This window comes from Cupressus sempervirens, chromosome 1, assembly GCF_028749045.1.
Source record: "Cupressus sempervirens isolate cs-2001-9-10 chromosome 1, ASM2874904v1, whole genome shotgun sequence".
Classification (NCBI taxonomy): Eukaryota; Viridiplantae; Streptophyta; class Pinopsida; order Cupressales; family Cupressaceae; genus Cupressus; species Cupressus sempervirens.
This window is the reverse complement of record NC_143118.1, coordinates 297,227,792-297,299,880: the sequence shown is the minus strand read 5'-3', so window position 1 is coordinate 297,299,880 and position 72,089 is coordinate 297,227,792. Positions and strand designations below refer to the sequence as shown.

General features: G+C 34.4%; 1 pseudogene; it reads left to right on the top strand.

The window, feature by feature from the left end:
- The first annotated feature begins 30,600 nt into the window (after positions 1-30,600).
- Positions 30,601-59,205, top strand: LOC149577299 (casein kinase II subunit beta-1-like; annotated as a pseudogene).
- Positions 59,206-72,089: the final 12,884 nt, after the last annotated feature.

Here is a 72,089-nt window from a genome sequence, read left to right as displayed (position 1 = left end):
GAAATAGAACAAGCTTCAGCAATACATTGCAATATATATATATATATATATATATATATATATATATATATATATATATATATATATATATATATATATATATATATATATATATATGGATCTTTTGGCACTGTTACTAAAATCATTTACCTTCTAGGTAAGAACATAAGTTTGTTTCAATATACAAATCTTCAAAAGGAATTTCATATCAAAAAATAAAAGTAACAAAAAATAAATTAAATTGCAGTGCACTAGGAATAATATAGCACATAATGAGTACTAAACCTCAATTGAACAAAAGACTATACAATGGCTTCAATAAAACTAATGCTACACCTAAACCATCACTTGTAGCAAGCTACTTGAAGATATGTAGTACAAACCATCCTAGAGAACAACCTCTAATTTTTAAAAACTTTCACTTTTACTGGGTGAAGCTTTACTTTTTGCCTTGGCAAAGTCAACCAAGTCTTCAAACAGCTTATCTTCAGGTTTAACTTATTTGTTGGAAGTTAAAGATTGTTGTGGATATGCATCATTGTAAGTTCCATCATGAATGGAGATGTTTTGTGTCCTTGATATCAACTCATCATGTGTTGATTCACTATAACCATGTGTAGACTGGCTAGAACCAAAAGCTTGTTCCTGCTAAAAAAAAATTTCTCTCTTATTGTACTTTGCTAGAGGAGGGGGAATAATTGTTATAACATTGCTATCATATATGGGAGGTCCTTGCAGATTATCTACACGTTGTGATGTATTTTGTGATTGCTCCACTTCCCAAGGAGCAAGAGGAAGGCTTTCAGAAGTCTTTTGTGTTGATGCCTTTGAATTCTATGATTGTGGCCCATATAATAGAACTAATTGTTGTGGACTAAGAGACTGCCTTGCTGGATTTGACCATTGCAAACCCTGGCTAGATTTGTCAAATTATGACTCTGGGCCATAGTGTGGAAACTTTTGGTATTCATTCTATTGTGTTGATGACATCCCTAAAGAGTAACCTCCATTTCAATATGGAGAATTAGATTGTGAATTCAAAGGATATGGTGAAGTTTGCTAAGAAAGAGATAATGGTGGTGAATGTGTGTATTTCTCATTGACTGTGCTAGTTGTTGGTGGAGTTGCAACAGTTGGTGACTTGTAAGCATCACCACTAAGGAAATCCATTGTCTGCTTAGTTTGTTGGCCGTGAGTATCAATATTTTAAAGTCCTGGTGCTGGGGGTATCAATAGGAGTCGACCTGTTCACTGATTCTTTTCAGTGTTATCAACTCTCTGATGAGCTTGTGCACTGGATCTTGACCTACAATGCATAAAATGTTGTTCTTTCTCTTTTGATTTTTCTCTATAGAAGCCTGTCAAATCATAGTACAAAAGAAAAATTTGCCCCACATTTGAACTGTAAATACAAAAGAAAGATGCTAGAAATTATTGACTATGGGGGTGATAAATTTAGAATTTTAAATGCTAGAAGATATTCAGATACCTTATGTTGGCAATACTTCTCCCTGACTGTAATCAATGCACACCCTTTTCTATTTAGTTGTAAATTATGCAATTCATGAATACAATCCTTCATCTCTAGTACTTTATAGCCTGTGTAATGTTCTAGCGTAGGATTCTGAAGATCGAGGACAATAAAATCTTGTTCAAATTTTAGTACAGACAAGACCAAAAAAAAAATGACTCGACAGAATTTACATTACCCAGGGACAAGTTCCAGGATCAAGAGTCATCCTTACCACAAATACAGCTAATGCAGCTATCATTGACGGAACATAATAGAGAAAGTCATACTCAACAAGGGTGAGTTCAGCAAGATAATTGCCCATGAATTCCAAATGTAGAGATGGAACCTGAATGAAAAAAATAATGAAGGTAAGAATAAAATACTTTTATATATTAAATAATTTTATCTCCCACATTACTAGAGAAAGCTCTTAGTTGTTGGTGTTGTCAGATCATATCGCAAGTAAGTTAGGACATCAATCTCCATTTCTAACACCTATTAGTATTAAGATAAGGATAATTCTCATTTTAAGAATACCGTCCAAGAGAGATGTGATAAATCATCTTACAATACAAAAGGAAAATTGTACCTCCTCCCTTGGGTAAGTATTATCTGTAATGTAACAAAATTCTTCCACATGTGGAACACAAATTTCTTTGTACTTCCTGAAAGTGACATCAAAGCAGTAGTTAAAAATTGACCAAAGAAAAGAAAAGAAAAGAAAATGTTACAATAGGCAAGAAGTACACACAAGGAAACAAGCATGCAAGTAAAGTGTATCTGGTACAAGCTTGTACTCCTCGGAAACCTGTTACAACAATCTAATTTTGAATTGATTATACAAAATTAATTGCACAACTACAATAGGGAAAAATAAATATACAAATAGCATGAAGAAATGCAATAAGCAACAAACCTCAACAAGCCAATCAACAAGTATGCCCCTCATATTTGCATTGATCTCATGTTGAATTGTTTCAATGTAACAAGGTAATGCTCACTATTTTAGCTGAAAAAGTAATTGATGACTGTAAGTATTAATCAAAAGAAGCTTCAAGAAAATGTCATAAATTCAGTCTAGCTTGACACATGAAAACCAGTAACTTTTTTGCTTCGAGTACCTATATTACTTCATTTAAGCTTAGAAAATTAACAAAAATATGCAATTTTTAGTGAAGATATTTATCAACTAAATCTATATCTATCACACCACATAAAAACAAAGTAATTCACAGCTTCCTCTATAGACTTTTGCAGATCCATCCAAGGATCTACAGTTATATGCCTAGAACATTGCAGAACCATCCAAGGAGCTAATCAAGAGTAACTCCATTTCCAGATAACAACTTGACTATTAATTTCTATTCTAAGTTGCATGTTATTTCAGAAGAGAGTAAAACTAAATTACTTGATTAGGTAGTTGTAAGTAACTGGTATAACAATGCCTTACAGATTTTATGTAACTGTTCTATAATTTCACTACTAGCTAGTTAAAATCGTGTCTTTTGTGGGATGAAACTTGCTATTTAAGGTGGTCAATGGTGACTTCACTCACAAATAATTATTGGCAGATTATTATCGGCATCTTAAATCCCAGTCTAATTATGAATGCTATTTTGGAAGAGGTTAAATGCAATTCTACATAAGAAGAGAACTTACTCACTATTTGGCAAGATGAAATGACAAATCAACCTGAGATTACAATTCTAAAATATCATATTATTTTATTCTAATAACCATGTAGTAAGAAAACTTTGACACCTTTTCTCAGTGAAAGGTAAAATATCCATGTCATTTTTACATATATTAAATGAGCATAGAGGAACCAGCATGCAATATAAAATTGAAATACTAGGATGTCACTTGAATACAAGCAGCAGACACTGTATCAAGAATTGTACTTGTTGTGTACCAGTTTGATTGTAATCTTATACACCTTGGTTCAATATCAATTGAACTTTTTGCCCAAAACATGTACACTGACGGATCTGTCACCTGAGAAAAAGAACTACTAGATCAATATATTATCTACACAATTGTAAAGATTACCAACCTGACAAAAAATACAAAAATAATTAGTCAACTATTCTAACTTAAGAGTGTATAGATTATCACCTCCCATCTTGTTATAGTGTCAAGAGTTTTATGATGCAATTGTTGCTCAGGGCCCAATGGATGGTGAAGATAGTGACGAGGATGAGGATGAACAATCTCCTGAGAAGGTATTCTTTTAATCTTCCCTTTTAAAATGTTAGCTTCTGCACATCAAATTTCAAGTAGTTAGTGGAGAATATTTTCCCTTTCTATAAGACATTTTCTCATTGCAACAGAAAGATGGTACAGTATTGGGTTTGGAGTGATTCATTTCTACAAGAAGTTCTTTAGGATTGCTTTTTTAATTGCGTGTAGCTTCTAATCAAGATAAACAAAAATTATCGTGATGCACTCAATCAGGGTGGTTCACATAGGTTGAAGAACATTTCATGGGCTGTACTTAGCATGTCATTGATGGGCCCGCCAGGTCTCTCTCTCTCTCTCTCTCATCCTGCCTTTTCTAGTCACTTTGACTATGCCAAGCATAATGAATATTAACTATAGATTTCTTTGTATGACTTTTTTAATCAAGAGCAGGAATTCTTGTAAACTAAATAAAGTTGGTCACCAATCAGTGGAAACAATTTTCCCAAATTATCTATTTTGCCAATAATTTACACGATTCAGGTGGGACTATATAATGAAAAAGGAAGCATGGCTAGTAAATTATAATAAATGTTGATGATTAGCTTCATTCACATAAATTGGATTATAATATAAACTATCTAGATCTACATATAACATACATGCATACATACTAACACACTTTGCTCATATTAGAACATACACATATATACTAAAATACAGATCATTATATTGTCATCCACTAAATCTGTTATTCTTATCCAATTATATCATCGATCTGTTCAGATAGATCTTTTCTTGACATTTCATGTTCATATATTGATTGAGTCATGATCATGTGATTAACTTATATGCATATATATAAATCAAATAGAAATTTGATTAATTTCCTTTGGAGATCGGTGACTTTGTGAAGAGGTTTGATTAAGCTCAAACTCAAACTAATAATAATAAACATCGATTGGTAATAAGTTTATTTTGCATTATAAATCATTGTTAGTGAAAAGACATGTCTTGAGTGGATGTGTCCACTTTGTGGAGACACATACACCCAAGACATAGTATTTCAAATCTATATGTATATTCTTATACTTGGCCAGGCAAGAGAGCATTGAAATTCAGAAATGCTCTGCCTTATTTGGAGTTCTGAAATAATACCTTAATATTCAGTAGTTATTAATATTGAATCTGCTTGACATGCATTTGGAATAGATCAAGTCTAACACCTTCAGATTGGATAGATATACAAAAGATATCAAAGTTTCGTAATCATCCATTTCTAAAATGAAAAGACATCCTTCACTATAATCTGATATAAATTTAATCTACATTTTTACAGTATTAGAGCCTTGCTAAGGAAGATCTAATTAAATTTTAGATATCAAATTACACTCTTCCACCCTCTGTGATCTATGTGATTGGTGGAATATTTCCACAACATTTTACATACTTGTATATTATTTGTTTTATGCAGGAGAATAGAGAATCTTGGTGGAGAAGTAGTGTTGAGTGTTTATTTGTTGATTGTGAAAGAGCCTGTGTGAGTACCAGTCAACATGAATGGGCTTTCCTTCAAGGATAATGATATTTGGTGAAGGAATATATATGGGGAGTACATTTATGAAGTGTCAGTGCAGTCCTTTTGTTTTGGTGATGTTGTTAGAGGTCTCATTGAACAGGCCCTAGTTTAGTGACCCTAGAACCAAGGGTTTGGTGGAAAATGAATTGGATGGCTAATAGAACCTTGGATATTTCAAAATATCTTGTTTTATGAGCCCTAGAAAGACTGTTTCAATGTTTGGGGACAAGAGGATAAGTGGAGCTATGAGTTGCTTTGAAAATGGGAGAGAAGTAGACCTTGTTTGGTGTCACTAGGGGTATTGGATCTTGGGTATGGTCCAAAAGAGTTGATATTGAAACTTAGGGAGGATGTATATATCCCAAAAGGGTGTCTTAATCAGGTTCAATTTTCCCTAGTTGTTTGGGAAATATTGGAGAAAAATCCAAATTAGTGACTGGGATAAAATGAACCACAGTTGTTAAGATGAACCATGATAATCATATCATTCATGGGATAAAATGGGGTTGTAGTAGAAATCATCTCTCTTTGGAAAATCTCATGTTTTAATTATTTGACTGGAAAATTGTTCTTACCTGAAAATGATAAGGAGTTGGCTTATTTCTGAATCTCCCATAAACAAAGGCTTCATTCGGGACATTTCAACTACATAATTAAGAACCAGTTTCAAATATCCATGAATCATAAAATTGAAGTGAAATATATAATTTAGGAGCAATAGCATATAAAGGGATAGAAGATAAAAATTCTTAAGAGAAGTATAAATATGTACAACCATTAAATTAAAGTAGTAGATTGCAAAAAGCTTACCAAATATGTAGCCAACAGACCACATGTCCACAGCTGTGGAGTAAAGGGTGTCTCCCGAAAGCACCTTAGGAGCCCTATACCAAAGGGTCATAATCTGCAGCAAGAAGCAAGGTATTAAAACAATGTCAAAATAATAGCTCAAGTTGATTTGCACATAACAGAATTCCCTAGAACCTATGAACATATTTTTATGGTATTATTCAACTATCGATAATGTAGCTAAAGTTAATTAACAGACATAACTAAAATCTGTAGTTGAACAAAAACTCTATGCATTAGTTCTTAGTTTAATAAGTTTATATATATTCCATAAATTTTAGTATGGGCTCATTACCTTTGACATCTAGATTGAGATTCATGTTACCCTGAGAATACAAAAATTAATTGTAAGGAAGAAAATTTGATGGTTCATGCTAGTGTGCTGCAAGTGGGCATTCAAACAAATTGGAAAACCAAAGAGTGATCTTACCATATATAATTCTTACCAAACTTTACTTGTAGTCTCTCCTTGGAAAGATGGTTGAGCTAGAGGGATTGATTGGAGTGTTCCATCTACTTGTTCTTTGTTGGACTCTTCTCTCTCCTCAATATGAAACTAGGTATTTTGAGTAAAATTTGACGTTCTAAGTAAATCCATGAAATTTTTACCGTATAGCTCCTTTTAAAGATGCCTATTTGGGGAGATACTTTTGAGATCTACCTCCAACATTAAAAAAATCTAATCTAAGATTTCAAAATCTTTTGATATATATTCTCCTTCATAGACTATGCTCCTTTCACTTCTTAATTCCATATCTAATCTAGGCAAGGGCATAGCATTTTCAAGATTAATCACACCATATAAATCATAATAAACAAGTATTATAATCTTTTGCAAAACTCATTTCATGGTATCATAATTTATCCCACTCTAAAAAATATGCAAAACAACTCACTTCACTCATGCTATTAGTTGTACAAAGATTGCATAACTATAGAGCACTTGACGTGGGCCTAATGAAGCTACATCTACTCATTGGATGTCTCCATCAATCTTTATTTTTTGAATCAAGACTAAAGATGTATATTATTTTAAAACAATTCAATTTGTAGGCCTTTCATGGTTTGGGTGTAGTTTGAAAATGCTTAATTTCTTCAATAACATAGCCATCTAAAAGAGTTGGGAATCCTATGTAGATTTGTGTATATAGAGCATGGAAGCACATAGGTTATGGTAACAAGGAGGGTAATGAACCAATAGTAGGGGAATATTTGGAATTTCTACAGAAGCAAAGTTGGAAATGTTTCTTTCCAATTAATAGTTGTAAGCATAACTTGTAGTTGGGCTCCAAAAAATGCTCGATCTCCTATATTTTAGTTAGGTGTGAATTGGCAGACATGCTGACCTAAGTATCTGAAAAATACAAGCTTGAAAGAAATTTGTGCAGAAATAGTGTGCATACCCTTTGAAAAACCAATAATTATTTACCATTTTAATGAAAATTGTTTACTCACTTTTCCTCCATAAATAGCCAAACGTTGCTCCTCATCACAAATATACTTAGTCTTCTATTTAATAGAAGTTTAAATGAAACCGCAAATAAAATCTGAGGGAAACAATCATTAATCATGCCCTAAGAACATTGTAACCCTTGTTGCATTAGAGTGGCACATTTTGTAGTATCAAAATGTATAAAGGATCTATAGAAATGGAGAAAATTACTTAGGATGTGGGAATCCTATTATGGGTCTGAACAATAATAATAAAAACCTGTTACACATATAGGTACATTTGGAAGAGGGAAATTGGAGCTGTGGAAGACTGATTTTAGGCAACGTTAGTTGCTCTTCATCACAAATATACTCATGTGGGCTATTTAATACAACTTTGAATCAAAACCCCCAAAAAATAAGTGAAAACACCATCAATCATGCCCTAAGAACAATAAACTATAGAATTGGAGAAAATTACTTAGCAGGCAAGAGCACTGCTATGGCTCTGAAGAATAAACCAAAAACCTGTTATGGGTTTCAAGTACAATTGGAAGAGGGAATTTTGATTTTTGTTTCATGCGAAAAAATTGAAGGTGTAGAAGACTAATTTTAGGGCACATTAGTTTGAGTCCTCCAAAGAATTCAAGGATCAGCAAAATTGCCGGTGGCTCCATTTTTAGGTGTGTCCATCACCCTATACCCTGTTGTTCTTAAAACTAAGCAGAATGTTACAAAAACCCAGAGCTCTTCTGTTACTCTCATATCCAACATATTGAAGTGTGATAATTTGGAAACCATTCACAACCTTATAAGAAAAAAACACAGAGCACAGACCCCTTGAATTCCATTGAAATCATATTCCATTGATTAAACATGGCCATTAGAAACCAAAAATAGAAAAGCAAAAATTGTAGGTAAGGCAACGTTGTCAAAGAAAGGAAAATAAAATGAAATGGGCTTCATTCCCACAAATTATAGCAGCTCATAAAATACAAAATGGGTATCATAGACACAGAGAAAAATTGTTCTCGAGAGAAAACAAACCCAGAAAGAACATTGCTTTAGACACAAATTTCAATTTTATGCTTCTAAAATCTTCACCCATATCACAAACCTAGGAAAATGGGGGTCACAAAGAAAAATACCTAGCAATCATAGAGATGTGAAACAACTGCTAAGTGAAAATTCCTAAGACACAGTCTTACCTCAATTCAAGTCTTAAGATTTTTGTTTTGGAAACACCAGGTTTGTAGCCTCCAAGATAACCGCCTCAGCAAATATGCACTCAATTTTTGTCTTCGCTCTGTACATCCACTAATGGTGCTGGGCAGATTTTTCATACCTGTTCAACTTATTGGCTGTAGATATATTAAAGAAACAATATTTTGATGCAACATAACAATAGATCAATTGATGAATAGCATATTCCACATATAGAACAGCAGTAAAATCACAAAGAGCAGCACCATTAGCTTTAGTCAATGGAAAAAAGTACACTAAACACTCAAACACATCAAATTCAGACCTCTTGTTGGATGAAAATGATTTGTGGGGTAAAATCCTTGCTTTCATTGGCAATTTGATGACTGTGTCCAATTTAAGTACATCAAAAATTTGTGTGGACTGCTTCTATCCAACATCGACAGGATGGGAAATTTATCCATCTTAGATCTTCATGAGAACCATATAAGCTATGAAATTCCATTCAAAATCTTAAATCTTAAATCTCTCTCATATTCTTGCAAACTACCCCATCCATTCATTCATCTACATCCCCTCCTATTCTACCTTGTAGTTAATTTAGGCAATCTGTTTGGACCTTGAATCTTTGGATCAAAGAGCATAGGACTAGAAAAGGTTACGGTGTCCATTTTTTTCAGCCATTTGCTTGAAATCTTGAAAGTTTTTTGTTGGTTCAGTGACTTCATCCATTGAATAGACTTCTGCTGCTGCACCAATTTTGTCTCTAGCCATTATAAGGTCTTGTACGAAAGCTATAACAGAGGAGGAAAAGGAGCCCTTGAAGAGGCCTTCATTTTTAGAGAAGAATATATTGGCAGCATTGGCCTCAGGCATTAAGAGGCTAGATTGATGTAACAACCCCCTTAGCCAGCACTAGATTGTTGTTAAATCAAATTACTCCACAAGAGAAGAGAGTTAAGAGGAAAAGAGAGAATTCACATAGTAACCTAAGTGACAAAGGTGTTAGGAGAAGAATATAAAGATGAATGGGAGATTCCTTCAAAGATATTGATAAATTAAGCTTCCAAATTATGAGGAAACCCTTACAGTACCTTACTTGACCCCACCATCATTCCAAAATTCATGATAGGATACGGCAGAAATTAGTAGTGTGCATTTCCAAGACCACACATTGGCTTCTGTAATTTTTCCTATTTTCTAAGCATCGTTGCCCCAGAAAGTCCATGAATGGGAAACTAAGCATAAGTTGAGTCGAGAAGATTCCAATTCCTAATTTACTTCACATATAATACTAGCGATCGCACCATGACGTGCAATGGGTATGCTGAAATGTACCAGTGTTTTACAAATAAAAAAGTGGAAGTCATTTGCAATTTTATTTTCCTATGGAAATGCATTGTCGTCTCTTAGGTGGCACCATCGTAGGCACTCACATTTATAAGACTTGTAGCATATTTCTACATTGAAAATTTCAGATTGTACACATTTATGTTAATATTTTATATCAGTGGACATGATTCTTTGCCTAAATGGAACATACAACATATTGGGAGTTCATTTTGTTAGAAATTTCACTGTACAAGTAAACTGTTACTATGCATTCCTTTCACCTGCTGAATCAGGTTCTTCTCAAAGAAGTCTATTTGAGTTGTGTCATTTACTATTGAAGATAATCTATATGGAGATTTTAAGAAATTATAACAGGCACCATTTGAGGAGGAGAATTAATGTGTATGAACATTTACAGAGAAAATCAATGAATAGGTTGCTTGGGAAGAAATCATGTACCTGAGTGCTACAACATTTTCCAATAACAAGTGGAGGAACTAATTTAACATGAACTATCAAACAACTCATTCTGTTAAAGCTAATACATTTGTTACTTTATGTGCTAGATATCACTGAAGGAATATAAATATGGTAGTAATAATGTCTAATATCTAATTATGATGCATACAATATGTTTTATATGGAAATTGTAACATCTGATATGCAATCGAAGTATACAATGAAAGAAGAGTTCTATCACCTACACTGATAGATCAATTATGCTATCTCTAATTTATAATGGAAATACAAAATTGATATTTATTTCTTATAGAACTCTATGATATCTGATATATCTATAACATTATGTAGTGGAAAGTAATTGATTAGAACTTAGAAGCAATTAGTGTTGTCTGGTATCAGTGAATGTTTGCAATTCAAGGGATGCTTTCTCTATATACAACCTGACTGTGTCATCCCTTAGATGTCATCTTTAATAAATGCTATTCACAATTGCACCAGTAAGTCGATCAAGTTGTTGGCTCTAAAAAGAGCATATCTAAGAGGATAAGAAAAAGAAGTAATATGTACTTGGTTATGATGAAATGAAAGATGAGATTGGCATCCTATATCTTATGTTGAAGATGATAGGAAACATTGGATGTGACAAACCTCCCTTCACAATTAATCATACCAGCTCTTACAAAAGTTAATCCTAAGTTGCCTGTTTGAATTCTGGTTTTGGTTCGGGTTCAAGATTCGGGTTCCAAATTCATTCAATTTTTTGGGGATTTGATTCGGATTCATTTTGGGTTCATACATACAAGAATATATATATATATATATATATATATATAGCAACAAATAAGTTCATAAAACACTATGCTAATATTAAAGCAACATAGAAAAATACACCACCATATCAATGTTTTGGTTCAAAAAAAATAATGTCAACATTAATAATCAGCCATCATCAATTAAGATTAAATATCATCAAAAATCATCAAGCAAATCATCATCATTCTTCTGTTGCAAATCAGAAGCACAAAATGTAACATTACAGAGCCAATGTTGTGATTGTTTCCATATTGTAAGCTTCACACATTAATTATCATATTGGATTATTCAAAGAATGTAGCTTTGGATTGGGCTGGATGAAGCCGAAAAAGTAGGCCTTGGATTACAGCTTATCAAATTGGTTATCAATTTATGTTCCAAGTTTATGGCATTACAACATTGGCATCAAAGACTGTTATGAGAACATTTCCTATTATTTGAATACAGTGTCAATAACACAATCTTTAAGAGGCACAATATTTTTCTATAATTAAAGACTTTATTGGAAAATAGCAATCATTGCAAAAAATCTTCATCTAAGATTTAGAATACTACTTTGATGATAAGCCTGAGGCTTTTGTGACCTAGACCAACACACAATCTGATGGAATAAGATGGTCACATAATAAGGAGAATAAAGAGGATCAAAAGTTCAGAGTTACTAACTCGAAAAACTTAAAAATGATATGCTTGAGGTCTTGTATGAGGGACTCTCATGCGCATTAAAAACTACACATGCACCCATATAGGTAAAACTTCAAAAGATGAAAATAAAAAGCCTTCATGCAGTTTGGCAAGCACTCCATGTGGGAACTTTTAATTAAATAGCACAATTCCCATCAAAACATGAAAAATTACATACTAATTATTAAGAAGCAACACTTTGGAAACAAAGCTCAAGGGGCATATGGGAAAGTGATGAGAGGATTTCCATTACTAAGGGAAGCCGACTCTTTTTTCTCATCCATATTGGATCTAGTGGATGAGATCCAACTTTAGGATATGTCCTAAGGATTTCTACTTCTCATCCACTAAAGAAAAGTATGTTTGATAGTAACAATGTATGTCATTTAGTAAGCCAATAGAATTGCTAGAAGTCTTCACAATCTAATCCTTCCATCCTACAAGGCTTTTGAATGATCTCTTTCAATGCCTTATCAATGGCTTCTCTTGCCTATTTGCCCTTGGATAGTTAAAAGCCTGATTGTGAGTGGAAGATACAAAACTTTACTATTGCTACTCTAATAATAAGGTTAAGAAATGACGCCCACAACCATTTGTTGTCTGTTTCATAATCCTAAATATAATTAAAATTGGTTCATGCAAACTTCCATTGTATTTACCTATTTTCAATGGTCCAATTTTCAAAAAGCTGCTCTTGGTTTGATTGAGAAGTTCAAGAGGGCATAAAGTGTTTTAAGCACTTTCTAACTCTCCAACACAAATCACAACCTGTTAGGCACTATTTGACACCCTACTATACTAATACCCGACAAGATCTTGCTTGCAGTACTTTATGTTGCATCATGTCTATAACCATATAACCACCAACCAGCCTTCATTTAATTTGCTTCCTCAAGTACTTGAGTCACATCTTCTACAAAAGGCTCTACCTATCACTATGAATCAAAATTCACTGACCGTTAGAATTCTCACCCACCAATCAAGAAACATGATTTTGTAAAGGGCCAGCCAAAAATAAATTAGAAATTCAATTCAAAAGCGTGGAATGCAATAAAGTTCAATAACAAAATATGGAGGAACCATCTTCGCATTTATTTTGAGGTTGCATGCTAAAGCTATTTATGTGATATTTTGAAACAACAGCAATGGTGCTATTATTATTTTGTTGGCCGATAGGTATTGGAAAATAGGGTCAATATACTTACAATATCATGGCAATAGTAGGCTTTGGCTATTTGGATCAGAAAACTAAAAACATAACAACTGTTTGGAAGTCAGGTGGATCAAGCTCAAAATGATTTTTTATTTTATAAACTGCTATATTAGGCTTAAATAACATAAAGTTCCCTTTCCTGTTCTCTTTAAAAATATTGTAACAACAAAATGCAGTACTCACACAACACATTAGGCCTAAATTTTTTATGCTATTTAACTTACAGCAATTCAAAAAATTATTATTACCTTCTAATGCTAAATTTAGAAGTCTAGTGAGTCAAGTCAAACAACAATCTTAAAAATGCACGAAACAAATTTAATCCACCCTAATTATAGATTAATAGTGGCCAACTGTAAAGAAATATGTTGTAAATCCCTAAAAGTAAACAAAAAGTAAAACCAAATAATGTAACCCAAATTCAGATCAGAGAATTTAGTAAGGATGATTGTCGAAGTGTTAAGAGTACATTCTTACTCAACTAATCTTTTAAAATACAAATTCATATAATAGTTTATCTAATCCATGGAGCAAGCGACATGCTAACAAATGGAAGCAGGAAAAGCAAAAAATAATGCCTTCATTCTCTAATCTAGGTAACAGACAGAAGCCTAGCAGAATTACTAATCTCTTTCTCATTTAAACTACAATAAAAATCTCTTAAATAAACTTCTCCCCTATTCATGCATACCTGCAAGGCAAGGTTCTGTGAAGAATTTGAAATAGGAGACTACAAAGTAGGGTGGAAATCCATTCCTCGGTCAGTCAAAATTGATGATGCAAATAGAGACTCGAGAAAGCCTGTCAGAGAATGTAGAAATCAGAATTACCAACAGAACAACTGTGCACAATCCCTCACAAAAATACATCCACATTCCAAACAAAAAACATGTCGTAAAAAGAAGACCCTAAATGAATCTATTGATCAAATTTGCGCTTACCTAACAAACCCAAGTTCGGTGAAGATGTTGCAGGTAAGTCCAACATTTACAGGAGAGGTATGTGAAGCCAAGGAAGAGAATGGGTGGGAGATTGTTGAGCAAGCACAAGAACCATCCCTTATCCCTTATATAGCACATTGAGTCGAGCATCATTGGCAGAAAATAGCTTGGTGGCAGAGCCATTTTTACCTGGTGTGTCAATGGTAAAACCCCTCTTCTCATCGCAATCAGATAAACCCCTTTGTGGCCCACTGTGTAGCTCGTTACCTAGTGTAGAAAATTTATCCTCATGACAATGAAATCCAAATTTTTCTCTCGCCCATGCTCATACCTTTAAAATTGCTCGTGAATTAATGAAATTTTTCCTCTTTTACCTGTGCGCGTGAATGAATGAATTTTTTCTTCTTTTTTACATGTAAGCTCTGGGTTGGTCGAAACACCCCCATGTTGGTCAAAATTTCGACCAATACGGGGCTTACATGTAAAAAAAGAAATTTTTGTCTTAACATTTTGATCAACCTAAACTTATTTAGTTGATGGTTGAAAATTTTGGTCGAAAAATGAGGTTAAATGTAGTAGTGCTTTTATCCCACAAGAACTTCAGCATTGGAACAACTACTTTTGAAGTTTACTAAAAACAAATAGAGCATAACATTTATATAGAAAAGAGATAACAAAATTTCATTAAAATAGTTATAACAATATTTAGAAGAAAGATCTCTTTTTCACTATTCAATGAAATTCTGCATAAATATCCTTAGTATTTTGTCATTCTTCACTTTCCAAGTTGGATTAGATAGATTATTAAAGATGTGACTCCATGTCTAAGCTTTTCCTTGAAGACTAGACTCCCAAACATGGATCTAAAGACAATTTTGTCTACACGGTCAATCTATAATGTAGCATCCTCACATAATTTACTAAATTTAAGTCAATAAAATTTGAAGTTCATGAAGCAAACTAGAAAATAGTAAGATCTCTATCTCGATGTACTAAAAACTCTGCATAAATATCCTTTAGTATTCTATCATTCTTCCCTTCCCAAGATGGATGAGATAGATTGATACATATGTGACTCCATATCCAAAATTTTAGTCGATGACTAGACTCCCAAGCATGGGACTAAAAACAAAATTTTGTCTACAATGTGAATCTATAATGTAGCATCCTTAGATAATTCTATAAATTTATGCCAATAAAATTTGTAGTTCATGAAGCAAACTGGAAAATAGTAAAATGACCATTTCCATGCTTGGAATTCATGATAATCACAGTTCAACAACAAAGACCAAAAGAAGAACTCACCTATAAAATACTAGCCAAATCAATTTGAATTATCAATTGAACAAAAAATTAATCTTAAGCTAAATCTTTTGCTATCATCATTTATATTTTACAATATCCTCCTTCCAAGTAAGGGAGTTCTTAAATAACTTTGATTGGGAAGGTTCAACTTGCAAAGATGAACATGGAGAAGATGACTCAAATCTATCTAACTGCAAAATATGATTGCTATATAAAAGTACATCAAAATTGAATCTAGTATATGATAACCAGCATACAACCAAAAGCATTCTTTGGATAACTATATTTGACATTAAGAAAATTAATTTAAAAAGACCTTGATATCAAGCATACAACTAAAAATAGCCATTAATTTTGAGTATTCATTTGCACATAATCAAATAATCAACCATAATTTGTAGTTTAATGAAATACATAAACAAGTGTGATCAAGGGAATGCATATAATACAATTAAGAAATTGAACATTGCACACTAACCAAGGTGCAGTGTCTAATTTCAAGACTTGTGTAATCAAGATTTGAGTAATCAAAAGAGGGAATTAACCAATGAAAACCTTTATGATGACACTTCTGAAAGCCATGAAATCAAAACTGAAACAACATATTGGAGACGGCAGAGGCGAAGGTCCTCTGGTACTAGAGCATCAATTATTGTGTCAAAACAACTAATTTGCAAGGATTGAGCCTATGCGTTGCTTCTATTCTCTGACATAAGCAACACAGCTACCTCATCTGCCATTTTTGAGAATGCAACCCTATAACACCAGATATGAAAATAGTATTGTTGTTGCATAAGATACTAGAAACGACTACTAAAAAAGGAAATTACAAGATTTTGAGTCACAAGCAAATGCTTCTTATGAGAATCAAGTACAAAACTAGAATTTACCTTGTATTTAATGGAAATTTGTTTCACCACAAGCACAATGACTCCTTCAAATGAATATGTAAGTCTTGGCATGAAATATTTTTCTTTTCTAGAGAGGCCTGCAACATAAAATTCACTTATATAAAAGAAATACTAAAAATAGTCACATGTACCAGAAGTAAACAATTCAACCTTGTAAGAATATTTGCATGGCAGCAATTTAGAAGATGTTATCAACTTATTATAGTACTCATGTTATTCTAGGAGCATATGTGAGAATGGTTTTAAAAAATCTTTGCAAATATATTATTTATAGGCAAGATGTAATACTAATCATTAATGTAAAGACAGAATCAAATTTTGTTTTAAGCAACTATTATGCCACCCTTTAAAGATTAGATGCAAAAAATTTGAACTCAACACAATAATTAATTGGGATGTGTCATGCCCAAAATACAGGGCAAAAATCACACCAATTTTTATTTTTTATTTTTAAGATTAATAACATCACTATGTGTGAAATGTTTGTTTTCACAAGTTAAAGTATAGGTATAATGTAAGATAGATATGGGTTCTCCTAACAATGTCTTGAAATTCTGTTTAGTTTATAATCATCATCTAAGAATAAATCATTAAATTAAACTTTCATTATTAAATTGATTAATTAATTTAAACATTCCAATTTCAATTAATTCAAAGATATAACACATTATTTCTTTTATTTACTTTTAAAATATTATACTCAAAAAATAATAGTATATCAGACCCACTAGTAAACATAATTTACAATCAACCAAAATATTAATTAACCCCATAATTAAATTTTTCTAATAACTCATAATTAAATATAACATAAACAAAATGTCTTTTAATTTATAACTATGGCTAAATAATAATAAAAATAGTACAACTAACTAATGCTTTAACATTATCTAAATTATACCAAATTCAAGTTTAAACATTAAGACAAATATGTATCCTAAAAGTTTAACTATACTAATTTAGAATATTTAAGATATAACTAAACTAAACAAAAACATAATAAATACTTAAAATTTAAACTAACTAAAATATAATTAAGCTAAAACTAAATTATACTAAATAACTTTTAACTAACACTAAAATAAATATAATTATTAATATTACTAAATATACTAATTAACTAATATTTAAAACATATAAATCAAATTACATAAACATAAACTATCTAAATTTTAAAACTTTATTTAAAATACTAACCAACCTAATCCTTAACTACCTAACCACCCCTAACCCTTGGGCCACTTGGCCACATGTCTAATCCCCCCTTCCCAATGCACTTGGGCATTCCCCAAGTCTCCCACGCATTTCAAGGGCTGCCCAAATGCAACAACAAGTCTTCCAAGGGAATGTATGCTTAGGCAAGAAAAAGGCAAGGAAGAAAAAAGGTAAGGTGAGAATAAACATTAAACACAAACCTGCTCCTTTTAGCTTGCCCCTTAATTTCATTTGTCAGCTCTTCTGTCATGTCAGACTAACATGGGGGCACATGAAGTATTTTATTCCAGATTCTGGAGGCCTTTATCAACGCCTAGTATGGGGAATGGAGGTTAAATATTTATGTTTTGAAGTTTTCTAGGTACGAATAAAGATAGATACAAAACAATTTATGAATAAAGTTAAGTAGATATGATATTTAGGATACTTAGGATATTTTATATGCATTTTTTTTTATTTATTTAATTTTTTAAGATTAATTAGATTTAACAAATGATTTTAAAGGAGGATCTTAAAGGGAAAATTCCCTATTATCTTATGGGGATTAAAAAATTCCCTCATACAAAATCCAGAGAGCATTTTTGCTCTAGGGTTCTTTTTTTTTTTTCAAGTCCATTTTTGTCTAAGTGTTAGTTTTGAATGCAAATTATTTTTTTATGACAAGGAGGTTTTTTTTTTTTTTCTCATTGGATTTATAACACAGGGTTAAATGTAATGCCATAGAATTCAAATAGAATATTTAACTTCCTCATACTCATAAATAATTATGAAATTGAAGTACCAATCAAAAATGAATTTTCTTTAGCATGGTTTGGTTTTGAAATTTCATAACTTTATATATTTCACCAATTTGTCCAATGAAAATTAATCAAATGAATGCAATGTCAAAGTATATAAATGCCATAGTAAAGTAAAAATATCATTACTTCAAAGTTCAAGTAAACACATGCAAAATTGAAATACGAGAATCTCATAAGCAAGAATACTACTCAATTTTTTTATCAATGTACGTGGTCCAGTCATTTCTCATTTGTTTTATTGAACCACCTAATTCAAAAGCTCCACCGAGAAAGAATTAGGAAGAAAACCCGACATCATAGTCATTTCTACAATAAGTTTAAAATAACATTTTTACACAGGATTATTATCCCAAGGAGAAATCTCCCAACATATTTGAAGTTCAATAACATTTCTAAATTTTCTTCTTGGCTCCATAACAGGGAAACCATTACGAAGTCTACAACACATCAAGGCAATCATAGAGAGAGGGTATGTGCAGGATCATGGTGAACCAAACTATGGCCTTAAGTGATAGTGAAAAATCAGCAAATTAGGATTATGTCCACTTGACACATAATTTTAAAGTGGTTATGGACTTTATATCAAAAAGTTGTAAGAAAATAATCTGTAGGAAATTGAATGTAGCTTCTAAACTACTAGGCCTTATCTAGAGAAAAATATAATTGATTGGTCAAAAGTTTGGATTTTAATGCAGTGCTACGAAAATTTTAGGGCAAAAAATAAAAAATAGGTGTATGTCTGATCACCTTAATCAAAATCAAATGATAATATTTTTTTAATATAATTATAGATATAAAAAGTAGACTCATGCCCAGATGTGACGCATATTTTTGGGTATTTTTATTCCAAATAAATAATTAAATATGAATTTTCTACTAAAACTTTTTCAGAAAAAAAAAACTCCTATGTCTAAGCACCTTAACTAATAGAAAATTTTACCAATTTTTTTTTTCTTATACTAGGTGAAGCATAGAATGTGACGCAACTTTTGGATTTAAAAAATATTGTACTGTTTGAAAGTTATAGCTATTTTTCAATCAGTATGTCAATCAGCACTTTACAATAATCTTCATTGAAAATAAACTAACAAATACTTATCGAACTCAGAATTTAATAGCAATTATATCGATGGAATCTTGAGAGTGATATAAAAAAACCCTTTTCGTTTTATTCAATTTCGATTAAAATAACATTGTCAAATGGCTACCCGAAGTCTGAGTGTCAGTAAAACCCTTCTCAAACACATTTTTTGGGTTGACCGAATAGGCTTGGATTACGTCCGAAAATTTTCCACACCAAGTTGGAGGGAAATTTGAGAGGGGAGATTTTTTTCAATTTTATATTTGGAGGGAGGGAAATTTGAGAGGAAATAAATTTAAGAGGGAAACTTTAGACTATTTTAGAGGGAAATTTATTTCGGAAAAGTGTGGACATTGATATTATTATTATTATATATTATTATAATTATAATTATTATTATATTAGGGTAATATGTATGATTATTATTATTAAATATAATATAGTTATAAATATAATTATTATTATTATAACTAAATATAATATAGTAATATATATGATATATATTATTATTATTAAATATATATATATATAGTAATATTATATGACTAAATTATCATATATAATAATATATATGGTTATTATTATTAAATCTATAATCTAGTAACATATATGATTATTATTATTATATAATCTAATAATCTATTATTATATTAAAATATACAATATTATATAATTATTAAATATAATATTGTCATAAAATGCATCATTTTGACGCATTTCATGAAAACTTATGTCCCTAGGGCCCCTAGTGACCCCTTTCGACGCATTCCCAATGAGTCCCTAGAGGTTCTAGGTGTCTTAGGGATATACATTGTCATGGAATGTGTCGAAAGGGGTCACAGGTCATCCTATGACCCCTTTTGACTCATATAAATGACTCTAATATGTCTCTATGGGTCCTAGGACCCCTAGGGACATATGTCATCATGGAATGTGTTGAAAGAGGTCATAGGTCATCTTATGACCCCCTTCTACATATATAAACGACTCTAATATGTCCCTAGGGGTCCTAGGACTGCTAGGGACATATGTCATCATGGAATGTGTCGAAAGGGGTCATAGGCCCCTTTTGACCCATATAAATGAGTATAATATGTCCTTAGGGGTCCTAAGACCCCTAGGGACATATGCCATCATGGAATGCATTGAAAGGGGTCATAGGTCATCCTGTGACCCCCTTCGACCCATATAAATGAGTCTAATATGTCAGGACCCCTAGGGACATTTGTCGTCATGGAATGTGTTGAAAGGGGTCATAGGTCATCCTATGACCCCCTTTGACCCATATAAATGATTGTAATATGTCCCTAGGGGTCTTAGGACCCCTAAGGACATATGTCATCATGGAATGTGTCGAAAGGGGTCATAGGTCATCCTATGACCCCCTTCAACCCATATAAACGATTGTATTATGTCCCTAGGGGTCCTAGGACCCCTAGGGACATGTCGTCATGGAATGCATTGAAAGGGGTCATAGGATGACCTATGACCCCCTTCGACCCATATAAATGAGTATAATATGTCCCTAGGGGTCCTAGGTCCCCTGAGGACATATTTCATCATGGAATGCATCAAAAGGGGTCATAGGTCATCCTATGACCCCCTTTGACCCATATAAATGATTCTAATATGTCCCTAGGGATCCTAAAACCCCTAGGGACATATGTCATCATGAAATGTGTCAAAAGGGACCTATGACCCCTTTCGACCCATATAAATGATACTAATATGTCCCTAGGGGTCTTAGGACCCCTAAGGACATATGTAATCATGGAATGTGTCGAAAGGGTTCATAAGTCATCCTGTGACCCCTTTTGACCCATATAAATGATTGTAATATGTCCCTAGGGGTTCTAGGACCCCTAAGGACATTTATCATCATGGAGTGCATCGAAAGGGGTCATAGATCATCTTGTAACCCACTTCGACCCATATAAATGATTGTAATATGTCCCTAGGGGTCCTAAGACCCCTAAAGACATATGTCATCATGGAATGTGTCGAAAGGGGTCATAGGTCATCCTGTGACCCCGTTCGACCCATATAAATGATTCTAATATGTCCTTAGGGGTCCTAGGACCCCTAGGGACATATGTCATCATGAAATGCGTCGAAAGGGGTCATAGGTCATCCTGTGACCCCCTTCAACCCATATAAACAATCCTAGGAACATATGTCATCATGGAATGTGTCGAAAGGGGTCATAGGTCATCCTACCTATGACCCCCTTCGACCCATATAAATGATTCTAAAATATCCTTAGGGGTCTTAGGACCCCTAGAAACATATGTCATCATGGAATGTGTTGAAAGGGGTCATAGGTCATCCTATGACACCCTTCGACCCATATAAACAATTCTAATATGTTCCTAGTGGTCTTAGGACCCCTAGGGAAATATATTGTCATGGAATGTGTTGAATGACCTATGACCCCCTTTGACCTATATAAACGATTCTAATATGTCCCTAGGGGTCCTAGGACCCCTAGGGACATATGTCATCATGGAATGCATCAAAAAGGGTCATAGGTCGTCCTATGACCCCTTTTGACCCATATAAACAATTCTAATATGTCCCTAGGGGTCCTAGGACTCTTAGGGACATATGTCATCATGGAATGTGTCGAAAAATCTATGACCCCCTTTGACCCATATAAATGATTGTAATATGTCCCTAGGGGTCCTAGGACCCCTAGGGACATATGTCATCATGGAATGCGTCGAAAGGGGTCATAGGTCATACTATGACCCCCTTCAACCCATATAAACAATTGTAGGGACATATGTCATTATGGAATGCATCGAAAGGGGTCATAGGTCATCTTGTGACCCCCTTCAAACCCTTTTGACTCATATAAACAATTGTAATATGTCCATATGTCATCATAGAATGCGTCAAAAGTGGTCATAGGTCATCTTGTGACCCTTGTCAACCCATATAAATGAGTCTAATATGTCCTTAAGAGTCCTAGGACCCCTAGGGACATATGTCATCATGGAATGTGTCAAAAGGGGTCATAGGTCATCCTGTGACCCCCTTCGACCCATATAAATAAGTCTAATATGTCCCTAGGGATCCTAGGACCCTTAGGGACATATGTCATCATGAAATGTGTCGAAAGGGGTCATAGGTCATCCTATGACCCCCATCGACCCATATAAATGATTCTAATATGTCCCTAGGGGTCCTAGGACCCCTAAAGACATATGTCATCATGGAATGTTTCGAAAGGGGTCATAGGTTTCCCTATGACCCCCTTTGACCCATATAACTAATTGTAATATGTCCCTAGGGGTCCTAGGACCCCTAAGGACAAATGTCATCATGGAATGTGTCAAAAGGGGTCATAGGTCATCCTATGACTCCCTTCGACCCATATAAATGATTGTAATATGTCCCTAGGGGTCCTAGGACCCCTAAGGACATATGTCATCATGAAATTCATCAAAAGAGGTCATAGGTCATCCTATGACCCCCTCTATATAAATGATTGTAATATGTCCCTAGGGGTCCTAGGACCCCTAAGGACATATATTATCATAGAATGTGTTGAAAGAGGTCATAGGTCATCCTATGACTCCTTTCGACCCCCATTGACACATATAAATGATTTTAATATGTCCCTATGGGTCTTAGGACCCCTAGGGACATATGTCATCATAGAATGCATCAAAAGGGGTCATAGGTCATCCTGTGACCCCTTTCGACCCATATAAACGAATCTAATATAACCTTAGGGGACCTGCAACCCCTAGCGACATATGTCGTCATAGAATACATCGAATGGGGTCATAGGTCATCCTGCGACCCCCTTCGACCCATATAAATGATTCTAATATGTCCCTAAGGGTCCTAGGACCCCTAGAGATATATGGCATCATGGAATGTGTCGAAAGGGGTCATAGGTCATCTTGTGACCCCCTTCGACCCATATAAATGATTGTAATATGTCCCTGGGGGTCCTAGGACCCCTAAGGACATATGTCATCATGGAATGTGTTGAAAGTGGTCATAGGTCATCCTATGACCCCCTTCAACCCATATAAATAATTTTAATGTCCCTAAGGGTCCCCTAAGGACATATGTCATCGTTGAATGCTTCAAAAGGGGTCATAAGTAATCATATGACTTCTTTCGACCCATATAAACAATTCTAATATGTCCCTAGGAGTCCTACACATGTTGTCATAGAATGTGTTGAAAGGGGTCATAGGTCATCGTATGACCCCCTTCGACCCATATAAATGATTCTAATATGTCCCTAGGTATCCTAGGACCCCTAGGGACATATGTCATCATGGAATGTGTCAAAAGGAGTCATAGGTCATCCTATGACCCCCTTCGACCCATATGAACGATTGTAAAAATATAGTAAAAATATAATAATATACTAAAAACAATAATAATATAGTATAATAATCATATATATATTATATTTATAGATTATAATAATAATAACATAATATATTATTATATATTAATAACATAGGTCATAATAATAATATATTATAGATTATAATTTATAGATGATGATAATAATAATATATATTAATAACATATATATATATAATATTACATTATTATATTCAATAAAAATATAGTAAAAATAATAATAATATATATTATATTTATAGATTATAATAATAATAATAACATAATATATTATTATATATTAATAGATTATATATTATATCTTTATGTTATGTTATTATATTATATATAATAGTTACGTTATTATATTATATATTTATAGATTATATATTATATCTTTACATATTTCATAACTCAAATTAGTCATATAACTCAAAAATTCATTTTTCCCTCCAATTTTATTTGGGCCAGTATCGAATATCCGATATTAGATTCGATATCCGATATTACTAGCATGATTTTCCCCAAATATTCCCTGTCACTATAGACCCAACAACATCACTTTTGGGGGTCTTTTTCACAAGTTTTACAAAAAGTCAGGGTTTGGGGCCCAACCAATTGAAAAAAGTTTGATAATATAACACCAGGTGTCTGATATTGTCATTTGAATGGGGAGCAACAGTCGTTGAAAGGCTAAACATAAAAGGAAGGTATCCAATGAAGACATTGCAGCATATAGAGAAAGGGACAAAATGGAACACCGAAGTAAAAGACAATGTATGTTAAATGTTAGTCAAGTAGATGATGAATTAGTTGAAGGTGAAATCATAGAGTCAGATAATGAATATGTGCAGTTGGGGAATGAAAATATACCAATTGAAAATGATAATGCAGGAATTTAAAATTTAGAGAATCAAAATTTTGAGGACGAAATACTACTAGGTCATAATTTAAATTGCATAATTGACCATGTCGAACATGATAATGCACAGGAACCTGATGCACAAGAACCTTACATATCTCCTAATTATAATCGACATGAAGGTTCTGTTGGGCATTTTTTTTGCACGAGGTCAATGGCAGGAATTCATTGTGTAATTCCTCTCTTGAAAAGAAAATCTTTTAAGGATAAACTCCAAGGTTCTATATTTGTCTTGCGACATACCAAAATCCACTCAGTAGAAGATAAATGTGAGTGTTCACAAGGAAGCCTTTACTGGTTCTAAAAACTCTTTTATCTCAAAATTGAAGTAAATTTGTTCCCTGTCTCAAAGTATCACACCAAAAGAACAATATTTTTGTATTTTTTGTTTTTCAATGCATGCAACTACCAATGCAACTATAATGTGTTCCTATTCTAAAAAGGGGTTAGCAAAGCAAATAACGAAACTAAAAGCAAATAACATGAAATTAAGTGACTTGAAATTGAAATTCCTAAACAGACATAAGCTATAGAATACAACGCAGTGCGAGTTAAACCTTCAAAAAAATCAGTAGAAAACCAATGAAAACAAGAGTAGCGCTTCCTAGAATCCACTGATGCAATCGTTGGTGAGAATCTTTAACAAGTTGAATGATGTTTCACTCTTCATCAAATCGCAAGGCCATGGAAAGTGCGCTCATGCAAGACAAAAAGCTATGTAGACACAATCAGGTGATCTCTTCTCAAGCTCGTTACATTACGAGAATTCGTATATCTATAGCAAACACCAAAACTAAAAGATCGCACAACCAAAAACAACACCATAAATTTTTGGCTCAATCACAATCTCGTGAATAAAATCCACAAAACAATGACACATTCAAACAAGAATAACTACACTCTGAATGTTAGTACCAAAAGCATAATTTTATTGCATAATAACAACGGCCATCGTTACATTTTGCAATGGGGTATTTATAAGAAATCGTCTCCTCAATTTGTGTTGAGAGTGAGAGATATCTTGATGCAGTAAAATGCTTTTAAAATATTAAAACAAACTAAATATATACAAACTGACAATCTAACGGGTGCCTAGAGGGACTCCACCCATATTTTATTCATTAATTGGATGCATGAGCCTTTTACATGTCAAAAATAATAAAAGCATGAGAGAGAAAGTAGGAGGAGGCCATGAGTCAAAGTGGAACTGCACGGAGGTGCCAAAAATAGAAGCTAGCCCTTAACTCAGCATGTGTCAGAGTTAACTTGCCATCAAAATGTATCCCCTATGCATGGAAAGTGCTAGTTTTGAAACTGGTAGTCAACTATCGGTGCACCTCTGAATTACGGAGCTATGGACCTATGAAGTTGCAGACCTCAACTAGGTCAAAATCTCAAAATTTTACTAAGCATCAAAATTGACATTTTGGCATCTGGGTTTTGTTTATCTTCATCCTAAAACTATGTTTGGATGTTTGCCCTTGAATTTCTCTATCATCACAATAATCTTAGCAGCATCTAGAATATCCAAAGCCTCATACTTTTCCTTGACCTTTTGTCTGTAGTTGTCCACCTCAATTCTAGTCTTTGCAAAATCTTTGAGTTTGGTGTCCAACTCTAACAGTGCTTCCTCTGTCCTGAAGGCTTGTCTGATGTCTTCATCACTAGATGCTTCCTCCAAAGTCTTCCTAAATTTTTCCATGACTACCTCAACTGGAAACAGCTTCTCTCATTCTTCATCTTCAAAAATGTCCAAGCATGCATCACTATACAACTTTTTTGCTTCCAAAATTTGCTCTCGGGCTTGGTCCTTGAGCCTATGTATCTCATCATGCAATGTTTCCATCACTTTATTTCCATCTACAATCTTTTCTATCCAATCATCTATCATGTCTAGCTCTTCTCCAATATATACACCAATCAAAATGTTGTATCTTTGCCCTTTTATGGCTTGTAGAGTTTGTAAATTCTTGCTCCATGCCTGTACCTCATCCATGATACTGAAGTCCTACCTCAAAATTGCCACAATCTTATCAACATTCTCTTGCATAGCATACAATAACTTCAAACTTCTTGTGATTATAGTGACACCCTTATTCTCAAGGCTATCTTGCCAATCCTCACAAGCTCTCAAAAATGGACTAAGCCATAAACCTTCCCCTTCTCTAAGAATGGTATTCAAAGTCTCCTCAGGGCATTCAGAATCAAGAGGATCAATAACTTCAGCTAGATATCCCTTTAGGATCTCAACTTACCTTCAAAGTGTTTTGATTTAATTCTCATCCTATTCCATATGGCTAAGAACCTCCTTGACTCCCATAGTCATCATCTATCGAGATGTATCCCATGTAGGCTTTCCTAACATAATATCTTTCACTTCATAGTCCTCAAGACTAATAGCTTCTACATCTGTACCTTTAGGAGGGTGAGCTACTTGTGCAAATAAGTCCTAGTTCCATGTAGTAGTGATGAACACAAATGGAATTGCATCATGTAATGGAGACTCAGGTTTGTTCAAAATCTTTGCAATGTCACAAATATCATCCTCTGAACCATAGAATTGATGCTTGGAACTTATTATTATTTCCTTCCAAAACCATCTTGGGATATGTCTTTTTATAGCTTTGGCTTTAGATGATGAAGGGATGTGTTCAACTACCTCCTTGCCTTTATCACTCTTGCTTGGAGTCTCTTGTTGTGAGGACTCTTCTTCTGTAGTCTCAATTTCTGTAGATCATGTAGTTTGATCCTTGACTTCCTAAGAAGGTTGTTGTACACATTCTACTATCTGTGCCTCTTCTGATGGCTCATCAGTAACCCTTGGTTCTAGTTTCCCTTGTAATGATAGTTCCTTTTGAACATGTTCTTCTTCTGAACTCAGAGGTGGAGGTGTTACTAAACCCTTATCTACCATCGTGACCTAAGGTGGAGATGGAGAAGTGAGATGAGGACCTTGTGTCTTGTGGCATCTACGTCCAATCTTGTTATTGAAGTTCACCTATAGGGGTATCTCTGATCTTATCTCCAACTAACTTCATACCCACAAGCATGAAATCAAAATCTAGGATGCAGAGAACATCATCACCTTGCTCCCTTTCATTCACCCATCTCTATACTTCATCTTCTAAAGAAGAGAGTTCTATCGTTTCTGCTTGGGTGAATAGTGAGGTATTCATGGCACTCTTCCTTCGTTCCAATTCTGTGGCTTTTGCCAGTCGAGTTGTCCTTTGTAGAGGCACTTGTTCCTCCTCCTCATCTGATTTTGTTTCCCCCTCATATGATTCTTCCTCTAGAATGGTCTTAGGAATAAATGGATTAGGCACTAATCTTTTACAAACTCGTTTCCTCTTGTTCATTCTAACCTTGATCCTCTTTTGTTTCTGTGGACGCATAGGAGAAGCGGGCTCTTGATGCACCAGAGGAATGGATGTCTCTAGAATTTCTACCTCTTCTTGTCGACTTGACAAAATAGGAGGCAATGGAAATTTAACCTGGATATGAGAAGCTCCACCATCTTGGGGCTCTTGGAGACTTGATTCCTAGTGCTTGGAAGGGACCTGTTCTTCAACATGCTTCACTTGAAACCTTCGAGGAGAGGCTCTCTTCTTATTTCCCTTCCTCTCTAAAGGGTGGTAGTATTCCATTGGACAATCAAGTTGGTAGACTATTCAGGCCTGATAAGAGACTGGACCGCAAAGATGGGAACTATGACTTTCCTTCCCTTACCCCTTTCTGGGCAAGCATGTGCATGGAAGATCACTGTATCTATAATTGGATGAAGTGGAAAGGGTTTCTTGATCCAACTCTTTGTCATTCAAATGACATGTCTCACTCGATGATTAATATCATCTCCTTCCTCTCTATCAACTTCGGCATTCAGAATGGGTCTCTCGCCAACTTTATCTGTATTGAATAGAGGATCCAATAGTTCTTTTGAGTCTTATAGCCTTATCTCATCAAGGAAGGTCAAATGGAGAGCCTTCTCTGCTAGATACAAAGTCATCCTACAATAGTCTTTGATGCAAACATCGTAGTCATTTGTGGTATTCATCCAATGATCTTCAATGGTGTCCTCATGATAGAACTCCTTTCCTACCAGGTTTTCCACTTTACCAACATTGTCAAAGAATGGCCAAGGAGAGTTATACTCTTCAAGAGGATAATTCTCCCATTCCCACTCAAAAGTTGGGATATCTTGCTTTCTCTTTACCTGATATGCTCCTATTACAAAATGCCAATCCCAACAAGGCCTCCATTGTCTTTTGATCCTCTCATAAGCTAACTCAATCTACTAGGATATTTCCATCAAGACCAACTTGTCACTTGGGTACCTCAGGAGTTTCTTCGAATTGATGGATGCACCACCTACCCGAATATATGTAAATGTCCAGAATTGGATGAAATATGCACCAAGAGATGTGATCTGTGCCTTGGCTTCATCAGAAAATCTCTTCCCGTAATCCCCTTCGATGAATCAAATGATGGCAAAGATAGAGACATCGTTTACAATTTTGTACTCCTTGCTCTGCAGTGAGAGCTTCTTCTTCACTAGCTAAGGATAAACTATATACGGCCATGCATTAGGGTCCTACATACTGCCCTTTTTATACAACCCAAGATAGTTGGTTGCCCTTGCCACAAGTAGATACACCACATAAGAAGTCATGTAGAACTTCTTCTTGTCCTTTATCATCTGCAACTGATCACACAAGTTCTTGCTAAGTCTGGTGGCCCAATCCAGTGGTGTCTTTGTGTGTGTGATGGTCTCAATGAAGTTGAGCATGAATGGAGTGAGATGACCCGCTGCAAGCAAACCCATGACTTTGCTCAAGAGAATGATTGAATATTTGATGTCATCCTTCATGTATCCTTGAGTCATATCCACTGTGTTGATTGTCTTTCCCTGAGGTGGATTCTCAATGAAGTATAAGGAGTGTATGATGTCGATGGCCTCTTGGTGGTGATCTTTATACCATCTCTCAGCTATTTCATATGAGAGTCTGATGAACTAATCGGCTCTAGGAAGATGGAAAACTCTGTTGATGTTATCAGGTCGTAGATCTAAGACCACTTCTCCAGTAACAATCTTTACTACCCTTTCATCGGGAACAAAGTGCCAGGATAAGGTCATGATCAACTCGGCTGATTTCACAGTTCCTAGATGTGATGTTGCATTCACTAATCCAAAATGGATTAATGCAAACCTCAAGGTTGACCTTTTCGTCAGACTGTTGCAAACTCTCAGGAATTCTCCCAATTCTGTGTGCCTGAGGTCTATGTCTTTAATCTCAGTGTACTCATCATGTAACCATGATTTTGGGGTCACGCCTTAAAATTTGTAATCAAGTGGTTTTGCTACTGATCTGTATGTAATCGCCATCTGATTGTATTACATGTGCATCACGAGAAAGAAAACACGATTAGTCAATAGATAGCGAAAAACATAAGCGAGGAAAAAAAAATGTCCCCCTTTCAAGACATTCATTTTATTTGAAAAAAAAAAATTTCTTTCTTTTATTATTATTTTTTAAATAATTTTAAATTTTATTTAAAACTATTAAAGAAAAAAAAGTTAAATTAGCGCAGTGCGCACGAGTGCCGATGCATGTGTGTGCGCACGCCAAAGTGCACAGTGTGATGCAGGAGCAGCCAACGTGGCAATGCATTCATGCACAGTCAGCATGCAACGTATAGCCAAGAGGTTGGTGCACAGGCACATGGCCCACGCTGCCAGCATAGACATGCGGCCAATGCATAGTGCGTGACCCGTAGGGCCGTGAGGCTAGCCTACAAGAGCATGGCTCGTGCGCCCAGTGTTGCGCACAGTCGTAGGGCTAGCGTGCAGCATGTGGATACGAGGCCTACATGCCAGCATGGGGTCCGTGAGGCCTGTGCAGCTAGCGTGCATAGCATAGCCCTCTCAGCCAGCGCCACACATTGAAATGGAGGAGGGGGCAGGGGGTTACCTCTCTCCCTCTTCGATCACTTACAAAAAAGTGAGGGAGAAGGAAGGGAGGGAGGGTTTTATAACCCTCCTCCCTTTGCATAAAAAATGTGTTGCGCCTTATGCGCGCACATGTATGGGGAGTGGAGATTTATATGTATATATATAATTTACTTTTTATGGGTTTTTTGAATTTTTGACTCTAAAATTAACTTTCAAATGGATTTTTTCTTCTCTCGACTCTCAAATTGTGAGTCCGGGAGTTAAAAAAATTAGGAGGTCCCCATTCCTAGCGAGGAATAGGGCGTGTGTTGGGAATACCACAACAGATTCTAGAACACCAAAATGGATAATTGAAATTGATAAAATAATTATTACCGATTTGGAAGGAAAAAAATTAGAAAGAACCATTCGGTTATGGGCTTCAATACTATATAAGATGTTTTTCAGCAACATGACAGTGGCGGAGAAATGTTAGCTTTTCATGCACTTATTAAAGATGCAAAAGATGAGACCTATGCTTTCCAAATTAAAGATTCATGTCAATAAAAAGTTGGAAAGAAATGCCATTATTGTGAAGAATCTTTTCAATGCTCTCAATAGCATTGGGAAAAATAGCAAGGAGAAGGATAATAGAGCTGCTCGAAGGGTTATTACAACCTCTTCGGTAAGTCATCATTTAAGAAAGGGTAGATATATGAGACAAACTTGTATTGATTTGAATCTAAATCATACTACTTTGAGAAGAGAACTTAGTCGATGAGAGAGAATTGATGATGCTCTTGAAAATGAAACATGGGCATTTGGTGGGAGACTTCCATGTTTTGATAAGAAGCTATCCAATGATATGAAGGAAGAAATTACACAATTTTGGCACTCTAGCTCACGAGTATCACCCGATGCTAAAGATGTGTTAAAGTTGAGAATTGGCGTCAAAGACCGCACACCACATCCTAAACACTATTTGGAGGTAAGTCAAACTATGTTGTTCAAACAATTTAAAGAGAGTCATCCAAGTCTTCATATATCACAAAGGGCTTTTGAATTTTTGAAGCCATTTTATTGTGTGCCACTTAAAATTTGAAATACATGTTGTTGCAAATGTCATGTTGAGTTTTTTATGCATCATGAACTATTACGCTCCATCCATTATACTTTGCATAGTAAAGAAATGTTGAAGGATTGTGGTGCTAGTGGGCTTCCAAAATCATCAAGAGACTTGCTAGATCAATTTTTTTGTTGTAGAGTTAATGGTTGTTTCTTTTATAGAAATGCTTGCATAAATGAGAAGTGTTTAGAATGTGGTGGCTTATCCAAGTTTGACACATGTTTCCATGAAGGGTGTCAACAAGATCTTGGAAAGACAATAGTAAAAAAAAAGTTATATGAAACGGTGAAATACACATTGAAGAGTGGGGGTGAGGGCTCTATATGTGAATTGGTTGGAAAACTATCAGTGTGGCTAGTTTTATTTCAGATTTTAAGACAAATATTTTCTACAAGTATGCAAGACATAGTCATAGGTCTCAGTGGTTGGATCAACAATTTAGAATGTGTAAGGAGACTTTTCCCATTGGCACTATTATATCATTTTTTGATTTTTCTCAGAACTACACATTGCAACCTCAAAATGAGACACACTCTCAATATTACAACTCTATTAAGATTGCTATTTTCATTCACATAACATATATACATGCCTTTGATAGTGCGGAAGATAATTGAAATATTATTAGAGAGTATCATTTTTATATGAGTGATGATAGATCTCACTCTCATGAGTTTGTGCAACATTGTTTCGAGAATTATTTTGATCTCTTACATGAGCATGCAATTGCTATGGATAGAGATATCATTTGGTCAGATAACTGTATAGGTCAATACAAGAATGCTCGCATGTTTTATTGGTTGTGTAGGATGCACGTAGAGAGGGGGTGCCTCATATTTGGAGTTTTTTTGAGTCTAGCCATGGAAAAGGGGAACATGATGGAGTAGGGGCATGTGTGAAGAGAGCTCTAGTTAAGGAGCAACTGAAGATTTCAGCAGCAGAGCTTCTTCATGCTTGTAGCATTGTTGATTGGTGTAGTTTAGCATTATCATAGGGGGGGACTCTTGATTCAGTGGTACGCAGGTTCTTTTGGTTGGTTGAGGAAGGGTTCATAGGTGATAGATCAGATTGTGCTACAATGAGAGACTCATCAAAAATGCATTCATTTTGAAACTTTGATTCTAGTACATGGACCATTCTGAAACGATAGCTAGCTTTCTTTTGTCCTAGTTGTTTTCAGTGTGATTAGGCTCACTGTAAGTCAAGTGAGTGGGTGGACACATGGGCTCCACATTATCTTACTCCATTTTCTATCATACCCTCTATCATAAATGATGACATGGAAAGTTCACTTGAGCATAACCATATATTAGATCTACTTCAGCCAGGACATGTCTTTGCATTGGTTGCACCACAGGGGAATGATGAGAAATTTGATTTTTGGTTAGCACGTTGTGTAAGAGGTAAACAAAAACTTGCACAGCTAATCACAGATGATGATGGATTCACATATCCTACTAGTTCAATGGTTGTCGCTGGAACATGGTTGTGGACATACATGCTTAGAAGGAACGGAATTCCTACATTCGAAGACTATCAAAAGCACAAAATAATTGTCATATATTTGCTTCTTATTATAGCAACAAATGTAAAGTTGTTTAAGTGTCAAGGAAGACCAAAAGTAAAAGAATTTTTTACTATTACTAATGTTGATCATGAAGCCCTGTTGGAGACCCTAAAACAGAGAGAGGACCCTACTGGAACACTCGACTAGGTATATTTACTTCTTATGTTATTTTCTTCAAAATGATTCAGTGAACCACTGATTATCTTGTTTAATACAATAAGTTACTAATTTTGTTATGATATTGGAATGTAGGTACACCATGAAGAGTGGTGGGGGGGGTGTTGGGGAGAATTCCTAAGATTTATGATGTATTATGATGTAAAATGTGAAGCTCTTTCTTATATGGTTATTGTAATAATGAAAAAGACAAGTTATTCAAAATAACACATACACATCCAAATACATGCAAAAGATTTAAATTATTCTATTTTTATTTATGATGAGTGGTCTAAATTACATGATATAATTTAGTACTTGAAAAGAAAAGATTAATTTAATTTTTTCCATGATTGTCTCTTTTACATCATTGTGATATATTAATTTCATAGAGAGGTGGTTTTTCAATTTTTATAAACTTTCTATAAGATTTTTACTCTTTAGTTACATTTCAGATTTTACTTTTTACATATGAAGGGGTTGGTAGGCCCTTGAAACCATTTATAATGAGAAGATCCTTAGAACAACAACACAACATAAAAAGAAACTTAGTTGAGGAGGTAGGCCTCCAAAGACAAGTCCAATGGATTTTTGAAAGGAATCTAAAACCTTGTAGGGTTCTGAAAAGTACCCCAAACATTCAATGATTTTTCTAAGGATCCTAAATGTTCCAAGTCCACCAAAATTGCCATGTCTTCCCAACCAAAGAAAACATATATCTAGAAAATGCCCTTTTAAACTATCAACAAGAAGTACAAAAACCTCATTATTTCTCTTCTTTGAGCCAATTTCCTAGTGCAAAAATCATAGCATGGAAAAAAAAAAGATCTTCAACCATACAACCTCCAAATATCCAAAAAAAATGCTATTAAATAAATAGAACACTTCTCACCCTTTAGAGGGGAGATCTCCACCATGTAATATTATCCACCAAAAACAACCATAAGAAATTTAATCTTCTGAGAATGATGAGAAATAGAGACACTATGGAAGAAATGAAGAGTCCTAATAGAGAATCCCCAAAAAAATCTCAACATCTGCATGGAGAAAAATCAAATGGAGGAGAAAGACACATGCTACTATGCCATACTTACTATCAAAGTTGCATCCCAACTACCACAAACATAGATTTTGAAAAAGAATAAACCTTGAAGCACAAAGGGTATTCAAATATCATCACCAAGATAAAGAGAGAGGGGGCCAAAGAAATTGCATAGAATCTTGATCTCTCACAAATTGCCTAACATTACTCTCACATATCAACATAGTCATTCACCATAGGTAAGAAAAGAGAATAATCATGAGTAAGAGAGAATAAAGTCACCACTCAGAGAAGAAGCAAGAGATTGAACATAGAGCTAGGTTGTATTGGGAAACACAAAACCTATCTCAAGCACTCCAACATGAAGACACCCTCCAAGCTAGAAACCTAAACCCTATACAAAAAATTGTGTCGCTTATATAAGCCAAGACCCCAACCTAGTGAACACCGGTGTAACCCAACCTAGCCAAGACCCATGATGATTCTAAAGACAACTTGCTCACAAAGCTAGGGTTGATGTTAACATAAATTAGATGTATGAAATATTTTTTTTATCCTTCTTATAACTCCATGCTTTTGTAGCCATGTGTTATACAGCTTTCTCTCTAAATGATTAATGTATGTGATTATTTGTTATAGAATATGTTTATTGCAAGTAACAATCTCAAGATTTTGTTCTAGAAAATTATAGAATCTTTCTTGTAGTATCACAAGAGATTGATGTAATGCATACATTTTTTTTAAAGAATTTACAATAGAACATAATGTGCACAAGCTTCATTAAATAAGATCCTCCATTTTTACTCAAAAATTTTGGCTTTGAATTTTCTTTAACAATAAAAGGGGCATTCATCAAAAGAAACATCTAGAATTCACAAAACATTTGTAGGTATCCAATTATATTATTAAAAAAAAAACACTTTTTAATATTAAACATTAGATAATATTAATATTATTAAATCTTTAATTAAAGAGTTGAATTGTTGTCATCAAATTACACTTTTGATGTTTTCTTCATTTCTTAAGTAGTTCAAGAAATGGGCATGTGGTAAATTTTTATTCTCTTCATGAAGAAAACTAAGCATAGTAAATTCCCCTTGGTAAGTTGTTATAGCCACTATCTTTATCGATACACCCACCTAAAGAGATCTATACACCCATCTAAAGAGATCTATAATATAATATTGAACTGAAAAGACTACTTAAGAATTAGATTCATATTTATCAGTCTCTTTTTTTTAGACATGAGACATTAGTTTCCATGTTTTTGAATCATTCAATTTGCAAAAGTTATTCAATTTCCAAATACACATCCATAAAAGTGCATAAAAATAACATTCTAACATTAAAGGATCAAGAGAGCGTAACTTTGAAACCGCTGATCTTGGCATCGAATCGTCAATGCCATTAGCTCCAGGTGGGTGGGTGAACCCTAGTGACATCCTTGTTCCAGCCACAAATATCATCCATCATCCACGGCCAACCCGTAGTGAGGATTCTCCAAGGTGCTCTAAGTGTGTTTGGAGGTCAATCTTTCAAGGGTCATAACTTAGAGCTTGTGAGGGCTATCAATGAAATGTCAAATGCTACAGGACAATGATGTTAAGACCTAAAATAACCTATCTCATTTTTGAGCGATCACGTTTCGTTTGGATTCGGCACAGCAATCTCGCTCAATGCCAAAACTCGCAGTGTTCCTCAGTTCACGTAACTTTGAAACTACTGATCTTGGCATCAAATCATCAGTACCATTACCTCTAGGTGGATAGGTGAACCCTAGTGACACCCTTGTTCTAGCCACGGAGACCATCCATCATCCGCGGCCACCCCGTACCAAGGAGTCTCTAAGGTGCTCTAAGTGCGTTTTGAGGTCGATCTTTCGAGGTTCATAACTCAGAGCTCGTGAGGGCTATCGATGAACTATTGAATGTTATAGGACAATGATGCTAAGACCTAAAATGACCTGTCTCATTTTTGAGATATCACATTTCATTTGGATTCGACACAACGATCTCGCTCGATGCCAAAACTTGTAGTGTGCCTTAGTTCATAGGTGCACCAAAGTGTAACTTTAAAACCGTTGATCTTGGCATCGAATCATCAATGCCATTAGCTTCAGGTGGGTGGGTGAACCCTAGTGACACCCTTGTTCTAGCCACAGAGACCATTCATCATCTGTGGCCACCCCATACTAAGGAGTCTCTAAGGTGCTCTAAGTGCATTTCAAGGTCAATCTTCTGAGGGTCATAACTCAGAGCTTGTGAGGACCATTGATGAACTGTCAAATGCTACAAGATGATGATACTGAGACCTAAAATAACCTATCTCATTTTTGAGAGATCACATTTCGTTTGGATTTAGCATAGTGATCTCGCTCGATGCCAAAACTCGCGGTGTGCCTCAGTTCATAGGTGCACCACAACATAACTTTGAAATCGTTGATCTTGGCATCGAATTGTCAATGTCATTAGCTCTAAGTGGGTGGGTGAACCCTAGTTACACCCTTTTTCTGGTTGTAGAGATCATCTATCATCCGCAGCCACCTCGTATCGAGGAGTCTCCAAGGTGCTCTAAGTGCGTTTGGAGGTCGATCCTCTAAGGGTCATAACTCAGAGCTCGTGAGGGCTATTGATGAACTATCAAATGCTAAAGGATGGTGATGATGATACCTAAAATAACCTATCTCATTTTCAAGTGATCACATTCCATTTGGATTCGGCAAAGCGATCTTGCTCAATGCCAAAACTCACAGTATGCCTCAGTTCATAGGTACAGCACAGTGTAACTCTGAAACTGCTAATCTTGGCATTGAATCATCAGTGCCATTAGCTTTGAGTGGGCAGGTGAACCTTAGTGACACCCTTGTTCTAGCCATGGAGACCATCCATTGTCTGCGACCACCCCGTACCGAGGAGTCTCCAAGGTGCTTTAAGTGCATTTTGAGGTCGATCTTCCGAGGGTCATAACTTGGAGCTCGTGAGGGCTATTGATGAACTATCAAATGCTATAGGATGATGATGTTGAGACATAAAATAGCTTATCTCATTTTTGAGATATCACATTTTTTTTGGATTCGGCAATGCGATCTTGCTCGATGCCAAAACTTGTAGTATGCCTCAGTTCATAGGTACACCACAGTGTAACTTTGAAACCTCTAATCTTGGCATTGAATTATCAGCACCATTAGCTCTGGGTGGGTGGCTAAACCCTAGTGACACCCTTGTTCTAGCCATAGAGACCATCCATCATCTATGGCCACCCTGTACCGAGGAGTCTCCAAGGTGCTCTAAGTGCATTTTGAGGTTGATCTTTCGAGGGTCATAACTAGGAGCTCATGAGAGCTATCGATGAACTATCAAATGCTATAGGATGATGATGCTGAGACTTAAAATAAACTATCTCATTTTTGAGCGATCATATTTTGTTTGGATTTGGCACAGCAATCTCGCTCGATGCCAAAACTCGCAGTGTGCCTCAGTTCATAGGTGCACCACAACGTAACTTTGAAACTGCTAATCTTGGCATCGAATTGTCAACACCATTAGCTATAAGTGGGTGGGTGAACCCTAGTGACGCCCTTATTCTAGCCATGGAGACCATCCATCGTCCGCGGCCACCCCGTACCAAGGAGTCTCCAAGGTACTCTAAGTGTGTTTTGAGGTTGATCTTCTGAGGGTCATAACTCGAAGCTCATGAGGGCTATCGATAAACTATTAAATACTACAGGACGATGATGTTGAGACTAAAATAACCTATCTCATTTTTTAGTGATCTCACTCAATGCCAAAACTCGTAGTGTGCCTCAGTTCATAGGTGCACCACAGCGTAACTTTGAAATCGCTAATCTTGGCATTGAATCATCAACGCCATTAGCTATCACTAGGTGGGTGAACCCTAGTGACACCCTTTTTCTAGCCATGGAGACCATCCATTGTCCACGGCCACCCCGTACCAAGGAGTCTCCAAGGTACTCTAAGTTTATTTTGAGGTCTATCTTCTGAGGGTCATAACTCGGAGCTCGTGAGGACTATCGATGAACTGCCAAATTCTATAAGATGATGACATTGAGACCTAAAATAACCTATCTCATTTTCAAAAGATCATATTCTATTTGGATTCGGCATGTGATCTCACTCGATGCCAAAACTGGCAGTGTGTCTCAATTCATAGGTGCACCACAGCGTAACTTTGAAACCACGGATCTTGGCATCAAATTGTTAGCACCATTAGCTTTAAGTGGGCAAGTGAAACCTAGTGAAACTCTTTTTTTTACCACAGAGATCATCCATCATCTATGGCCATCCCATACTGAGGAGTCTCCAAGGTGCTCTAAGTACGTTTCAAGGTCTATCTTTCGAGGGTCATAACTCAGAGCTCGTGAGGGCTATCAATGAACTATTAAATGCTACTGGACAGTGATGCTAAGACCTAAAATAACCTATCTCATTTTTAAGAGATCACATTCTATTTGGATTCGGCATAGTGATCTCGCTCAATGCCAAAACTCGCAGTTTGCCTCAATTCATAGGTGCACCACAATGTAACTTTGAAAATGCTGATCTTGGCATCAAATCATCAGCACCATTAGCTTTAGGTGGGTGGGTGAACCCTAATGACACCCTTTTTCTAGCCATGGAGACCATCCATCATCCGCGGCCACCCCATACCGAGGAGTCTCCAAGGTGCTCTAAGTGTGTTTCAAGATCAATCTTCTGAGGGTCATAACTCGGAGCTCGTGAGGGCTATTGATGAACCGTTAAATGCTACAGGATGGTGATGTTGAGACCTAAAATAACCTATGTCTTTTTTGAGAGATAGTAACAAAGTGAAAAAGTTTTGATCAAATCAAGTCTCTTAAGTTGGGATATTTTGAGGTTATGTTGAAATTGAAAAGTTGTAGTATGAGGATAGTAACAAAGTGAAGTGCTAGTTATCAAAGATTATGAGTCTAGGAATGAGTTTGTGGTTGGGAATAGAATCTATGGTTGAGAAGTGGAGTCCTTAACTATGTTGAGATTAGATTTGAAGCAAAGAGTTACTTTCAATGTTGAAGGTGGAGTTTAAAATCAGATTTGGGGTTATCTGAACCTTGTGTAGGAGGTTAACAAGTGTGTTTATGTCATGATAGCACTTCAAATTAAATATTGCATCCAAATTTGATAATAAAGGTTGTTAAATTGTTATTCACAAATTATTGCATTTGAATTGAATATAACAAACATAATCAAAATCAATGATATTCCATAAACATGAACAATACAGATGATCCAGGATAAATTGAACAATACTAGATACTAAATTAATATGTATATCATTGTGCACATAAATGAAAAAAATATATATCAAAATACATGTATCCATAGAAAAAATTTTACACAAATATATATCAAAGATCATGTATCCATAGACAAAGTACTCAAATATATATCAAAATACATAGATCCATATACAATATGTGGTTGATCATGCCATTGGAATGTGTATAATATCAATGTTTATGTAAACAATGTGGCATATACCATCTCAAAATGTCTCATGATGCATCCTACGATAACTGTACTATCCTAGGGTACTGGTGGGTGATCAAAATGTAGCCTCTTCGCTACACTAGGTGGATCAGATGCCTCCTACATAAACAAAAAAGGAAAACCCAAAGTTAGACTACTAAATTTATATGATTCTTTGTATCTAACATTAAATAACTCAAATGCATAATGATATTTTTTTTAATGAAGATTTATACTATTAAAATTTCATAATAAATACCTCTCTCATCGACCTCCTACATTGGTCAAGAGTCTTCTCGTATGCCCTCAGCAATGCTTCTACCTCATTGATTATGAGTTGTGTATGTTCAAATATGTTTGTCAGATGAATATATAACTTAAACTATAACATTATAATTCATAGCATGCTAAATTTATAACATATTTAATCATGAATTCAAACTACAACTTACTATTGTAGGCTCCTCCTCAAGATAGAGTGGCTGCATCATCAAATCTACATAACTCTCTCGTCGAACCTCATGTGCACTAGGAGTCTCCTATGAGATAAAAAATAGTTGTTGTTAATAAAAAGGATATCAGTTTTGAATTTATTTATGAAGATAAGGAAAATAAAAAATAAATGATACTTATACATACAATGGGGTTCTCAGTGCGAATGGAAATGCTTGATCGTCTACAATGCGAAATCTATACAAGCTCATCACCAGTAGCCACGCCCTATGTAAAATAAAGAATGTAATTAAATTTCATTGCCACAAAAATTTTACAAGAATGCATAAATATTTAATCAAATAGAAAGCACTTAATTAACTTTCCTTTGTTAATGCATGTTGGCTCATCCCCCGCACTTTGTCCCCCCGAGACAGGTGGTACCTGCAAGATAAAAGAAAGATTAGCAACCATATATGCTACAATATCAAATAGAAAAAACAATGCAGACACAACATAATGTACCATAGATGTCTTAAGGCCAAATGAAATGGTCGAGAGCATGGCATCGTCAATCTGTCTGAGCTCCTCCTTGGTCATCAACTAAACATGAATGAAGATCACATACATGTATAAGTTAGTATGGCTTAAAAATTAAAATTAATCTATTATAAAAATTAACTTTAAATCACATATGTCATAACAAAAAAATATATACACATATCGACACCGAAGGAGTCCATGCCTCTGCGTTCCCCTCCTCTCTCGCATTAGGGTTTGTAGACTCTGCATGTGTGTCTGGTGTATCCTCATATAATACAAAATGATACTCAAGAAGATCACCTATGGGACCCAGGAAAATATTCTTGCATGTAATGTAAATGTGAGGCACACAAACATGTGATGAGCTAGCTGATGATGAACTGAACTAGTGCTAGCATCATCAACATAAGGAAGCAGGACTAACCTAGCTTGAGATATCATTAGGCTACTTAGCCTATGAATGGCTCTTTTGGTCTAAGAGCTAGCCTCTACCATAATATTAGGATGCTGCACTCAAGGAGGGGGAGAGATATCAGTGGGGGGGACAAAAGTGCCAGCTTTCTTCCACTGGAAAGAGGGTCTATCCTAAGGAGCTCCTAGTCCTACACCCATGTTGGCCTTCATGCTCCAATAGTTCACTTTAAGTTTCTACAAAAATTCTGCATATAATTTTCTAAGGAAATAAAATGGCACATCTAAATTGCTATGTGGAGGGATATCAAAAACCATCCACCAACGATCCCAAAAGTTTACATGTATGGCATCATTTGTGCACCATTTAATCAATAGTTTGAATTTTTTTGGGTTGACTAGTATACCCATTTCCAGGTTTGCAAAAAGGCTATCCAAATCCTCTTTGGTTATATTAAGGGCCGCAACCTCATCATAATCCAAACCATCATCAAACATCTTGTGCATTTCATCACGCCAACGAAGAGTGGCATTTTGTTGGTTGGTAAGGGTTTCAATGTTATCCACTATGGTGTTTAACGTGGATAACATAGGAGCCAATGCGGGTACATTATTATATGTTCTTCGCAAATCCCTCAATTCAGTGAGATTTTTATTTATCAAATCTTTGATTCGAGAAGAGTTTTGAGGCGGTAGAGGATCATTTGGTGGACAATTTTGTCGGGGCACTTGATCATTTGGTGGGAGGTTACGAGGAATATTGTTCCCTGCCTCAGTGTCATCATTTTGATCAGCCATTCCTATTAAATTGTAAAATGTAATATATATTTTTAAAAACCTTAATTTTAACAATTCTTTTCAAAAAAACCTTAGATTCAACTAAAACTAACAAAATCATGATAAAATCTATTGAATTTATGTTTTAAATGATTTTTTTAAAAAAAATTAAACCTTTATATCGTATATTTGATTTGGTATCCGATATCTGATCGCGAGCTTGAAAACTGGTGTTGAAATGAGCCTGCAGGTCTTCTTTTTTTTATTGTGTTACAGATATCGGATATCTAATATTATATCAGATATCCGATAGCTTCGTCGGTTCATATAATGCTAGATGTATTATATATTATATTGTAATATACTTTTTTATTATATATTATATTATAATATATTACTTTTTTATTATTATATTACTTTTTTATTATTATATTATATTATATTATTATATTATTATATTATATTTTATATATATTATATTATATTATATTATATTATATTTTATATTATATTATATATATATTATATTACATTACTATCTATTATATTTTATATTATAATACTATATATTAGGTAATGTATTATATTATATTATTATAATTTATAATAAATTATACTATTATAATATAATAATAATATTATATTATAGTATAATTATTATTATTATATTATTATTATAATATTATATTATATAATATTACATAATATATTATACTATTATAATATAATATTTTTATATTATATTATTATATAATATATTATACTATTATAATATTATAATAATATTATATTATAGTATAATTATTATTATTTTATTATTATAATAATATTATATTATATTATATTACATAATATATTATACTATTATAATATAATATTTTTATATGATACTATTATATAATACATTATACTATTATAATATAACAATAATATTATATTATATTATATTATAGTATAATTATAATTATTATATTATTATAATAACGTTATATTATAGTATAATATATTATATATATTTCTCCATGTTATCGGATATCCGATAAGGCTTGGGCCTTAGTTTCTAGGTTTGCTACCTAGATAGGTGAAAAAAAGTCAAAGCGGATTTTGAAGCACATTTAGACGTCTTCAAACTCTATTTTTTTCACATCACCACTTTTTGGCACACTATGATTGTGCACATACCCAAGAATGAAACTAATTAAGAAACAACAAATCTTAACATGAAGACAATTTCAAACATTCACTCCCATCTAGGTTTGCACAACAGGTTCGTCATTGAACCAAACTAGGGAGAAGGTGGATTTTTCCAATAGGATATGTTGGCCACAACACCATAACAGGTGCCCTTTCGGGGCTATAATCACAAGAATTTTTGTTCTTCCATTTCCTAAATTCCAAAACTCAAAACATGGTTTGTGCTAACGAGTAGAGGCCCATAACACCCTACTCTTTCCCTCTCCTCATCTTGAGAAGAGACTCTGCAATGTCGGAGTCCAACTAAAGACTTCCTCCTGTACATGGCCACTTCTGCCCTATCTAAGGGTGAGTAATGCCAATACAACCCATAGAATCCCTTCGAAAATTAAAGCAAAATACTAAGGAAAAACATTTAAGAAAAACCCATTTCAATCCCTCCCAAACATATTCAACAAACACACGAACATACATATGCAAACAAAATGACTTTAGCATGAAACACAACATGAACCAAAAGAGCTTGAGGGGTTCCTATCTTCATAATAAAGTTATGGCAATTAGATAATTTGAGATGAGCTTCCCTTCCTCCTCCTTCTCCTTCAATCCCGAATTGCTCTCTAAAGCTAGAGATTGGGTGAACAATCATTCTCTCTCAAATTTTCCTCTAAATAAGATACTAACTCAACTACCTTCAAAATGTAATAACTCCCCAACTTTCCTAAGGTTCTAGAGACTTCTAACTCAACTTATCATAAGACTAACCTCAAGGTGGAGTTTAACTTATCCAACTCATGGTGAAACATTCAATTTTCGCAATAAAGCAAAAATGGAATGTTTGAGTGACCATAAAAGTCAACAAAAGGGGCTAGAGGGGTGAAAAATGCTTCCAACCCATATCCATACACCTTAGGTACTTAGTTTTCATGATTTTTGGCTTCTAGGACTATTAAGGGACCTAACAAAAGCTTGAAAAATTTTGGACTTTCTAACAACTTTCAAAAAAGTAGATTACTCACTAATCTTGATTAGGGTAACTAATCTTGATTACTAACTAATTAGTTATCCTCTCTAGGATCCTGAATGGTCCAACAAATTGGGGTGCCAACTTAGAGCCCTTTTTGAATTGAATTGGACTCTTGTGTAGTCACACCCTGAAGAAGATTCTATCTCCAACTTGATACTCTCAATCTATCCTCTTTGCATCAACATACTTCTTCTGCCTATCCTGTCCCTCTCTCAGGAGCTGTCTAATCAGGGTCACTTGTTGTTCCATCTCTTTTATTAACTAAGGACCAATGGATACTCGATCCTCGATCCTATCCTAGCTCAAGGGTGTTCTATAAGGTCTTCCATACAAGGCTTCATAAGGCGGCATACCTATGGAGGAATGGTGCCCATTGTTATAGGAAAACTTGAAAAGATGCAAGTATTCCTCCCATTTGACTTGATGGTCCGTCACGTACGTACGTAACATGTCCTCTAAAACCTAATTGACTTGCTTGATCTAACCATTGGTTTGAGGATGGTACATTGTACTAAAATTGAGCTTAGTGCCTAGTCTTGCCTGTAACTCTCTTTAAAAAGATGAAGTGAATAGTGAGTCTCTATTGGAGATGATCTTACGGGGAATGCCATGAAGTTTGACAATGTCCCACAAAAAAACGTGGGCTATGTCTTGTGATTTTTATGTAGTACACACAGGTGAGAAATGGGCAACCTTGGTCAATGTGTCAACTATCACCAAAATGGCATCATGGCGGCAAGATGACATGGGGAGACCAACAATAAAATTCATAGTTATAGCATCCCACGTCCACTCTACAATCTCATGAGGCTAAAGAAGCCCACAAGGATAACGGTGCTCTACCTTCACCCTCTAATACTTGAGGCATCTCATAACAATGCTAGCAATCTACACTCTCATGCCTGGCTAGTAAAACAACTATCTCAGATTTTCATGTAACTTCTTAACACCAGGGTGCACTACATAAGGTGATCTGTGAGCTTGAAGTATAATGAGCTCGCACAAACCCCCAATGAAACGTACATACATACATCCTCTATGATGCAAGAGTCCATTAGACTCCAAAGAATACTCTGAATACTTCCCTTCCAAGGGTCTCTGAGAATGCACCAATTGACTAACTTCTTCATAAAACTCATCCACTAGCAAATGATGTAGGATTCTCTCTCTCAAATTGGTGCATGTGGTCTCAGATGAAAGTTCATGGTGCCTTCTACTTAAGGCATCTACAACCACATTCTCCTTTCCCTTGATGTAATGAACATCAAAATCATACTCAGAAAGAAACTCTATCCACCTTCTTTGCCTAGCATTAAGGTTTGGCTAAGTAAATATGTACTACAAGCTCTGGTGGTCAGAATGAAGCTCGAATCTATGACCTAGAAGGAAGTGTCACCACCTCACTAAAGCATGAACCACTACTACAAGATCTAGGGCATGAGTAGGTTAATTGAGTTCATGAGTCTTCAACTTCCAAGACTTGAAGGAAATAGGTCATCCCTCCTGCATAAGGACTACCCCTATACCATCCAAAGATGCATCTGTGCACACCACAAAATCCATAGAAGGATCTGGCACTGCTAGGATTGATGTACTCGTGAGGGCTCTCTTGAACTCTTGAAAAGCTCTATCACACTTCTCTATCCACTCATACTTCTTTCCCTTTTTCTAAAGAGATGTGATTGGGTGCGCCAATCTAGAGAATCTTGCAATAAAGCATCGGTAATATCTTGCTAGTCCCATAAAGCTCCTCACTTCAGTGATACTAGTGGGTTTTGGCCAATCCATGATGGCCCTAATCTTTGATGGGTTTTCTGATACACCATCACCTAATATGACATGACCCAAATAATGTATCTCAGGTCTATAGAAAGCACACTTCGACAAGCTGCCATACAATTAATTCTCTCTCAACTTCTGCAATACTTGTCTTAGGCGCTCTTCATGCTCCTTTTCATCATAAAAATATATCAGAATTTCATGAAGGAAAATGACCACAAACTTATCCAAAAAGGTATGGAATACTCCATTCATGAGGCTCATGAATATAGCTAGAGCATTCATGAGGCCAAATGGTACAACGATGAACTCATAGTGACCATACCTCATACGAAATACGATCTTGAGGATATCACTATCCACAATCCTCAACTGATGATAGCCCAAATTTAGATCAATCTTTGAAAATACTCGAGCACCTTGTAATTGATTGAAGAGATCATCAATCCTGGGAAGTGGGTATCATTTCTTGATGGTTACTTTGTTCAACTGTCGATAATCAATACACAACCTAAGTGATATGTCCTTCTTTATGAAGATCATTGGTGCACCCCAAGGTGACACACTAGGTCAAATATTATGCCCTTTCTCTAAGAGTTTCTCCAACTAAGTCTTTAATTCACTGAGCTCATGATTAGTCATCATGTATGGTGCTCTCAATACTGGCTTAGCTCCTGGCACAACATCTATATGAAAATTCACTACTCTAGGTGGAGGCATATCAAGGAGCTTTGAAGGAAACACATCTATAAACTCCTAAAAGATTGGAAAATCATCAAGAGATGGCTCTCCTTCTGAATCCTCCTCTCTATCACTAATGGTGATAGCAAACAACTGGCATCCCTTTTGCATGCACCATCTAAGCTACATAGCAAAAATCACATGAAGAGATACTGGTATCTTTACTCTGAAGATCACTCTAGAGATCCGATCTTCATTCACACATTCCACCCTCTTCTATCGACAATCCATCTTGGCACTATGGGCATAAAGCCAATCCATGCCAAGGACAACATCATAAGAACCTAGAGGACTGATGCATAGATCAGACATCATGGTCATGTCTCCAATCTAAATCTGGAAATTATGCACCATGGAACTAACTAACACTCTGGCTCCTGAGGTTAACACTAGTTCCCAACTGACATCATGTCTAATTGCCACTAGCCCATAATGCTCCACTACATATGGAGATATAAAAGAGTTAGTAGCTCTGGAATCAAATAAAACAACAACCATACAACCTTGTACTATACCTATGGCCTTGATAATTGTGGCCTGATGCTTAGCTTAGCAGTTGTCAAACACTACAAAAAGTCTATGGGATCTGCCTATATCACCAATTGTTAGCTCTGAAATACCCCCTCTGACTATCGGATGATTGTCCCTAGGGAAAATCTTTAGCTATATGACCCATGCCACCAAAAGTGCAGCACGGTCCTTAGGTATAAGATTGTGCACCCTATGATATGGACTGCTGTGAGCCCCTTGACCTACTAGATCCACTATATCCACCCCTAGAAGACTGTTGAGTCTTCACTGACTATGACTGTGGGGCCTGTACCTTTTGATCCTGTTTGGGACCCTGTGATTGCCACTACTTGGGCTTGGAGCCCTGATAACCTTGTGATGGTTTTTGCTATTGTTGTTGCTGAGGTTTCTGCTGCTAAGACTGTTGGCCCTTAGAGGACCCTACTATATAGTTTCGATTCCCCTTCCAAAGGGGTTTCTGTTGGGTAAAGTTTAAGTTCTAAGACCAATCTTGTGACTCCTGTCTACCCTGAGTATCCTCAACAACTAATGCTATCTCAACTACCTGTCTAAAGGTGATAGGGAAGGCCAAATAGATTGCACCTTGGAGTGAGAAATTTAGGCCCATGATGAAGCAATGTACTTGTAGTTTCTTGTCCTTCGTGTATTCAACATATGGAAGGAGCTTGAGAAACCTACTCTCATATTGAGCTACTATGTGGCCCCTCTATTGTAGAGCATGAAATTCCTCTATCTACTTCTATTTGAAGTGCTCAGATAGGTACCTCTCCTAGAAGCTAACTAAGAATAACTCCCATGTGAGGGTATCCATCCTCACTCCTCCTATAATCCCCTCCTGATGCCACCAATTGGAGGCATCTCCCCTTAGCTAATGGACTGCTACACATGCCTTCGAATTACTCCCATAAGAATGTAATCCAAAGCACCATTGTAGACTCTGTAATGAGGCCTCTACTACTGTTCTATTAGTGGAACCGATATAGTATAGTGGTTGAAGTCGAATCAACTCCCTGGTATCATCTCCTACATGTCTAGAAGGCCTATTGAGTGGTGGTCCTCTATGGTGTATCGACTCACCCTCAGGCTCACCCTGTCCCTCTACCTACCTCGATGGGGGACTCCTACTCTCTCATCCACTAGGTCTGCCTCCTCTGGGTCCATGTGCTTCTTCTTCAGGAATTTGCTACCCTAGTTGTACTACAGGTGGTAGTCTCTATTGAACTACTCCAATCAGTGTCTGGAGGGCATCCAAGATATCCTAATTCAAGTTTGGTGCTAGTGGAGGTGGTGGTGGTGGTGGAGGTGGTGGTTCACCCTCCTATTCTGCTCTACCATCTCTCACCCTATGACCTTTGTCTCGTCAGTTGCTTTGTGTAACGGGAGGCATCCTACAAAAATTTAAAGTTTACATTAAGTTGAAGCGTAATGGTGTTAGGTTCCTAGTGTTGAAACACGAGCTCTAATACCAAAATGTCATGCCCAAAATACAGGGCAAATATCACACCAATTTTTTTTATTAATTTATTTTTTGAAGATTAATAACATCACTATGTTTGAAATGTTTTTTTTCACAAGTTAAAGTATAGGTATAATGTAAGATAGATATGAGTTCTCCTAACAATGTCTTGACATTCCGTTTAGTTTATAATCATCATCTAGGAATAAATTATTAAATTAAACTTTCACTATTAAATCGATTAATTAATTTAAACAATCCAATTTCAATTAATCAAAAGATCTAACACATTATTTATTTTATTTACTTTTAAAATATTATACTCACAAAACAATACTATACCAAACCCACTAGTAAACATAATTTACAATCGACCAAAATATTAATTAACCCCATAATTAAATTTTTCTAATAACTCATAATTAAGTCTAACATAAACAAAATGTCTTTTAATTCTAAACTATGGCTAAATAATAATAAAAATAATATGACTAACTAATGCTTTAACATTATCTAACTTATACCAAATTCATGTTTAAACTTTAAGACAAATCTGTATCCTAAAACTTTAACTATACTAATTTAGAATATTTAAAATATAACTAAACTAAACAAAAACATAATAAATACTTAAAATTTAAACTAACTAAAACATACTTAAGCTAAAATTAAATTATACTAAATAACTTTTAAGCAACAGTAAAATAAATATAATTATTAATATTACTAAATATACTAATTAACTAATATTTAAAACATACAAATTAAATTACATAAACATAAGCTATCTAAATTTTAAAACTTTATTTAAAATACTAACTAACCTAATCCTTAACTACCTAACCACCCCTAACCCTTAGGCCACTTGGCCACATGTCTAATCCCCCCTTCCCAACGCACTTGGGTGTTTCCCCAAGTCTCCCACCCATTTCAAGGGCTGCCCAAATGCAGCAACAAGTCTGCCAAGGGAATGTATGCCTAGGCAAGAAAAAGGCAAGGAAGAAAAAAGGTAATTTCATTTTTCAGCTCTTCTGTCATGTCAAACTAACATGGGGGCATATGAAGTATTTTAGTCTAGATTCTGGAGGCCTTTATCAATGCTTACTATGGGGAATGGAGGGTAAATATTTATGTTTTGAAGTTTTCTAGGTAAAAATACAGATAGATACAAAACAATTTATGAATAAAGTTAAGTAGATAGGATATTTAGGATACTTAGGATATTTTATATGCATTTTTTTTTGTTTAATTAATTTTTTAAGATTAATTAGATTTAACAAATGATTTTAAAGGATGATCTTAAAGGGAATATTCCCTGTTATCTCAAGGGGGAAAAAAAATTTCCTCATACAAAATCCAGAGAGCATTTTTGCTCTAGGGGGTATTTTTTTTTTTCAAGTCCATTTTTGTCTAAGTGTTAATTTTGAATGCAAATTATTTTTTTATGACAAGGAGGTATTTTTTTTTTCTAATTGGATTTATAACATAGGGCTAAATGTAATGCCTTAGAATTTGAATAGAATATTTAACTTCCTCATACTCATGAATAATTACGAAATTGAAGTACCAATCAAAAATGAATTTTCTTTAGCATGGTTTGGTTTTGAAATTTCATAACTTTATATATTTCACCAATTTGTCCAATGAGCATTAATCAAATGAATGCAATGTCAAACTATATAAATGTCATAGTAAAGTAAAAATATCATTACGTCAAAGTTCAAGTAAACATATGCAAAACTAAAATACGAGAATCTCATAAGCAAGAATACTACTCAATTTTTTTATCAACATATGTGGTCCAGCCATTTCTCATTTATTTTATTGAACCACCTAATTCAAAGGCTCCACCGAGAAAGAACCAGGAAGAAAACCCCACATCGTGCCATTTTCATAATAAGTTTAAAATAATATTTTTACACAGGATTATTATCCCGAGGAGAAATCTCCCAACATATTTGAATGTCAATAACATTTTTGAATTTTCTTCTTGGCTCCACAATAGGGAAACTATTATGAAGTCTGTAACATATAAAGGTAATCATGGAGAGAACAAAAACTGACTGGGAGACAACAAATCTTAACATGAAGACAATTTCAAACATTCACTCCCATCCAAGTTTGCACAATAGAGTCATCATTGAACCAGACTAGGGAGAAGGTGGATTTTTCCAATAGGAGACGTTGGCCACAACACCATAATAGGTGCTCTTTTAGGGCTATAATCACAAGAACTTCTATTCTTCCATTTCCTAAATTCCAAAACTCAAAATATGGTTTGTGCTGATGAGTAGAGGCCCATAACACCCTACTCTCTCCCTCTCCTCATCCTGAGAAGAGACTATGCACTGTCAGAGTCCAACTAAAGATGACCTCCTATATATGGTCACTTCTTCCCTATCCAAGGGTGAGTATTGCCAATACAACTCATGCAATCCTTTCAAAAATCAAAGAAAAATACTAAGGAAAAATATTTAATAAAAACTCATTTCAATCCCTCCTAAACATATTCAACAAACACACGAACATACACATGCAAACAAAATGACTTAAGCATGAAAAACAACATGAATCAAAAGAGCTTGAAGGGTTCCTACCTTCACAATAAGGTTATGGCAATTGAAAAATTTGAGATGAACTTCCCTTCCTTCTCCTTCTCCTTCTCCTTCAATCCTGAATTGCTCTCTAAAATTAGAGGTTGGGTGAACACTCATTCTCTCTCAAATTTGCCTCTAAATAAGATACTAACTCGACCACCTTCAAAATGTAATAACTCCCCCACTTGCCTAAGATTCTAGAGACTTCTAACTCAACTTATCATAAGGCTAACCTCAAGGTGAAGTTTAACTTATCCAACTCATGGTGAAACATTCAATTTTGGCAATAAAGCAAAAATGTAATGTTTGAGTGACCATAAAAGTCAACAAAAGGGGCTAGAGGGGTGGAAAATGCCCCCAACCCATACCCATACCCCTTAGGTACTTAGTTTTAATGATTTTCTACTTATAGGACAATTAAGAGACCTAACAAAAGCTTGAAAATTTTTGGACTTTCTAACAACCTTCAAAAAGTAGATTACTCACTAATTCTAATTAGGGTAATTAATCTTGATTACTAACTAATTAGTAAAAAGGTCACTAACCTAGTCCAACTTGGATCTTTAGGTTACTTGGTTTATCCTAACTATCAAGCTGAAATGCATTTACGAGTCATGAGTGTCAAGCAACACTATAAAATCATTGTTACAAAACATTAATACTTATTGATTACAGAATTATACATTCATTCAACCCATAATACAAATAAAATACGAACAACAGGGTCTACATCTTTCATTAGATTCAACCCTGGTTTCCAGAAGCGATACATAAGGTTCAATTCCAATTCTTTGTTAGATTTCTTGGCTAAATATCCTACACACTCATTGCACACATCAGTAGCTCAAGAAAATCACATGCATATATATATATATATATATATATATATATATATATATATATATATATAGCTCATCAAGATAACCACATAACTCACAACATAAATCTTTCAATTAATTAATTGTTTATCTCGTATCTGCTCAAATACTTAACCTCTAAAATTACATAATCAAAGTGTTAATTATGCATTCATTTTCTACACTACTTCATCAGTATACATGGTCATAAGCGATTATATAACATAATTAAACATCTGAAAGTAAAACATCATAGGACATAAGATAACATAATAATGTTCAATGTATTTGATAGTGTCTCGATATATCGAGTCATGAGTAACAAAATAATAATGTATCTACTATGCTATGATGGGTCAGGGCAAGGCCTCACAGGATTGAATGGTGCACACACCGATAAAATGACTATCTGCAACAAATGCAACTTGAATGAAATGATAATAAATACAGCATCTGATAAAAATTGAAGAATGTCAGTCATAGTTCATAGGCGCAATTAGAAATGCATATTGTCATTGATAAAACATTTGGAAGAAACCCATGGATAGAGGAAGGAAAAGTAGACTACAAAAACATTTATGAAAGAAAGAGAGACAAGAATAAAAGAGGGAATCTAGACCATCTTTAACTTGTGGACTACATGACCTAAAGATGATAAAGCTTAGGTTGCAAAAGCTTTTGTTACACTGTGATAGCTTGTTGTATATGGCAGTGAGTTGATATTGTATGGTACAGTATATTGTGCAAGGTATTGATTTCCCATTTGCTACATATATGCAAATAACACCACCTAGTGGAGATCATATGGAAATCATTCTACACCTTATGATGTTTGTAGTATTCTTCTTAAACCAAAATATAACAATGCGTCATAGTAGAGAGGGAAACCTTGAGCCAAATAACTACTTAATACCTTTTAGCCTAACCATGTAAATCTACTTAGGCACTAATTAATACCTTATGTCTAAACATTATCAGTGATATAGCAATAGAAAACCCAACTAGACAGTCCAAAAACTTCAACTTTGTCAACATTTGGCTCCTTCAAGTTAACCCATTCAAAAGTCTCCCTGCTCGTATTAATATCATAAATGAGATCATGTAGTCCCTAACCATACACAAACCATCTTTTAATCAACAAGGGAAAAATCATATATATTAATATATATAGCTATTTAGTTGTTAACAATGTCCACATCTCTTGTTTAGAGACTTCAAGCAATGGGATGATGCTCACATTTTTCCATATGGTAAATATGATATCACTCTTTCTTTAAGGTACCATGTATTCTAATAATAAAATCAACTTATTATTGCCAAAAAAATGGGACCTCAAAGAAAATAAGAATGATTCTGCATGTGTGAGCATGTGGGTATATTACTACAATACAGAAAGCACATGTAAAGATAGATAGATAGATAGATAGAGAATAAACCAAGCATTACAAATAACCACAAGAACTAATAAATTTTACTCTGCAAGAATCTATTTCTACAAGAAATATATGTATTTGATGAAGGGTCAAAAAGTATGGGAAAGGCCAGTAGACCAGCAGCGAGACAAGGGGAGTTTGTGAGAAATCATGAGAAAGAGTTGTAAATTTCTACCTGTATGACTAGTTGGGCCTATCACATCACTTTTGAGGTAAATAACCACTACAACTAATAAAGTTTACTCTACAAGAACCCATTTGTACAAAAAATATCTCTATTTGGTGAAGGGTCAATAGGTCTAGAAAAGAGCAGCATATAGGCATCAGGGCAAAGGAGGGCAAAAGAAATAATGAGGAAGAATTGAAAATTTCTACCTATACAAGTAGTTGGGCATATCAGTCAAATTAGAAGTAACTTGTTAAAAAAATATTACAATAATCATATCCAAGTATCTGCTTAATTGGTACTGTAATCTTATGACAAGTCCTATTCATTTTTAAGTAAATTTCAAGGAAAGCTTTAGTTGTATAGTTGGGGTTATACCTATTGCTATAAGTTTTTTCAATTTCAAATCCTTTACAATCATGAATAATATTCAAACTTGTCATCTATACTAAAAAGGTAAACATAAGCTGTGCATCTAGGTTTTCTAGACAACACATAATGAAAGAACGTATGCTAAAAGATACCAAATTTGTGGCACTGTAATCTTTAAAACCCCAACTTTGCAAGAAAAAACACCAAGTAGACAATAAAATATTATGGCAATGACCCTACAATATATGAAGTGGGACCTCTTCAAGTATAAGGTTTTTTCAGTGGTCTTGTGTTATAACAAAAAAAATGTTTACTGAGTAGCAATATTTCACATAGATATCATAATTTCCAAAAAACAATAGTCAAATTATTAACATTGAACTTAAATAATTTCAATACATTAATTGGATCATAATTGGTAATAACAGCCTTATAAAAGCTATTGCCTTATGGCCACCTTGTCCACACTTTCTTGCCCACCAAGGGGTCAAAAGTTGCAGCTTCACTCAAACCTGGAGGCACACTCTTCTCTTGTGTTCTCAAAATACCTTTGTGAAAAAAATTTAAAACTCATATAAAATATCATATACATTCAGGTGGGGAAAAATATATATAGTATACCCTAGTGCTAAGAGATTTTGTACACATTAAAAGTGTGTCTATGATATTAAAACCATCTCATGGAGAATTTGACATTTGTAAGGATATGGATGTATTTTGGGAAAATGAATACTCAAACACTTTAGGATTCCACAATCCATAATGTTACAGAGAAATCACAATAACTAATGATAAGAGAATCAAAATACAAAACCATATTTTCTAGTCCATTAGCAGGACCCGACTTTGAGATAACCATGGTCTATTGTCTCTATATTCAGATTTCATTCACACTCATTTGTATTTTTATTAATAGTTTTCCTAGGATAGATTGTTTGGTCCTTTGAAGAATTGATTAATAGGTAACAAAAGGGTATTTCAACCACTACAGATTGTTCCCTGGCTATAGTTTTATTAGCAAAATATTTACTTTCAAATGCACAATGATAAAAGTGTAGCAACAAAGCAAAGTCATGGTGATTGAAAGAGAACCCAAAGATAACATCTTTGACCAGCTTGAGATCTAATGATAGTGCCATAGCCTGAACCTGTTATGGTTCAGGCATTGGCTACTCTAACTAAATAAGTTGTGATAGCTATTAGAAAAAATTTGGGAAAGGTAATGTGAAGCTAAATAGTTAACTTGGAATTAGGAACGAAAAAACTAATTAACCATTAAAATGACTTGACTTTTTATGAGCATACAGTAACTGTAATTCTAATTCATCTAATATCTCTAATCTTTTAAATGAAAAATAATGTCCATCATAAAGAACATGTTATTTGACTAATGTCTGGCTTTTTTATAACTTCGTTCAAAAACATTCCCTAGTCTAAAAAAGGTTTCCATGAGATCTAAGATGTTATTTGGAACACTTTTAGCATGTATAAATTGATGGTAAGGATGGGTTCATACCTGATTGCATAGTTTCTTCACAAATAGGGCTACTAGAAGAGCCCTAATTAGGCCTCCTTCCAGATTTGTAGGGCTTATAACTCCTTCCCCTCAAAGATTCAACTCACATAATCTAAAGAAAATTTGCTACATTAGACCCATTCTTAAGGATTTTTGAGGTCTCAAGTCTTCAAATGATCGTACAATAAAGTTGTTAAAAATGAGGGTTTTTAAGGGTTTGGTCAACCTCCCTCCTATCCCCACTTTTTCACCACCTTGCACAGCTTGTTAAAAATCCTCCTTCACAAAATAGCATCTATTTTCACTCCCCTTGAATCCCTCAAAAGTTCAAGTCATGAAATTGCTTTTTTTGCTCTTGAGAGCACTTTTACTGTTGACTGCTCCTAGTCGGGCACTGCCTAGGTCACCTAGGGCTTTGTCAAATGAATATTTGTACTTGTTTTTTGGGCCCCTACTTTCATAGTCTTAAAATTTAGGGTCTATAGTCCTAGAATCCAAACCGCCATGGTTTTCCCATGGTGGAATCAAGAACTACAACCTATTTTCCATTAAACACCCCAAAACTGGCAGTACACAGTCAAGTTGAAAGAATTAAATAAAATACTCACACAAACTAAAAGAACCAAATCTAATGCATATACAATGGAGAAAAAAAAATGTACAAACTATTCCATCCAACAAGATCACAACCACACTGCTATTTGCTTCCAAACAAGGAAAAAACCAGTAACTGTTATTGTAGAATCATGCACTGTCTGTTGCAACCATACTGTGGCCATACAATAATGAATGTCAAACCTTGGTTAGGGTTTCTCAAGACTTAAATAGCCTTCATCAAGTTTGGTGTGTTGTTTTAGGGCATTTTTAATCACCTAACTTAGTGCAAACCTTTACAAAGGAAAAGTTGCTTATATATATACAAAAATCTTGAACAGAAAACTCAAACCAAAAAACTTTTGAGTAAATGTCAAACCAAAATTTAAACCAGAATCTGAACCAAAAACTAGCACCTCATAGTTAAAAGAAGATATATATGAAGGGGACTTTATCATCTATGATAACAAAAAGGAAAGATGTTTCAAACAAAGATATATCTATAGTTTTGGAGAATTTTAGTAAATGACTTCTAGTTTGCATATGCTATTGGCAGGAGTCTATTGCATGGAGCACACAACTTGGGATTTGATCTAAGTCACTCTAGCATATTTCATTAACCTATTTGGAAATGAATGGAAACAATTGTTGTTGGCAAGAATAAAAAACCTTATTCTAGTTACTACTACCCTTATTGGTGTTGCTCTCTCTACCATTGTACACAAGAACAAAAGCTCCATATTGTGCTAATATTATTACATTGTTCTATGTTTGGCTAATAAACAATATCAAATGCAAGCTTTCCTACCATTAGTGCCAACCAAGGAAAATAAGAAAGAATTTAAGGAAAACTTGGAATTAATTGAGGAAGAGGAAATTGATACTTCTGCCACCAGTTAACATGAAATCGATTGTGGCATTTAACTATGGCTCTTGTGGCATTCATTAGATAGCGGGTACCCCCATCTAAGTCTAGTTTAGAACTTAATTTTATTTTAGGCATAGACTAACAATGTAGGCAATGTAGGAAACTTTAAAAATGATGAAGTAAAAATTCTATTTGATTGTGCTAAATTATTACCTTCAAGAAGCACCTCAGACACACATTGTCGCCTCCTGGAAACCTTGAAATTTCTATAGATGCTGATAAAACTCCAAATATGACCACTAAGAAGAACTAATTTAAATCATTGGTTCCATGCACATCATTGTCTAGACTCTACCTAAAGCTGCACGGTTTCTCTATGCATTATTTTGGGCCTTTTTCTTCTTAGGCTTGCCCTAATAAAGTATCCCCTTCCCACCATCTAGCTTGCACAAGCACATACGAAATATCATCAGATGTTTCGAATCAATTTAAAATCTCAAAATTTATCATTTATATTAATTTTTGTTCAATTATATATATAAAAGCTTATTCAAAATCTTAAGATGTGCATACATATGAAATTTTGGTGTTTAGTGATTCCATCAAAAAGGTGCATACTAGGATTCTGTTTAGAGTTTTTGGCACATTTTGTTGATCATCCCAATCAAGGTGATACAACTCCAAATATTCATCAACATTGTAGGATCTAGGAAACTTATTAAATCTTCCTTCATTATAATAAATCTCAATACCATTTGTTTTTCATGATGTTTCTATGAAGTCCATTCATTGCATTTTGGCAAAGTCACTACATGAAATCAGTTATATGAATGATATGTAGCACCTCCTTTTGTATTTGTTTAATTTTAAGTATCAAAATAAAAAATGACTAAAATATCCTATATTTTTTGCTTATAGATGATATATTAATTGAGGAATAGAATGAGTTGGTGGAGTCTGTTGCTGAGATGCTTTATGGTTTGATCCATGTCCATTATATTTTAACAAGCAAGGGGATGAATGCTATGGTATGATGTGATCATAAATTAGTTGAACCTAAATAGGATTTAGGTGTTTGTGCCAATTGCATATGATCCTTTTTTTGCTCTTGATATTACATGTACAACTGGAGTAGTACAAGAATACTAATTTTGGAAAGTGCCTAAGAGTTTACTGTTCAAGTCAGCCATGTCTCCTAGTGGGCTAGTCAAATATTCCACGGACAAGCAGAGTGAAAATTTACTATCCAAAATGTGAAGATGTTTACCATCCAAGGTCCAATATCAAGGTAGTATCCTTAATAAAGCATGTTTGCATAAATTTTAGTCTTTAAAAAGTCATACATTTATAGCATGAGTAAATGGTCATTTCTATATGTTAGGGTTTTCATTCAATTTCATATATAATATTTTCATTTTTTTGGCTAAATCTATAATGTGGAGGTATTTTAACAATTTTCCTTTTGAGAGAAAATTAGTACTTTGAGATACAAATATGCATCATTAATAGTGTTATATGCCCATATAATTTCCTCAACTATGACAAATACTGATGGGGCATATTTTGGAACAACATTTCCACATCTTTTTTTGATGACATATGGACATGTAAAGTCATCAAAGCTAGTGCAGAGTTATGTTCCAAAGATATTTGGGTTTAAAATCCAAAAAAGTGCTAGATGAGCCATTGCAGAGCAATATCCAAAAAGCATCTGGGTTTAAAACCTATAAGAGGGAAGATGAGCAATACATAAAGGTGTAAAATGTAGATGGTTGTGACCAATGGCTCTTAACGAGGGGCCTATTCCATAGATTATTTTCATTTGAATTCTTATGGTATAAGTTTATTGTGTGTCACCTCCATTATTCCCATGTACAAAATGGTGAAATCATAGAGTATTTGAATTTTAAGTTTTGGTTGTTTGAATTTTACCTTTATATTGTTCAAACAAACTTTAAGCTTTTTTCTTGACAACTTTTAATTTATTAGCTTGAAAATTAGAAAAATGGACACATTGTTTTTTCTATGTGACACAAATGAATCACACTCTATCATGCAATAGTAAAATCTTTATGCTGAATGTGAATGTCTTGCAAATAAACAAGATTTTAAGTAGCATGGTTCTTTAAAAAATAATTCAAGTTTGGAATACATACTCATGGAAGATTACAAAATAAACTATTTAATTTTATTGTCTCTGATATTTGTCTGAAAACTCCTTTGAACTATTCATAACAGAGACCCAACACATCTGGAGTTGCATGGGCACACAACAATTCCAATTCAGTGTTTTGAATGCAGATCAATCATGCTCTCTTTGTGTAGCACTAAAATCTCTCTTTTTCTCCATGATCATGTCTTATAGGTAAATTATACTTTAGAAATCATACCTTGTTTCAATAAAAAAAATTGTAGGTTTGAGAGATGTGAATGGAACACTATACAATAAGGGTTGTGTGCAGCTCTAGTCCCTATGTATGTTGAGTAGGTCTAAGTTGCCTATGGTGAGGTAGGTCTAAGGTATATTTTTGAATGACTTTGGAAGTGGTTCTTCTTTAAAAAAACTCAAGTGGTAAATTCCAAACCATGATGAGATTGTCAAAGTTAATGTAGCAGTCAATGGGCTTGTAAACAAGTAAGAGTGCTAAAGAGTAGTGGAGGAGAATGAAGAGAATTTATGATAGATCAAGATTAGAAATGGATGTTAATGAGGTAGGGTTAAAGTTGGATCCTATTGCTCCTATTAACCCAAATAAGTAAGATTGGTGATTTGGAAGGAGGATATAGGAGTTTCTTAAAGTTTACAAAAGTAGATTGTAGAGACCTAGTTGATCATGTCCCAAATATATAAAAATGTTGATTCACCCAACTACATGTTGTAATGAAGAAGATGAAGCATCTGATTCTAATGATAATCATGATAATGAATCTGTGTATAATGATGTTGCTAACCCTAATTTTGATCCCAGAGAGATGTAATTAGATGAAAGAAACAAGGAAGCGCAAGAAACTAATATTGCTTATTAGAGTATTAAGAAGCCAAAACTCAACGTCAAAGGTAGAGTCCTCAAAGAGGCCTTCTAGGCTAGGATAAGGGAGGTTTTTTTGATGAACCTATTAGAAATGATGAGATGTAGGGACTTCATGCTATTATTGAAGGCATGGAGAATCCCCTTAATCAGAATTTTAAGTCTTGTACAAGGATAGAGATTCTTATAAATGTGGATTTAGATGAGCTAGAAGGATGTTGGGATCTGGGATTTGGGTTTACCTATGAGGAAATTCCAAAGTTATATGTAATACTTTACCTACCTTACAGTTTATCTTATGCCATTAGCCAGAAGTTTTTCTTAAATTGCAAGAACAAATACAAGACTTGAGAAGCTAGGAAACCTTGACAAGAGGCATGAGGATTTTTTGACAATCCATTTATTATTATAATAACTTTAGATTATTGAAAAAGTCAAGTGAAATACCTAGATTCTTTTTAGACTTTTATGGTCCGTGTTTACCAAATTCAATGGTAGAATGGTGATCTTGGCATTAATCAACATCTATGTCATTGCTCTGTAGAGTTTATGTAAGATGAACACCATCCTAGTTAACATAAAATCATTTAAAAGATAGCTCACCATAATGCTCAGGGTTTCTTAAAAAATTTAGTGCAGCTAAAGAATAGTCTACATATACAATTGAGACATTTGGACAATCTTTTTAGATAAGCTTGTCATTGCTTTGAGAGAGTTTGTTAAACTTGAACAGACAACCAATATCATCAAAATCACATGAAACATTACTTGGATGTGTAGATAAATAGAATGGTGAACCTCTTATGGGAAAATTGTATTGAATGTCCAGACTCTTCTTTTTATTTTCTTGAATTGACAAGAAACCAACATTCGGGATACATTAGAGTTGCATAAATCTTGAATTCTTGAATTTTTTTTAAAAAGACCAACGTCATTGATACATTAAAGTTGCATATATATTGAATGTTAATGAATATATAAACATTATAGAACAACATAGTGCAAACTTTAAAAAATAACCAACCTCAAGGAGGCTTTTTTAATTTCTTGGATGATTAGAGGTTCAGAAGGTTTGACTATGTTCATGGATATCCCCAGACCAAATGGGAAATTAGTCAAGTCCTAACAATAAATAAAGTTAGATCTCTACATTGACTACAATAAAACTATAAACTACGAACCAATCTTGAGTGCCACAACAATGAAACTATAAAATATGAACCAATCTTGAGTGCCAGAACCATAAACCTCCTTAAAATCCTTGAAACATTAGGTCTGAGTGCTTAGGCTCAAGTTTACAATAATTGGCATCTACTTGTGTGCATTCAAAGGATGTGGAACTAATGACAATAAAATTCATTCCAAAATTGTAGTTTGCAAGTCTCCTTAAATATGGTGGCAAAAATGATAGGGCATATGCTTTGGCTTATCAAATAAAGTAATACATTCTATCAAAATCATAGAAATATCATTACACCCTCAACTATATATATTATATCCCTAAGATCTTCATTTCATATTATGTCTACCTATATGAATCTATAACAAAATCTAACTTTTAGAAAAGACAAATGCATTTAAAGGCTACATATATGTTGGAAGGAGCTGATTTCCCCTATTTAGAAACCATGCAACACAATAAGGCTAATCATTAGATAAACTATCTCATGATCATGCCTACAAAACATAAAAGGCTAATCATTAGATAAACTATCTCATGAAGAGAGACACTTGCATGCAATACACACAACAATTTTTTTTGAATGGCTTATCAATGTAAGTGAATGTATTTAACAGGTGTAATTTATTAGTTTAAAACCCTTAGCAAAACTTTTTATTATGCACCATAGAATGGGGGAGTAAAATTCACATGGGAGAAGTGTGAAAGGTGCTAAGGAAGAATGTTGGAAGGGAAACATTCAAACCAACGATCTGATCATAAAAATATTTGTAGTACAATTGAAAAAGAGGGTGAATAGGTGATTTTCATCTACTATAGAAATAAGAAAGAAATGAGAACCATCATGTTAAAGATAAAAGGCCCAATGGCCATACCTATTGATTTGAAGCTGCATTCTGTGCATTTCAAAAGTAGAATCGCCTGGAAAAATAATTAAACATAGTTGTAGTAATAATATTGACACCATTGTGACAAGCGCATGCAAAAGCCACGTGTAGTGGGTTGTACAAGCACATGTGGTTTTCTTTCCACGACCTGAGAATACATATTTTTAGCAAAATTTTGCATTCCAAAAAACAAAAGACTATTGAGAAAATAAGTTTAGACCAATGAGACAATTGTGAATTTGAGAATGAAACTAATATTTAATAGAAAATGACAAATGGTGCTTAATTGATGGGATTACTTTCCTTTTTGAATGATTCCCAAGGAACAATTCAATAGAAAAGTTAGGTGAAAACACTAGTCCCCTCCTATGGGTGGCAAGGACTAACAAATTGATAATTCAATTATCAGAAGCATACATTAATCTTCTTAAGAATCAGTGATTAATATGTGATGATTACAATTCAAATTTAAACTTGCTAGTAAGATAATAACGAGAGTGTACCTCATGTCTACCCTCCATTGTCTTCATGAAGATGTTGTATAGCAGCTCATCAGGCCCACCATGGTATATAGAAGAGCTCTCTTCTACGTTGTACACTTTCTTCCCACACCTATTTTATTTTCCTATGTTTCTCCCATGACCAAAATCAGTGTTTCAAAAAGTACTGACATTGAAACAAATAAATAAATAATGAATAGACAAGCAATACCTAAGATAGAGAATAATAGTACATTTGCATGATGTGTAAAAGACAGGCAACATATGGACCTTGTTTCTCAACAAAATAATAATAATAATATAAAGATGGACTTTAATGTAATGACTTTTTGTTTCAAGAGTGGGAATCTTTATTTCAGACCCGGTTGCTAAAGTTTGCATAGATAGATTTTACATTGGGTTCAAAATGTAGCAACTTCATGGTCCTATATTAATTTTATTTAAACTGAGTAAAGCCATAACTCAATAGTGATGAAATTAATTTACATTTGGCAAATAAAATAGCAACACTTGTTTTGAAGCATATCCTAATATATAAATAGAAAGAGTGACTCAACTCAATAAATTGTATCTTAAAACCTTGAGATGTCAATCTAATTTAAATTATTAACTGTTGATTCTAGAAAAAAAAAAAATTGAATGTTGAACTCTAGAAATCTAAGTTGAAAAACAATGATAAGCCCTTTGAAATCAATCTAAATACCTGAATAGAAAGAAATCAAAGAGTAGCTTATAGACATTCCAATGAGAAAGCAACACAAAGAAAATTTCTACAAGATGAAAACCCCATATAATACCTTTGGCACATTTAGGAATCCTTTTAGTCTGATGGTTTCTAAGCTTCATAGCCAGTTGGGCCTCCACATGCTACCATGGACATGACACCTAGAAGTCGACCGGTAAAGTACCCAAAATTCTAGCTGGCACTTTAAGCACTTGATGTGGCTCAAGTCCTTCCTTCTTGTTGAATCATCTTTCATTTGTTTCTTACCGACATAGGCAATGTCCTTTCTTGTTTTCCTTTGAATCCTGTTGATTAGGGCTAGATTATGCTCCTACTCGTTTAAAGTCAACAACAATGAAACCACCCATAGAGCTTTTAGTATCATTTTTATTTTCTTCAATCTCAAAACTCAAAACAAGGGAATCTAATAAAATAACATAGGAAGAGAAGTTGAAGAACCTAAAACAATAGAATTCCAACTCAGCTCCATGCCTAGGACTCAGTGTATGTCGACTAATCTGCACAAAGCCACAATAGGAAAAGCCATAGTACATAGGCAAATTTGTCCTCATGGGAGTGAAGTCCCAATTATTCTCTTGCCCATGCTCATACCTTTAGGATTACCAATGAATTAATGAAAGTTTTTTCTTTTTTACCCATGAATTGTGAATGAATGAAACTTTTATTTTTTTGTTATAACATTGAGTTGGTCGAAATTCAACTTGGGAAAACATAGGTTGGTCAAAATTTTGACCAAATCAGACATAGAATTTGTATTTTCGACCAATGCAGGAATGAAAACAAAAAAATAAAAGGAATCATAGCTTTGGTCAAAAAAATTGGTAGAAAAACAAATGGAAATGTACTAGTGTTAGAAAAGAATTCCAATCTTCAAGAAGAAATTAGAAAGCTTAAAAGAGAACAAGAAATACAATCAGTAAGATTATGTGAAGACATGGAAGAAAAAGACAAAGCCAAAGAAGAGATAAAAGAAAATAAAAATAAAATTCAACATTTATCCCTTTAGCAAATAGACTTCATTGATCAGCTCACAAATGAAAATGAAGAACTTATGAATCTTAGGTCAGAAAATGAAAGACTACATAATGATCTAAACACTAAAAATAAAACCAATGAAAGGATGTTGAAATCCCAAGAAAGCATGAATCAGTTGAATATGGAAAATCAATATAGACACAAAGGAAAAGTAGGATTAGTGTATATAGAAGAAGGTGAATCATCCAAGCAAGGAGCTCAAAAGAAGAAAAGGCCTGCTTGCAATCATTGTGGTAAGATAGGTCATACATCAAACAAATGTTGGAGTAATGGTAAAGAAAAATTTAATGGAAAGTGTTACAACTGTAATAAGCATGGTCGTAGAGAAAGTGAGTGCAAGGAGAAATCTAAATTTAAAGGTAAATGTCACAATTACAAGAAAAAAGGATATAAGTCTTTTGAATGCAAAACCAAGATATTGAATCCAATGGAACATATTGTGAAAGCAATATTTGGATGGGACTACAACACATGGTGTAGATACCACTATTGTGGTGAATTTGGGCACATTGGAGAAAATTGTTAAAAAAATCATGAGCAAAATAGATACCACTAAAAGATACTTTATTTATACATAACTTGGACATCTTGCCAAGAACTATATGAACACGGGAAGAATTGAAGATGAAAAGAAAGCCAATGCTGACACTATCAAAAAGTAGATGGAGCACCAATTGATACCAAAATCTCCTAAGAATGCAAGTCTAAGGTATAAAGTAGATGTCACTCAAGACTTGGGTGACTCAAGCATCTCAACTTGAATCCTTATGGCAATAACTGGAAGTGAGACTCTGAAGCGGACATGTGTCATCAATGCAAGCCAACAAAAAGAAGAGATCTGTATCAACATTTAAGATGAACAAGGATCACTGAGTGGTCACTAGAATCATAGACCTTACCAAGCTAGGTCAGGTTGCAAGACCCTACCAAACAAGGTCGGGATACACTAAAGTATTGTATGTGGACACTAAGTTGATAAAGACTCTACCGAGTGATAATGATTATATCAAGATATGAATGTCTACTAAGCATTAAAAGCTTAACTGAGTGGAAGACAGTCTGTCACCAAGAAAACAAATGTATCAAGCATTAATGGTGATCGTAAAGAGGAAACTCATTAAAAGGAAGAAAGTGAATGTATTTTTTCACTGCGAATTTCTAGAGCTAGTTGAGAAGAGTAATTTCAGAGCTTAAGAATGATTTGAGTGTTTGTTGTTGAAGAAAATTTGATTTTTCCAAAACCCTATCGAGCATGGCATCTTTTAGTAGCAAAATCAAAAAGGGGTCTGAAATGTTGGTTCAATGAGTCAATTACAAGGCACCAAATTTCAAATTGAGTCTAGCAATTGCAGAAGCACTACACCCAATTGGTGCATAATCACAAATTCTACCCAAGGTATTTCTCATACGTGATATGCGTTCATATTATAAATTTTCTATCCAAGAGCTAGGCATTGATGAGATGAATGAAGCATTGAATGAGTTATGTGTGAATGGTGTTCTAAAACTTGAGCATCAACATCTAGAAGCTAAGGGCTTAAGGCATATTTCACATATGCCAAGGAACTTTTAGTCAAAGTGGATAAGATTTATCCTGAGCCCAGTTCACAATGTAAAGTTATGGTTAGACTAGCCCATTTTGATCATGAGGAAAATGATTCATAGAATTACTGGTCTTCCAATGTTGGACAAAGCTAAAATGATTAAAACCCTAGGTCGGGTGCAACTGGAAAAGAAAACTCTTGCCAAGTGGGATGGTAGAGTAATGAAGATTAGAAATGTAACTAACATGGAAATGAAATTTGGTATCCATATCATTGCTCATAAAATCTATAGATCCAATCATCTCAAAAGGTTTTCATGTGCAGTAGTTGATCTAGCTCTCAAAGTACTAAAGAATAACATGTCATTTGACCTTGCCGTGTTGTTATTGAATCAATTCAATAAAAACATGGAGAGCATCAGAGGTTCCAAGAACAATCCATGTAAGTTTGGTTCACTATTGACATGTTTATTTTTCTTTGTGCAAAAATTCTTCCCTTCTAAAGGATTCATATTATGGAGAAAAGATGTCCCTATTTTATATCAAATAAATGAGTATATAGTAGAAATGGGTGAAAACTTTGATAGCATCATGGAAAACTACTTTGAAACATTCAAAGAGAAGATATAGAATAGATATAGGATACCTGTGAAGCTTGTAGAAGACATCAAGGATTATATTTTTTTAATGGTAGATTGTGACAAGGTATATATTCATGTAGTCAGGCCTAGAATAGCATGGGTTAAGCCTCTGGAGTATGAGGTTAACATAGATGAGACCAAAGATATCATTGAGGCTCTATTGAATGAGCCTTTGGATCCTAAGGCACCATATTTTGGGACTTATGAAGAATTCAAGGCAAGAATAGAAATTGAAATTAAGCTTCCTCAAGCAATTGACAAAGGAAGAAAGAGGATAGAAAAACTAAAATAAGCAAGTTCTACTCTCCTGCTAATAGAAGGAAAAGGTGATGATGTAGAAGAAGACAATGTAGAGGATGAAGATAAGGAATCCAAATTTGAGGAAGAAGAACCTATAAGAAAGCAAGGTAAGGTTATCATAACCAAACCTACTAAGTCATCCACTACTGTATTCATAAGAAGGGCACCAAAATCTAGGAAGAAATTGAAGTTAGGTGATGAGGATGCTGAGCAAATTATTTTCAAAAGGCTTGCACCTACTTTTTAGGAAAATTTAAAGGAATTGTAAGAAGGAACTACCATGGAATGTTTCAAATTCCTCAAATATGAATCAAGGAATGTAGATGAGAAAAGATAGATTAAAGACACCATTATGACTAAATTGAGAAAATGAAAGTATTCTCCTGATGAGCTTATGCAAGCAATTAAGCCTAGCTGGGAGCATGCAAAGAAGACTACAAAAGACATCTTTGAATAGACTCTAAGGCAACTTATGTTGAGTCTTATTCAAAAAGAGGTGAAAGAATATTTGAATAAGGATGAATAGAAGATCACTCTCAAGATAAACACTTGCATGATACTTCTCAATAAGAATATTTACAAGTTGCATCAAGCTAGTGATTTTATTGTTCATGTTAATGATGAAGATGATGATGGTGATGAGGAAGAGGATGCAAAAATAAAAGATGATGAAATAGATGGTGTAAATGTGGATCATGGGGAGGAAGAATGGGAAGATACTAGACAAAGTCTTCCAGAGATTCAAAGCATTAAGGAAACTGATGTAAAAAATATTGTAGCAGCAGTAGTGGTTTCATTTCCTCATTCTCTTAGCAAAGCCTTAGTGCAAGCTAGTTCTAAGAAAGCTTCTACCAAGTTGGTTGTCACTACCACTGCAACACTATGCACCCAACCAAGCTCAAGACCTATTCAACTGGGTATTCCATTAACTAAAGTGGCCAACACTTCATTTACCAAGCAGCAAGAACCTCCATCATCAAGTTTTATCATGCAATAGAAAGGTATTTTTACTATCAGTTTCATATCTACATTTGTTGCTAGCCCCTCTATTTCTACTATTGTTTCTATTCCACATATAGCTAGTACAATGACAATTGAGAACAAGTCTCAACTGAGTACTGAAGTTTCAAATAAGGATAAGAGTAAAGAAGAAGATATTGATCTATATGGGGATATATTTATTCTAAATTGGGATATCTCTACTCTCAATCTTGATCAAATGAACACCATGGGTGAATTATTGCAAAAGAAAGCTAAGAAATAGAAGCTTAAATAAGAGAAGAGAAAGAAAATCCAAGTGCTTGAAGATGTAAAGGACATATTTATAAATGCAATAAGTATTAAGGTTGATAGTATAGAACCTATTTTGGATTAGTTAGTAGAATTTGTCTAGAAATTCAATGAAGACTTGAATGGATAAGATAAGTTGCTACAAAGAGCAGAAAGAAAATTTGAGAACAAGGTATTGGAACAAGTGGTGCAAAAAATTGCAATAAACCAAGTAGAATTGTCTACTACTCTTGTTTCATTGGAGACATTTGTAAATGATGTCACTTCATTATTTTTTAAGTTGTGTGACACATCTATCTTCACATAAGACATTAAAAATAAATTATCAAAGATAGATGAAGACATAAAGGCAAGTGCACACTAGCTATCACTTGACCCAAGCTATAGTTCTCCTTATTATTCAAAGATCAGATTTCTGACAAATTTACAAGCAGAATTACTAAAGGAAGAAGCTAGGATCAAGGCCACACTTGTAGAAATCCAAGATATGATTCTTCTAAACATGGATGCATTACAGAAACACATTGCACATGCTAATCACTCATCCATGACGATAACTTCTCCATAGTTGATCACATGATGGAGTTATCCATAGAAGTTCATATCACATTGCATGCAAGCAAGGTGTTACAAGAAAATTGGGACAAGACAATGGAATTAATCCTAAAGGTACACTCTGAATTCTTGTCACATTTTGGTATTAATTTATAATATGCACCTTTGGCATTTATGTCAAAAGGGGGAAAAGTATAGATGAATGTATATATGTATAAAGAGGGAGAAGTATATGTAAAGATATGTAAAGAATACATGTATGGGGGATCAATTTGCTAGGTATATGTATGGGAGAACAATATTGTACATATAAGTAGACAACTTTACAAAAGCAATTTTGCAAAATTTGAAAAATAGAGTATGTTACTGAGCTGTAGACAAGTAATGGAGATAAAAGAATTTTTTGACTTCTAATTTTGAGTATTCAATTTTTTTAAGATAAGTGTTTTTGTCACTAATGTCAAAGGGGGAGATTGTTGATATTAAGGTCAATTTTTGTATTAGTGACTCACACTTAGTCAATATATAATTTCTATCGAGCTTCAAAACCTATGAATAGTTTATGCCAAGTGTAGCAGTGTTTACCAAGTTGTTTAGTGCATTTGATAGAAACTCTAGTGTTAACCGAGTTCCATAGTGTTAACTGAATTTCACAGTATTAACCATGTTCTCCAATGTCTACCGAGTCTATAGTGTTAGCAATGTGAATCTAGTGTTGAAAGAGCCATGAAGTATCAACTAAGTGATTCATTATATGTCAAGTTTTACATTGTTCACTAAGTCACATAGTGTTGACCAAGTTCAAGCTACTTGGAAGTGATCAATATGAACTAAGCATCTTCGTCAACTGAGTGCCAGATGATTTTGAGTGTTGATAGTGGTTTTTGAGTATCAAGACATCATCAAGTTTGTCTTTAGAACCTGAATTACAACAATTGGGCCAACTTTGTGGATTTTGGTGAAATATGTATTGTAGCTGACTCTAGTAAGTTATGATTTGGATTAGTATATATGTAATACATTGTATCATATCCAAATAAGAAGAGCAAGTATATGATGAGAAGAAGTGTGAATCAAATAAGGCTACAAGTAGTATAAGGGACATCAAAGTATTAACTATCACAACAAGGTGATCATTACAATTCAAGGAATCTCAACCAACAAATCAGAGTTGCAAATCAAAGATCAACCATTGGTTCATCCTAACAGGTGCATCACTCAAATCCTTTAACAAGGTAGACTTAATAGTCTTTGATAAATCTCTTTACTGAGTGCATACCTTATTGTATGTTTTGTAAATCCTTTGAAAAGATGGACCTCACAGTCCTTATTGCTCCTAACATGGCAGATCATCATAAGTGATCAATTGTAAGCCTTAACAGGCCAACTTTATACTGCAGTACTAAAGCTTGTGAGTATCATCCCCACCCCAGTTTTACTTTCTATTTGGAAGGTTTCTGGTTCACCATATCTTGTGTATATTATATGAAGGATTCATTGGTGAAATAAGAATAAGTTTTATTGGTTCCTAATTCACCCCTCCCCTCTTAGTAACCTTTCCTACCTCATATTTCCACCACAATGGAGGAATATATGGAAGGGAATAGAAAATGGAAAATTCCATTTACCAGTAAAGATTCTACCGATATCAATCCCAATAAGCTAAAATATGAAGATGATCAAATCATAGAGGATCACATGTTTTTGTTGGTCCCAATAGGTACTAAGAGGGTGGAGGTGGTGAATCAATACCATCCACAAACCAATTATCTTTCTAACTATATCAACTAACCTTATTACAACCCACTACAACTACGATCAAGATAAATACACTGATATAAAAATAAGTAAGTTCACATATAAGAGCATTCATCCAGATGACACAAATATTTTATTCTAGAAACCTTTGATGCGAGGATGAAAATCATGTTGGGGATAATATACCCAAAAGCCCTTATAATGCATGTAAAGAGGTGCCCTATTAGGAGCTACAAGGGCTTATTCTAGAGGCGCATCCTGTTAGGAATGCTTGCAACCTGCTAGAGTTACAAAAGCCTATTTAAGCTACCTGATTAGATGTTTTACAAGTCTCCTTCATAGGGGCACCTTTTTAAATTATTTGTATAATAAGATTACTAATGATGTTTTCCATGTTAGGAGCTTACAAATAGATGCAATGATAAGAAAGTATTGTTGTGTGGAGCATAATTAGACTCAAATGTTTATTCAACATGATTTTCCCCCAAATTATTTATAAAAGGTCCAAGGGTAGTACCCCTTGTAGGTTCTAGGGGTAGTGCCAGTAAACACTTACTAGATGTTCTTTGAGAGGAACATCTAGTAAGTGTTTACATTTTGGGGGGCTTACAACTAATTTAAAGGGCTATGTTGACTCAAGTTTGGTAGGGGATATTGATACCAAGTGAAGTACTATAGGTTATGTATTTATTATTGGTGGGACAACAATGAGTTGGATTTATCAGTGGTAGAAGGTTAATTCTTTATCCACTACAAAGGTAGAGTATGTTGCTGCTACAAAGGCATCCAAGGAGATGATATGGCTTTAGTTCTTCATGAAATAATTGGGACACCCACAAAGGAATAATTGCTTTTTTATAGATAGCCAGAGTGGTACTCATCTTGCCAATAATTTTTCTCTACATTCAAAGAAAAAATACATACAGTTGTATTTTCATTTCATTCAGTCACTTTTGGATGATGGATAGTTAAAGCTAGAGAAGATACATATAGATGATAATCTAGCAGATATGTTTACCAAGATAGTAACAAGGGAGAAGATGAACTCATATTTAGCTTTAGCTATTCTTATAGACTAAATAGAGTAAAAAATAGCAGATTCCATGATGGTTTTATATTCCAATGGGAGCTACAAGTTTAGTGGTGTTATGATCAGTCTCCAAGTGGAGGTTGTTGTTGTGGATTCTGATTGGTCTCCAAGTGAG